The 72089-nt window shown below is 34.8% G+C and overlaps 1 protein-coding gene, 1 long non-coding RNA gene and 1 pseudogene across 3 annotated transcripts; 1 reads left to right on the forward strand and 2 right to left on the reverse strand.

Moving 5' to 3' along the window:
• Positions 1-21246: 21246 nt before the first annotated feature.
• Positions 21247-30718, reverse strand: LOC145796810 (galactinol synthase 4-like). Its single transcript, XM_082882010.1, has 4 exons — positions 30344-30718; positions 25342-25656; positions 21878-22012; positions 21247-21655 (listed from the first exon to the last, which is right to left on the reverse strand). The coding sequence occupies exons 1-4, from the start codon at positions 30635-30637 to the stop codon at positions 21545-21547; spliced, it is 855 nt and encodes a 284-aa protein (XP_082738136.1). The 5' UTR covers positions 30638-30718; the 3' UTR covers positions 21247-21544.
• Positions 30719-31689: 971 nt separating this feature from the next.
• Positions 31690-34467, reverse strand: LOC114273981 (calmodulin-binding protein 60 D-like; annotated as a pseudogene). Its single transcript, XR_014337345.1, has 4 exons — positions 34003-34467; positions 33747-33907; positions 33468-33671; positions 31690-33035 (listed from the first exon to the last, which is right to left on the reverse strand). The product of XR_014337345.1 is annotated as a calmodulin-binding protein 60 D-like (transcript).
• Positions 34468-63326: 28859 nt separating this feature from the next.
• Positions 63327-65514, forward strand: LOC145798404 (uncharacterized). Its single transcript, XR_014339258.1, has 3 exons — positions 63327-63925; positions 64522-64613; positions 65395-65514. It is a non-coding gene; the product is annotated as an uncharacterized LOC145798404 (long non-coding RNA).
• Positions 65515-72089: the final 6575 nt, after the last annotated feature.

Here is a 72089-nt window from a genome sequence, read left to right on the forward strand (position 1 = left end):
TCCAACAATTCCTAGTGACATAATGAATACTAAAAATTTGATGCTACCCCAAGTAGGCCATTATGGGGTTCTATAGTGATTGTTGGACTTGATTTATTCCTCCTTCATTATAGGCTTGTATGTGATTATGGACTTGGTTCGGTGGATTTGGTAAATTAATTGTGAGCTAATGGCCTATTAAATTATGTAAATATCTTTCATAATATAATTATTTTCTTATTTATTGACAAATAAAAAAAGGCCAGTAAACGGACTAGATTCATGCCAAATCTAGAGCCGATTTAATGTAATTTTTGAGATTGACTTTTTAATTATTTTTTTGTTTTTTTTTTTTTTGTCTTTAATAAATTTTTTAAAAAAAATTAAAATTAAAAATTTAAGGAATTTAAAAAAAAAATTGATATATATCTTTTTTTTTGTCGGCCGGCAGTAGATTATATACATTTATGAGAACAATTATATTAAATTCAGAAATCATAATCCACCAACATAAATCTACCCAACCAAGATAAGAAATAGAAAATAGTTCATAATCAATTGTTGTCGTTGACAACGATTGACGTTCCAATTAAAAGTATGTAAGGGTGTACAATTGAATTTGTCCAATTGATTTCTTAATACCAAATTACTTGCCGGATATTTTTATTTTAAAAGAGAACTGTCAAATTGAGGGATCATTTGGGAATCGACTTTTAATGATTTTTTAACATTTATAAATAAAATAATAATAATAATAATAATAATAATAAAAATTGAGAGAATAATTTGATAAATTGTAATAATTTTTTAATTTTTAGCTGAAATATTTAATTCTTAAAAATCACACGAGTTTCAATTTCGACATAAATAGCCCAGAGTAGATGCCACATATGCAATAATTTGAGGAGGGGTTAACTAGGCCTGTTGTTTGGTCCATAACCATTGGGTCAAAACATATCAAAATTACTGTAAGTAATTATTTTTGTAGAGTATATCTGATTTATAATTTTTCTTTTTTAAAATCTCCACACAAATATTTATTTTTTGATTATCATTCATGTGGGTGCTGATTTCTGACCACACTGCCAAATAGATACTCAACAGGAGAGCACATGCAGAATAGACCATACTCGAACAACCTGTCACAGAAAGATAAGAATTCCGGCAGTGGTTGGTCTACTTAGGGGCACTCCGACGATCAAGTCAATACTTAGTTATCTCTCAAAGATAGCATATAGTGTTTAACTCACTAGCCAGAATACAAAAAGCGTATCTTAGTCCCAAGAGAGTGCCTTACTTTTATAGCCAACACTAACCTGATCCCTGTAGAAGCCTAACTTCAATGGACTCTAGCTGAATGCTCATCTTGGACTCCCAGCCAGATAGAGATAAACTCCCTAAGAGCTGTATCTTTATCCAGACTGAGATCCTTCCCTATTCTAAGACTCTTGTCCCTTATCCGTTCATCTCAGATTCCGGTATCTCCGCAGATAACCTCGGCCTAGCTGAGATCACCTCGGCGCCATGACCAAGACACGTGGCACCTCGGCTGACACTCCGGTGCCACATTGGCCACGTGTTGTCATTCACAAAATATGTCCCCACATTTGCCCTTAGGTTCTATTACCTCGGCATTCTGAGGTGATGGAACTTATATCGTTTGTCCATATAGCATATCGGCTAGGACTTACTCCATCCTTCATGACCGAGATTGTCACACGTCGGCTTCACATGACCAAGACCCAAGAACCAAGCTCTTCAAGTTCCTTAACCAAGATCATCCCTCTTGCTGAGGTTCTCGCTCCATTAAATCAAGAACTCCAAGAGTTCTATCCACGTATGAGCTGTCACGCACGGTTTCTCAACCGTTTTCGCCACACGTCTTTTTCTTATTGATCTGTACCTGACACTCTCCATCAGGTCGCGTCGTTTCTGCACGCCCTGCCTAACAAGACACGTCATCCAAGGCACATTTATTGTGATTTTGCCACCTTTTCGTGTTTTAACAAAATCACTTTCTCTCTCCTTCTCTTCACTTTTGCATCCTTTGTTTTCCCTATGAGTTCAAGTTTTTCTCTCTCTAAACAAGAAACCTCCATTTTCGTTCTTTCAAAGCTTTCTGCAACTGTTTCCGTTCTTCCCCTCCGGCGAAGCATTCACCGTTCTGCTCCATTCACCATCATCGTCTGACTTTGGCATACCTCATATCGGCATCATTCTCTTCGGTAAGTCACTGTTTTCCCTCTTTTTAGTTTCAAATTTTGTTGCATTTGTTTATTGCCATTGTGAATCCATTCATGTTCTTTAATCTTTGCCTATGTTTTAAATTCGCATGTTGAGCATGTTTGTTTGCGATTTCATGTTTGTCCAACTTATATTTAGGTCTATATATGCACACACATACCACTCATACAGTTGTTAATTTGCCACTGTCCTTGTCTTTGCACATCTGCACACACTTTATTCAATATTCTTGAATTTCTATTTGTTTTCTTGAGTCTGAACCATTGTTTTTTTTTCTGTTTTTCCTGCTTTATTTCCAGATTCTTGCCTTTGATTCATGTATCTGAGTAGATTTAAGTTTGGGTTTTGATCTAGAACTCTGTTATTTAGGAAAACCAAACCAAAAACCCGCTTAGATTCTCAGAAACCTTTACTCCAGTGCTCTCTAGGGTTTAGCCGATGTTCTTAAACCCACACTTTTCTAAAATTTTGCCATAATCTTCATAAGCCGACATCATGGGTATGTTCAGGTGGAGAGTCGACACCCCTTCCAACCTAAAGTACTTTAGGAATGAGTTCTCCATCCCAGCCGATGTCCATCTTAGGTTGGCTAGGAAGGAGGACTCCATCATGCCTGATGGGGACTCCACGCCCTTTCCAGTAGTAGCCTTTATAGAGTGTGGACTCTGGTTCCTTCTAGACATCCTTTTCCGACAAGTCCTTCACTGTTACAAGCTTAACCCAATGCAGCTGGCCATTAACTCTTACAGAGTCATTAACAGCATAAATGCCCTAGCTAGCCGAGAGAATGCTAGGATAACACTAGCCAACATCCAATACTATTATACCATGTGTGGCCTGAAATCCAAAAAATGTTACATCTACTACATCAAGTCGAGATCCACTGAGTACAAACTCATAGCCGACCTCCCAGACTCCAACAAATGTGCTGGAGATGATTATTTCATCGTCTCGGGTAACTGGGAGTTCCCACCTGATGACAACCTCCACCTCTATCCTTTAAGCTGAACAGTGTTTAAAGATGGTAATGGTAAGAACCAAGTGTCACCTTACATGTTCTTAAGTCTTAATTACTTTATTCCTATATATGTTCTAATGTCTGATTTTTATACTTGCAGCTCTTCCTCAGCCATAAAAAGACTTCCGCAAAACCTTCTACCCCAGCAAAGAATTTAAGAAGCTGCTGGGCTTGCCAGTTGATCAACGCAAGGCCCCTCTGCTGCTCAACTACATTCCAACCTACAAATCCGTGCTACCGGACGTCCCCAAGAAAAACAAGTCTCCTCCTTCAACAACAACTCCCCCTACCACTTCATCACCTCGGCCTGACCAAGCCTTAACCTCTGATCCAGCAAAGCAGCCATCAACATCCACTCCCCAACTGATCCCTCCAGCCCAGCGCCAACACCGACGTCGAGCTCCACTCTTCGCTCCTGCAAGCAGAACTCATAGCCGAAAATGCCAAAGTACTGAGGTGTCGGCTTACGATCTAACCAACCCGCCTACCGTATTTCCAGCAATCCACTTCAGTACTAAAGTCACTGTCGCCGCTACCGCCGATGAGATAGGACGCAACAAGGCCGTCGTCGAAGACCTCTTGGCCGACATCCCTGGCATTGTGATAGTCCAATCCTCCCTATCGCAATCCCAACCGAAAGCCAAGCTAAAAAGGATCAAGAAGGCCAAAGTCAAGGCAACAGTGACTCAGATCGATTCTGAGGACACTTTGCTGATTTCCAAGTTGGCCGACGCTGAGAAGAGCACTCCCTCGGCTGACAAGAGGCCAGCCAAGGCCGAGGCGTCTAACTATGACAACCTTGACCTATGTTTAGCATTAATTCATGATTAAGCATGCTAAGTAAATGATTAAGATGAAATCACAAATTGATTATGTGAATGTGTTGTTTTAATTGCATTTTTATCTGTTCGATAGAGAACGATCTGTTCGCGTTTTAATTTCGAGTTGCGAATTGAAAGCCTTATCGATAACCGATTCAGAAATTGACTTGTGTTATATGCTAATTAGGATTTATAGAATTTTATGGTAGGTTTAATTAAAATTCAATTTGGAACGATTAAATTAGAATGAATAATGTTAAATTACTTTAGCTTGAGTTATTTACACATTTGTCATTGGTGGGCCTTTACAAGGCCATTTGTGTGATTTCATATATGTTTGTCACACCATTAGCCTCCCTTTCTTGCACAAAACGTGAGAGAGAGAAGAGTGGGAGAAAATTGAATTCAACAAGAGTTTTGCTTGAAATTTAGAAGAATTGAAGAGGGAAGCTTGAAGAATTGTTGATTGCTCAAGAATTTTGCTTAAGTGAAGCTTGATTGAGTAGCCTAGGTAAGAGCCCAACCTTTTAACCCTGAAATTGAGCCATCTAGTTCTTGAACACAAATTAAAAAGGTGAATTAATGGGAGAATTGAGCTAGAATTTGAGGAAGCTAAGTCAATCCATGCATGCATGTCCATATCATTGAATTTTGAGATTGTTTTCATGGAAATTTCCACATGCATGTTAATATTATGGTTGTACTCTAGAAATTCACCATGTTTTTTAGTTGAATCTTGCATTTGATCATACTTTGGAGTTTTGGAGTTCATGAGAACTCATGCATGTCATGTCTTTGAATCAATCATAAAGTTTTAGTTGAAATTTGGAACAATTGACACATTTTTGGGCTTTAATTTTATGAAATGATCTTTAAAACATGTTATGTTATGAGTTTCTAAGTATTTTCCAGAGAATTGGCCCAAAAGGATGAGTTTTGGCATATTAAATCCATGTTTTGAAGTTTGGGAGCAAATCTGGAAAACCCAAAATTTGGCTTCCTCGCTCGAGCGAAGGATTCCACGCTCGAGCGACCACCTTTGTTTTCAGACTTTCACTCGAGTGACGGAATGCTGGCTCGAGCGTAAATTGCAAGCTCTCAAAATTTCTACGTGTGCAAAAGCACGCTCGAGCGACAAGACTTACGCTCGAGCGAAGAACTATGTCTCACGCTCGAGCAAGCATCGAGCAGAGATTTTCAGCAACGAGTACTTTTTACATTTTTGTAGATCGCTCGAACGAAGGAGTCTACGCTCGAGCGACCAAGAACATTTTTCATGTCCGCTTGAGCGAAGAAAGCCACGCTCGAGCGAGACCCCTGTTTTTAACAAATTTTGAAAAAATGTTTTTAAGTACATTTTTGCATCCTTATTCCATCCTAAGCATTCCTAGGCCATGTTTAAGGCATCATAATGAGGATAATGATATAGAACCACACTAAAAGAAGTAAGAGACTAAGTTATTAATTCCGAGTGTGTAATATAGTATGCATTCATTCTATAACTGTGCAGGTTTGACACCCGAGGAAGCTGATTAGCCTGCTTAAGCCCTGTGATCTGTGAGTAACAATGTTGTAAAACTATGTTCAATTATTATTATTTTCTGAATGATTAACTGTACTATTTTCCTGAAATGACACTGTTTACTGAATGAATGTTTGTCCTACTTTATGAACTGTACTCGTAGCATCCATAGCAACTGACTGTTCTGTTACTGTTACTGCTACTGTTACTGAGATCTCTGTCAGTTCCTATCCTTAGAACTACTGTTACTGTATCGATGGCCATCAACTGACTGTTCGGTCTATTAACACCTACTATACTGTTCTGCTATCGGATGTACCACGTATGACTGCATGATTTCTAAATGACTGATATGACATGAAATACAAGTCACTGATTGAATAACTAATCTACTAATGCAAATGACTGTCTTATTTACCGAAAGGACATTCATTCTTAACCCCTTTACACATTTGTTATTCACTGGGCTTTGGCTCACAGTTTATATATTTATGTAGGTGGCCAAGCACTAGACCACAGCTAAAGGCGCCGACTTAAGCTCCCGTTTTGTCAAGCCATCCATTGTGCCTCATATCGAGGTTCCAAACCTGCACGAGTCGAGGCTGTACAGTTGTGGTGAAGGGATTAGGTCCCTAACCTGTATGCTACTGTGTATATGTGTTTTTGTTATGTATATATATATATGGCTATGAATGTGGTTATGTCCATAAAAGTTTTTTTCCCATTCAGGTTTTCACAGCTCATTGGATATCTTTTTATTACTGATTGGCTTCCGCTAGCCCCTTTATTACTGTATTATTGTCATTACTATTAAGCAGGCCTTTGGTAATCACGGATTACTGGCCGGTTACGATGCTAAACCCTTAGGGGCGGGTTTGGGTCATGACACTAACCCACCACAATCAAAAAGGCCGAGGACCAATGGCTCTTCTGATCCTTCCAGTTTCCGTGCTGATGCTCCTTGGAATCCATCTATTTTGGTCGGAGACCGACCACTTCTTGCTAGGGATAGCTCACTTGACGACTTGGAAGTTGGTGCTGCTATTTCTACTGATGTTCTGCTCCTTGCCGATATTAACTGGATTGCCGAGCTATCGGAGTATGAAAATTACGCGATGATGATGCAGCATTGCATCTTGGTAAGTTTAAACAATTGTAACTTCTTATCTAACTTTAACTCTGGTTTGCATACTTAATTAATTTCCTTTGCACTCCTGCAGGCTATCCAGCAGGGTCACTCCCTGGAAATCAAGACCGATGCGTTTAAAAGGGAGCTTACCTAGAAGACCAATGAGGTAGCCCAGCTTCTCACTTCTCTTAACAAAGCCAGGGGTCGCATCCGAGGTCTTCTTGATAAAGCTAAGGCTACTGAGCTAGCTCTGAAAACAGCCGAGGACCGAGCCGAGGCTGCGGAGAATGTCGTCGAGGTCGCACAGGCCGAGGCAAAAGAAACCAAAGAGAATGAGGCCCAGGCCTCGACGGAGCTCTAGACGGCATTGTCTACAAAAGCAGCCGAAATTGAAGAGACGAACGAGAAGGCCTACGCCGAGGGGGCAACCGACTTCCGCACCCTTGGTTGGATAGCTACTCTGAAAGAGCTGGTTGTCCCTGAGGACTCTTCCGTCTGAGATGAAGGCCGACTTGCAATGTCATTCCCTCATGTTCCAAGCCAATCTGAGGCTAAGGTTGGGGGAGAAGAAGGGAAAGAAGGAGAAGAAGAAGACGAAGAACAAACCGAGGTGGTAGCTGGCGCCGAGGGTTGTGCTGGGGCCAAGTCCCTAACTCTGAATGAGCAAGTCCTAGACTTGACTCAGGACGAGGAGGACGAGGTCTCCAAGAGTGCCTCTCCCAAAAGGACTGCTTCAGAGGCCGAGATACATTCCGCCGAGAAGAGCCTTGACAAAACTCTTCAGGAGATTGATGTCGAGCTCGAAGTAGAGAAAACTGCCAGAAACTTTCCCAGCTTTCTGCCGAGGCCGACACTCAACCACCCGCCGATATAGAATAGCCTTTTTTAGCATCCTCTCTCTGTTTTGACATCTTGTATTTTTTTCATCTATAGTTTCTGTAACTTTGTTAGACAATGTTTTAATTTCAATCTGGCTGATGTGCCTTTTGTACCTTAAACAAGTTGTCTTTTGAATACAAGCCTCTTCATTCCTTTTAAGTGTTGAATGTCTTCCTTTCTCTTATGTATGTTTTCCACTTTCATACTAAGAATAATTTTGCATGTCTTCAAAGCATACCTTTAACTGTATATCTCCTCGGAATAAAGTATCTCGGATATGCTTCTGATTGTTTATCTCGGCCTTAGCTTAACACTTGAAAACATTGTAAAAATATTTTCACAAATTTTGTTTTAAACTTGCCACTTCACTCTCAGTTTATCAAGACTTCTGTCTTCTATATTTCCCAAGTTTGGCAACCTGACCATCTCGGCAAGTATGTATGTATTTCATGCAATTACCTCGGCCTAACTTCAACTTGTAAATTTTTCAGAAAATTTCAACAAGTGTTAAGCCAACTCTAACTTGTAAATTTCTTTATAAAATTCGAAATCCCAAACACTTTAACTTTAAACTTTTACTTAACAGTCTCTAGCTCCTCCAGCTCCTTGCCCCCTAATGTGAACTAAAGTTTCACTTATGTCCACATTAAGTACATATAGTTTTTGCCGAAGTCAGATTCAAACAAAGACTAACCAAGGTTCTAACCCTTGGTTTCTTTGTTAATCTAACTGAAATGCATTTAGTTTCATTCTAAGCTTAATTCTGTCGACATGGTAAGGCTATGCTAAACCAACTTAGTTCAACTCCATTATATGCAAGTCCAGTTTCATCTCTGCCATATAATGAGTCTAAGTTATTCGTCATGTTTCAATCAGAAATATCGCCAACTTAGTTCAACTCTGTTATATGCAAGTATAATTCAACTCTGTCATATAATAAGTCTACGTTATTCGTCATGTTTCAATCAGAAATATCGTCAACTTAGTTTAATTCTATTATATGCAAGTATAATTCAACTCTACCATATAATAAGTCTAAGTTATTCGTCATGTTTCAATCAGAAACATCACCAAAGGATTGGTTAGTCCAATAACACAAATTTTTAAATTTTTAAAAAATCAGGCTAAAAATTTTTATTACTACCTTGGCTAGAAAAATCATGACATAAATTTCGAAAACAAAAAAGTCTAATGATAAAAAAACTTTAAGTTGCAAGTGTTCCAAGTTCTTGGCAACTCCTTGCCTTCACTGTCTTCAAGCCGATATGCCCCGTTGCCGGCGACCTAGATGACCCTATAAGGCCCCTCCCAATTTGGGCCCAGTTTTCCTTCTCTAGGATCCTTTTTGTTGTCGACGATCTTTCTTAAGACGAGGTCCCCAACTTGAAACTCTCTTGGGTTAACCTTCTTGTTGTAAGCCCTAGCAAGCTGCTGCTGGTATGCCCCCAGCCGAATTGCTGCTCTCTCCCTTCTTTCTTCCAGTAAGTCCAGATCTCGGGCGAGAAATGCCTCATTAGTCCTATTCTCTACTCCTTGGGTTTTGATCCCAGGGATGCCGACTTCTAGTGGGACAACTACTTCTGTTCCATAAGCCATGGCAAATGGGGATTCCCCAGTTGATCTTCTCGGCGTAGTCCGATATGCCTAGAGTACATTGGGCAATTCTTCCACCCACTTTCCTTTAGCTGCTTCCAGCCTCTTCTTGATCCCATCCAAGATAGTCTTGTTGGATGCTTTTACCTGATCATTACTCTGAGGAAAACTTGTGATGGAGTAATAATTCTTGATATTGTACTTTGCACAGAAGCTTTTGATTAGCTTACTGTCAAATTGTGTACCATTGTCTACTACTATTGCCCTTGGGATCCCGAACCTAGTGATGATGTTCTTCCATATGAAATTCTTCACATCAATGTCTTGAATCTGCTACCAGCAGGAACTTCCTTTGTCCAGTAGCTTGAGGTAGTTGTCCAACAAGATCCATGCCCCACTGGGCAAATGGCCAAGGGTTGGACACTGGGTCTAAATCTGCTATTGGTTGATGTATCAAAGGTGCGAACCTTTGACACTTCTCACACTTTCTAACATAAGCTTTAGCATCTTTCTGCATATTGGGCCACCAGTACCCCTGAGTAATGGCTTTATGAGCAAGTGACCTGCCCCCAGCGTGGCTTCCACATACTCCTTCGTGTATTTCATACAAGAAGTCTTCAACTTGTGAAGGATGCACACATCTCAAAAGGGGACCAATAAAAGACCTTCTGTAGAGATGTCCTTCTACTGCTAGACTGAACCTCGCCGACTTCAGTCTGATCTTGTGTGCTTCCTTGCGATCATCTGGCAGCTTCTCATCTTTAACGAATATTACTATTACATCTATCCAACTTGGTCCCATTTCTACACACATTGCTTCGTACTCTGTGATCAGTGGTTCCACACTCGGGCTTGACAAATAGTCAACCATTATTGTCCTTGCCTCCTCTAATTTCGTTGCACTAGCCAAGTTAGCCAAGGCATGGGCATGGTTGTTGTCATCTCGGCTAACCTGTTGCAGTCGACAGTCCTAAAACAAGGCTAGTAGTCTAACAACCTCTTTGACATAGGATATCATTCTTTCATCTCGGGCTGCATACTCGCTTGTTGCTTGGTTCACAATAAGCTAGGAGTCATAAAAGACCACTACCTCGTTGGCTTCCATTGCTGCTGCCAACTTCAATCCTGTGATTAGTGCTTCATATTCTGTTTCATTGTTTAAGGCTTTAAACCCTAGTCGAATAGATTGTTCTAGCATCCGTCCATCTGGCGATACTAGCACTACTCTTGTCCCCGCTCATTGACGGTTTGAACTCTCATCCACAAAAAGGCGGAAGGAGTCGCCGATGTAAATATCGCAGGGCTTGAGTTACTCTTCTTTCTTTTGCTCTGCTGTGGCGTTTTTCATTCCCAGCTGGGTCTCTTCTTGTTCCCCTAGACATCCTAAGCCACGGCTCATCGGAGCCCGACGTGGGATGGCACCAAGTGTGAACTCGGCCATGAAGTCGGCTAGAACCTGGCCTTTGATTGTTGTTCTAGGTCTGAACTCTAAATTGTACTGGCCCAATACCACTGCTCATCTGGCCACTCTGTCTATCAGATCTCCTTGCTGTAGCAGGGACTTCAAAGGGTGCTCAGTCAATATCACAATTTTATGGGCTTGGAAATAATGGTTCAACTTCTTGGAAGCCATTATTAAGGCTAATGTCAATTGCTCCAGGGGTAAATACCTGGTCTCCGTGCTCACTAAGGTTTTACTTACATAGTAAACTACTCTATATTCCCTCTTCTCTTCTCTAATTGCCACTGCACTCACTGCATGCTCCGAAACTGCCAAGTATAAGAAAGTTCCTCTCCAAGTACAGGATTTGAGAGAACTAGAGCTGTGGTTAGGTATTTTTTCAAGTTGGTCAAGGCGACTTTGCACTCTTCTATCCACAAAAAATCTGTGGCCTTCTTCACTAAACTAAAAAATGGTTTGCATTTGTCAGAACTTCTGCTTATAAACCTATTTAGGGCTGCGGTCCTTCCAGCCAACATCTGCACTTATTTTGCTGACTTTGGGCTCTTCAAATCCAAGATGCCCCTGATTTGATCTGGGCTTGCCTCAATATCCCTTCTGGTAACCAAGTACCCCAAAAACTTACCAGACCCAACTCCAAATGCACATTTTGAAGCATTGAGCCGAAGCCGATATGTTTTTAGGATGTCAAAGATTACCTTCAAGTCGGCCAGATGATCCTCAGGTTCTTTGGTCTTCACGACCATGTCGTCGATGTATACCTCCACTGTTTTGCAGATCTGATGTCTGAACATCTTGGTCACCAACCTCTGATACGTTCCTCCTATATTTTTTAACCCGAAAGGCATCACTTTGTAGTAATACAGCCCTTTTGGGCTGATGAATGCAGTCTTCTCTTCATCAGAGGGGTACATTGCTATCTGATGGTACCCCATGTATGCGTCTAGGAAGCTCATCCTTCCATGCCCTGAAGTGGCATCCACCAATTGATCGATTTTGGGGAGTGAGAAACTGTCCTTGGGACAAGCCTTATTTAGGCTAGTGAAGTCCATGCAGACCCTCCACTTCTCATTCTTCTTCTTCACAACAATTGTGTTTTACCTTTCGAATCGCTCTGGCCTCCAGCATTTTTCCCGCCTCCTCTTCTACTGCCTCAACATGCATCAACGTTGGCCTCCTTGCTCGTTGGATGACAGGTTTAGCCGGCCTATCCACATTCAGTCTATGGCAAGTGACATTGGGGTCAATGCCAGGCATCTCGTGTGGCATCCAGGCAAACACCTCAATGTTTGCTTGTAAGAAGGCTTCTAACTCCATTTCTTCTTCCTCGGCCAATCCTGAGCCAAGAAGGAAGAAACGCTCTTCATCCCCTTGCTGGACTAGAATCTTCTTCAGGGCTTCCTCACTTTTCTCGGCTGGTTCTTTGCCGACGTCATCCAAGACCTCCATGTCCTCGTCCTCAATCTCAGTTGTGTTTGCTTCTCGTACGTTACAAGTGGATTTCATTGCTGCCATGGAGTAATTCTTCACCTGTACTTGATCTCCTCTGATCTCCTCAATTCCCTGTTCTGTTGAGAACTGCAATAGTTGGTGCAATATTAAGGGAGCAGCCCTCATTGCATGCAACCACGGCCTTCCCAAGATAACGTTGTAAGGTGAAGGGGTGTCAATGATTATAAACTCTGTGCTCACTTTCTTGGTGCCTACCTGTACCTCCAAATTTATTGCCCCCAAGGGCCATGTCGACGTTCCATTAAACCCGACCATTAGACTGTTGGACTGTTCCAAATCATCTTGGTGAAAGTCGAGCTTCTTGTAACATCTGACATACATGATGTCATAAGAGCTGCCTGGGTCAATTAGAATGTGCCTTACCTGGCACTCTCCAATCTTCAAGGATATCACCAGAGCATTGTTGTGTTGATGATGCACCATATTTAGGTCGGTTTCAGTAAAGGACACCATTGGTCCTTGGCACTCGTCTGCCCTAGGCCTTTTTTGCTAGACCTGACACACATGCTGTAAGTGTTTCACCCTCTGACCTTTGAGTGAATCACATTGATCACTCAAGGTCCGTCTGCTGGCAGTGGTGCTGGTGGAGGTGGTGTTGCCGGTGCTTGAGGTAGCCTTGCTTGCTCTTCCCTTATTCTGGTGTCATCCACCAGGTGCCTTAAGTGACCTTATCTCACAAGGTCTTCCAGATGTGTCTTTAGGGCTCTATACCCCTGAGTTAGGTGCCCGTCCTCATTGTTGTAGGGACAGTGCTTCCCCAAGCTTCTTCCCATAAATTCGCCAAGGATCTTCTCTGGTGCTCTATAGTAAGGTTGGTTCCTAATTCTTTCCAGGACTTTGTAAATTGGGATCCAAAACACTGTGGTGACTGCCTGTGCAGCCCTTAATCTTGTTTCTTGTCTATTAAATTTGTATTATCTCGGCCTCGCTTCGGCGAGCCATTCCTCTTCTCTTGCTTTGACGCCATGGTCCCTTGTGTGTCTTCCTCTACTCTCGCATATTTCTCGATTCTGGCCATAAGTTCCTCCATACTTTTTGGCAGTGTCTTTGACAATGATTTTTGAAGCAGACAGTCATCATTCAGGTCGTTCTTAAAAGACACGACCGCCACCTCTTGGTTGCACCCTGGTATTCGGTTAAACACCTCATAATACCTCTTGGCATTAGCCCTGAGGCTCTCATCCTTGCCAATTCTCAAAGCCATCAGGGAGTCTACCCTCAACAGCTGTAGTTTGTTTGTAACAAACCTGGCCACAAACATCTCGGCCAGGCCTTCCCAGTTTTTCACAGTTCCTTTCGACAACTTGTGAAACCAATCTGATGCTATTTCCCCAAAGGATGAGGGAAACACCTTGCAGAGCAATGGCTCGTTCCCGGTGTACAGTGCCATTGAGTTCAACTATAAGTCGATATAAAAGTTGGGATCGGATTTACCGTCGTATATCTGGAATCTCGACATATGGAACCTTTTCGGGGCCTCAAACTTGTCTAACTCCACCGAGAACTTTGACCGGAGATGTTACCTCGGCATCTTGTCGTTTCCTCTGAAGGTAATCCCCCAAATCCTTCTTAGTCCGTCCAAGAGCTCGGCTGTCAATGGCTTTCAGCCGTTTTGGTACGCTGCTCCCGGTGTCGTTGTGAGTCCTCTTAGACCTCCCTCCATTCGTCATGTCAAAGCAAAGCTCCTTCCCTTAAACATGCTGATGTTCTTTGGCGTAGGTTTCTTTGGCACGATGTGTCTTCTGAGACTCTCCTCTCATTGATTTGCCTCACTTGACCTCCCATGAAGGCCGATGAAAATGCTCTCTTGCCCTATCATGCTGGGGGACTGCGGGGATTGCTTTCTGCCCCCGTTTCTGGGCATCGTTCTTGGTCGCTAGAATCGGCATGTCCTCCAATGGGAACGGTGGCTGGATGACGTTGTTCTACATCATGAAATTAACAACCGACTGCAGGTCTGCCAATTTGTTTGCCATCCCCTGCATCTCGCCCGCCCTCCTCAGGCATCTATCTTTCCATGCATGGAGGTCGCTTTCGTTGTAATACCCGCCCTGACATGCTTTCTTTGGTATGTCTCCCTCTTCGCCGACGTCTTTTTCTCTGGGATTCTTATCCCAAGGTTCTTCGTTATAGTTATCCTCCTCTACGTTAAGTTCGGCATTTTTACAACTCTCACTAGGGATGTCGCCGCCAATTCTTTCTTTATGCCTGTCGTTGGCCATCTATTTTTCTTACGTTTCCCACAGACGGTGCCAAATTGTGGGTGCCGATTTCTGACCACACTGCCAAACAGGTACTCAGCAGAAGAGCACATGTAGAATAGACCGTGCCCGAACAACCTATCACAGAAAGATAAGAATTCTGGCAGTGGTTCGTCCTTCCGAGGACACTCCGACGATCAAGTCAGTACTCAATTATCTTTCAAAGATAGTAAATAGTGCTTAACTCACTAGCCAGAATACAAAAAGCGTACCTTAGTCCCACGAGGGTGCCTTACTTTTATAGCCAGTACTAACTTGATCCTTGTAGAAGCCTAGCTTCAATGGACTCTGGCTAAATGCTCATCTTGGACTCCCAGCCAGATAAAGATAAACTCCCTAAGAGCCTTATCTTTATCCAGACTGAGGTCCTCCCCTATTCTAGGACTCTTGTCTCTTATCCATTCATCTCAGATTCCGATATCTTCGCAGATAACCTCAGCCTTCTTAAGACAGATTCCTTTTTAGGTATCTTCATTGTATTTAATTTTCTGTGTTTTCAAATTAATATTCTGGTTGGAAAAATAAATAGTGATTTATGCTATTTGACAGATAGTAGTAATATACTGTCTCTTTTCTTTGACAATAACTAGTAGTACAATACTGGTGTCATTAACAATTCAGAATATTATTTGGTATTACAGAAAATTCTTGTGATATTTTATTTTTCTAGTTTTAGTAACAAGGAAAATAAAATTATTTTGTTGTTATAATTATTTTCTGGTTTTAGTAGCTAGAAAATTAATTTGTGTTTTAATATTTTCTGATTTTTGTAATCAGAGATTATGGCTACTACAACTCAAACTGCATCTGGCAGTGGTACTCCTATTGTTACACCTACGTCGGTCCCTATCCAGAACCATGTTCATGTACCAATCAATCATGGAGAAAAACCGGAAAAATTTAACGGTACCGAGTTTAAGAGATGGCAGCAGAAGATGCTGTTCTATCTTACAACTCTTAATTTGGCCCGGTTTCTCCATGAAGAGGCTCCAACACTTAAAGAGGGTGAAAGTGATCAGCAAGTTGTTGCCGCTGTAGATGCTTGGAAACATTCAGATTTCCTGTGCAGAAACTATATCCTAAATGGCCTTGACAATATGTTGTATAATGTATACAGTCCTCTGAAAACAGCAAAAGAATTGTGGGATTCTTTGGAGAAGAAATACAAGACAGAAGATGCCGACACGAAGAAATTTGTCGTCGGTAAATTTCTGGACTTTGTTATGGTAGACTCCCAAACGGTAATATCTCAAGTTCAAAGTTTTCAAATAATTTTGCATGATATTCATTCAGAAGGTATGTCTCTTAGCGAGTCATTCCAAGTCGCTGCTTTAGTGGAAAAGTTACCACCGGCTTGGAAAGATTTCAAAAATTATTTAAAACATAAACGCAAATAGATGACTATGGATGAATTGATTGTAAGATTAAGAATTGAAGAAGATAACCGAAAGGCTGAAAAGAGGAATGGGAAAAATCCCTTTGAGTCCAAAGCTAATGTGGTTGAACAAGTTCATAAACCACATAACAAAAAGAGGAAGTTTACTGGAGATGGTCCTAAACAAGGCGATAGTAGCAAGAAGTTCAAAGGAAAAAGCTATAACTGTGGCAAAACTGGACATCGAGCTTCTGACTGCCGCCGCCCTAAAAAGAATCATGGAAGTACAAGTAAGAAGACCACCAATCAGGCCAATCTAACAGAATTGGATTACATCTCTGACGGAGTGAATGACATCAACCTTTCTGCTGTGGTGTCTGAGGCTAACTTGGTTGGAAATCCCAAAGAGTGGTGGGTTGACACTGGAGCAACTCGTCACATATGTGCGGACAAGAAGATGTTCACTACCTGCAATGAGGCTGCAAATGGTGAACAACTTTTCATGGAAAATTCTTCTACTTCTACTGTGGCTGGACAAGGGAAAGTGATCTTGAAGATGACATCAGGGAAAGAACTGACCCTCAACAACGTACTGCATGTACCTAACATCCGGAAGAATTTAGTTTCTGGGTCTTTGTTAAGTAAAAATGGTTTTAGGCTTGTTTTTGAGTCTGATAAATTTATATTAATAAAGAGTGGTATGTATGTTAGTAAGGGATACATGAGTGATGGTCTCTTTAAGTTGAATGTAATGGCAGTTGTACCGAAAGTTGCTATGAATAAAAATAACACATCTTTTGTTTATATTCTTGAGTCAAATTTATGGCATGGTAGATTAGGACATGTGAATTTTGATACTTTGCGTAGATTAATTGGTTTAGATTATATACCAAAGTTTGAAATTAATCCTAATCATAAATGTGAAATTTGTGTAGAAGCGAAACTAACTAAGGCTCCATTTAAATCGGTTGAAAGAAAAACCGAACCTCTAGAATTAATTCATACTGATGTATGTGATTTAAAATTTATTCAAACTAGAGGAGGCAAAAAGTATTTCATAACATTTATCGATGATTGCACAAGATATTATTATGTTTATTTACTTAGAAGTAAAGATGAAGCCTTAGAAATGTTTAAACTCTACAAAACAGAAGTTGAAAATCAACTTGGTAAAACCATTAAAATGGTTAGAAGTGATAGGGGTGGTGAATATGATGCACCATTAAATGAATTTTGTGCACAACATGGCATTATTCACCAAACTACAGCCCCTTATTCTCCACAGCAAAATGGAATTGCTGAAAGGAAGAATAGAACCCTAAAAGAAATGATGAATGCCATGTTACTAAATTCAGGTTTACCACAGAACTTGTGGGGGGAAGCAATATTGTCTGCTAATTATGTTCTTAATAGAATACCCCACAAGAAAACTAAAAGCATTCCTTATGAATTGTGGAAAGGTCGACCACCTTCCTACAAATACTTAAAAGTGTGGGGGTGTTTGGCAAAAGTTGAAGTACTTGTTCCTAAAAAGACTAAGATTGGACCAAAAACAGTAGATTGTGTGTTTATTGGTTATGCTCAGAATAGTAGTGCATATCGGTTTCTGACTTATAAATCAGAAATACCTGATATAAATGTGAACACTATTATAGAGTCAAGGAATGCTGTGTTTTTTGAACATGTCTTTCCTTACAAGAAAGGACAGGAATTAAGTTCACAGAAAAGAACTTATGATTGTACACAAAGTCAAGAGACTAATGACAATCAAACACAAGAGACTAGTAATAGTCTCGACCAACAGGATTTAACTAATGATGAACCAAGACGAGGTAAAAGAGCGAGAACATCAAAATCCTTTGGTCCAGATTTTCTGACATACTTGTTAGAAAATGAACCTCAAAGCTTTAAGGCAGCAATGACAGGTCCTGAAGCACCTTTGTGGAAAGAGACTGTTAATAATGAAATTGAATCCATTATGCAAAATCATACTTGGGAATTGGTGGATCTTCCACCAGGTTCTAAACCTCTTGGATATAAATGGATATTCAAGAGAAAAATGAAAACAGATGGTTCAATTGACAAGTATAAAGCAAGACTTGTTGTTAAAGGTTACAGACAAAAGGAAGGTCTGGACTATTTTGACACATATTCCCCTGTGACAAGAATAACATCCATTCGCATGCTTATTTCTATAGCAGCGTTGTTTAAATTAGAAATACATCAAATGGATGTTAAGACAGCTTTCTTAAACGGTGATCTAAATGAAGAGATCTATATGGAACAACCCAAAGGGTTTGTAGTATCAGGACAAGAAAAGAAAGTTTGTCAACTTGTAAAATCCCTTTATGGATTAAAGCAAGCACCTAAGCAATGGCATGAAAAATTTGATCATGCAATGCTTACTAATGGGTTTAAGATAAACGAATGTGACAAATGCGTCTATGTTAAAAACACTGACCAAGGATATGTCATAGTTTGTCTTTATGTAAATGACATGCTTATCATTGGAAGCAGTCAAAACATGATCAAATCAACTAAGCAGATGCTTAACAAAAGATTTGATATGAAAGATATGGGGGTCGCAGATGTTATATTAGGAATGAAAATTACTAAAACATCTAACGGATATGCATTATCTCAATCTCATTATATTGAGAAAATTCTTGATAAATTTATCAAGGATGATTTGAATTTAGCTAGAACACCTGTAGACATCAGTCTTTATTTATCGAAAAATAAAGGTGATGCAGTGTCTCAGTTAAAATACTCCCAAATCATTGGAAGCCTAATGTATCTAATGAATTGTACTCGTCCTGATATAGCTTATGCTATCAGTAAATTGAGTAGGTACACTAGTAATCCCGGAGAAGACCATTGGAAAGCGATCATTCGAGTTCTTAGATATCTAAGATTTACTCGTGATCATGGTTTGAATTTTACTCGATATCCAGCAGTACTCGAAGGTTATTGTGATGCCAATTAGATATCGGATACTAAAGATTTAAAATCCACTAGTGGATATGTCTTTACTCTAGGAGGCGCTGCTGTTTCTTGGAAGTCCACGAAACAAACTTGCATCGCACGATCCACAATGGAATCCGAGTTCATTGCTTTAGACAAAGCAGGTGAAGAAGCAGAATGGCTTCGTCACTTCTTAGAAGACATTCCAATGTGGCCAAAACCCGTGCCAGCTATTTGCATTCATTGTGATAGTCAATCTGCAATAGGCAGAGCACAGAATCATATGTATAATGGTAAGTCACGACATATTCGTCGTCGACATAATACCGTAAGGCAATTGTTGTCAAACGGAATAATCTCAATAGATTATATAAAATCTAAAAAGAATATTGCGGATCCGTTCACAAAAGGTTTGACAAAAGAGCTAGTGTATAGTTCATCGAAGGGGATGGGATTAAAGCCTATTACATAAGAGTCGTCATAATGGTAACCCTACTTATATGACTGGAGATCCCAAGAACTAAGTTCAAAGGGACAACTAAGTTATGTATGGCTCGCCAGAAATCACCAAGGGATTAAAATTCCTACCCATTCCTATGGTGAGAGTGATATCTGCAACATATGTTGTATGCAGGGGTATAAGGATAAGCTTTGCTTTTAATGATTACTTATATCTTGATTAAGGCATAAAATCAAGATGAGTATAAGGAGATACTCACAATAAGAATCACCTATATGAGTGTTGAACTGGGGCCGGTTCTATGAGAATGAAGAGGCTAAATTCTCTAGAAACACTTATGAAAACCAGGCGCGTTCAAGGCCAAAATGAACACAACAGTGAGAACCACGATGTGTTAGAAGATATTTTGTGTGAAATCTATTGTCTTGGCTAACACAAACGGCTGAACAATTCAAGGCATCGCGTCCATTGGTTAGCCAGTAAGTCCGATAGGTTATCACTAGGGAAGGTTCAAGGCCGAAAACTACCTATCCTGATGCAAGATATTTTCGACTTATACTCTTTCGTTAAGTCTGCATATTGTTGCATTTCCGTTGTCATCAAATTCCATTCATGTGGGGGATTGTTGGAAATGGTAGAAAAATTCTGGGTAAAACCAGAATTTTTTCTCAAGTTTGGTCTATGTTTTAAGTGGGCCCCGAGTGTCGATTTACTCGGGTCAAAGTGATAACGCGTTCTATACCGCGTTGTGATTCACGTGGTATATTTGGTTGCTCAAAACCATTACCGAGTGAATGGGAAATTGAAGCCAAAGTGTGCTCCATGGAAATGGAGTTTTGGTGGAAATTCCTTAAGGTTGTAAATTGGCTTGTCCCACATTGATTTGGTGGGAAGTTTTGAAAGGGTTTATAAGGCTTAGGGTGAGACACTTGGGGTGTGCCCCAAGGGGTACCCAAGTGTTTTAGAGGGAGAGGTTATGGGCAAAATGGGCTAGACCCATTGGACCCAAAAAATCACCACACACGCGCGCGCGCGCCGCTGCCGTCCGGTCGGGCGGGCTGGGCTTGGGCGCGGGTGCGTGGTGTGTGGTTGGGTTGGGCTTCTAATCTTTTTGGGCCAAAAACATTTGAATTTAATTTTATTTTTTATTAAAATAAAATCCATAATTCAAATTAAATTGGTTTGGATTTTATGTTCATCCAAACCGGACCCTTCCCGTTTTCAAATAGAATTAAACTGATTTGGATTTATTGCTCATCCAAATAGAGCCCTTCCCGTTTTTATCTGTTTGAATAAATTAACCCAACAGATTCAAATCTGTTCAAATTTGAAACTAACAGGTTTCATACCTGTTCAATTCAAAACCAAGAGCCACTTTTACCTCTATAAATAGACTAGCCTCCCATTTGGATTTTACTCCAATTTTTCGTACTCCATCCTCTGCAAATTATATTCTTCATCTTGCTGCATTTTATTTCCGAAAGAAAGAGTGTAAACACTTAGTGTGTTCGTAAGGCAAACAATTTGTAGTACTGCTATTGTTTGTGGTAAGATCATTTCATCCTGAGAGATAGGCGTCCAAATTCTGAAAGCACCGTGGAGAGGACGAATCTGTTTTAAGGACACAGTGTTAAACACTTGACTTGATCAGAAAAGCTATTCAAATAAATTAACCAAGTAAGTTGTTTAATTTTATTCTGTTTTTATTTGTTTATTTAATCAGATTTTAATTTTGTTTTTGTAACAAAATAAAATCTGTGGTTTTATTTATTTATTTATTATTTCGAGTTTGATTTTTGTAATCAAACAAATTCTCTCCTTTTCTTTATTTCTTTATATTCTTGTTGTTGTTTTGTACACAACAGAATTTAATCTATTTAAATACAGTGAAGATTGTCCAACAACCGAGATCACCTCGGCGCCATGACCAAGACACGTGGCACCTCGGCTGACACTCCGATGCCACCTTGACCACGTATTGTCATTCACAAAATATGTCCCCACAATTCACAAGAAAGATACCAACTTAAATTTATTCACGAAACTGGCTACACAACTAAAATCAAAAAAATATAAAGAAAGCCTGGAACATTTATACTATTTTTGAATCTTACACACAATTCTTTTTAAAAATTCATGACCAAAACATAACTTTAACTGTTTTAAAATACACAAAAAGTCTTACAGCTACAACAAGCTGTCCACCATTTTATTTTTCATTCCCACCGTGGAAGGTTTCTTCGTAATGTTTAGTAGACCTGACTTATAGAACACATAAATGTAGATCTATAGTAAATAGTTGGAACATAATCTTTGTGCTTGAAATTAATTAAGCAACTCATCATTATAAGCATTCCACCATTTGGCAATCAACATTTTGACGTCTTCTCTCTGCATGTTATCTTCTTTCCCAGTGTACTTCCATGGTTTTGCCCCCTAATTTTTTGGAAATGAAAGTGAGAAAAGGGTTGAGAAAATAGGTTTCTCATCTGCCAAACTATGGATTTGCTCAAATAAATGAAAAATACTAAGTACACAGAATTAGATACAATTCTTTCATGTAAGAGATCTATTAAATGTGTAGGTCTTAGCCCACTATGAAAGTGTTGTATCTGATTTTGTGATCAAATATATATTAGATAAATTTAAAATACTTACAGTTGCACAGAAGTGTACCACTTTAACTTTTTCAAGCTCAACATTCTCCGGATGATGCCATAAAATTGGAAGAACCAAGTTGTAGACCACGGGAATAGGTTTGAACTTGTGTCTGAAGAACTTGTTCAATAAATCCTGTCATTTATAAAAGGTGTAATGCTATCTATACAAATAGAATATGAATTGCACATAGAATAATGTGGTTGAACAAATAATTTACAACCTAGTTATCTCATTTATTGTGGACACTTTGTTCATTTCTCTCCAAAAAAAATAATGAAACCCACTGTCTAAATCAATAACAGTTAAACTGATATAATAAAAACAACAACAATAATAATATAATAATAAAAAGTTTACAAACAAATGAATGTATATATGGTTTAAATTTATTTTTATTGTGACGACATATGTCTATTTGGTATAGGCGAAAAAAATTACGTCTTTCTTTTAGTGGGAAATCACTATTTAGTGGGAGGTGGGAAAAGAATTACTAAAATGTGAGAATCATTTGGGTTGCAACTCTTGCGTACCCCATGGTTTTGTAAATAATTTTAGTTAAATAAGTTGAATTGTAATTTTTTTTTTTTTTTTGGTTGAACATTTGTCTTTACTAAATTTTATTATTTTAATTTGTGTCAACAGTATTTATTCTTAAGGTCTTTCTTGTAATGCCCCAAATAATTCGAAACATGAAATAATATATTAACAAAAGAAGAGGGAGCAATTTGCGAGAAAAACACAAAGATAAAACGGAGAGAGGAAACCGAGAGAGGGGGATGAGAAGAAGCAGAAACAATTGATGGACGAAAGTGAGGAGTAGGCTCAATTATAGGAAATAGGAAAGGATAAATTAAACAAGAAAAATTGTGCAGACCACTAATTAGTGGTTGCTCTAATTATGTGGCAGTGAGTCTCACCCACTGCCACATGTATTTTGTGTCTCAGTTTTGTTTTTTCGTTTTTTTTTTTTTTTTTGCTTTTTACATTATTAGTGGTGGTCTTAGTAGTAGAAATTTAGTGATATGTAGCATTCTTGATTAAACAAATAAGTGCCTATTGGGAACTTTAGTTAAAAGTTGTGTATTGCATCTTGTTCAAAAAAAAGTTAGATTGGTTTTTTTAATATAAAAGTCACTTGAAAAGGTCTAAAAAAATTAACTATGAAATTGTAATTATATCTTCTATATTGTTTAGGATTATTCATGTGTGAAAATGCATATTTCCTAAATTGAGTGGGGGATAATTTAGTCATTTTATTATGATATAACATCATAAATAAATATCAATAAAAAAAACTAAATATAATTTTTTATCAATTTTTCAAATTACTTTCTAAAAAATTCAAAAAAAAAACTTAATTAAAAATTAAAAATCAAATTTTAACCAACATTCTAACACATCCCTAAACAGAATGGAAAGGAGTCAAAATGATAAAAAGGAAATGATGAATATGTTTGGTTTGTGTTTGAGAGATGTGTTTTAGAGATAAAAAATATGAAAAGTTGTTTGGTTTGGTTTTTTTCAAAAGATGTTTTGGAAAATTATTTTGAGAGAGAGTTTTAGAAAAAGTGATTGATTTGATGTGTGTGAGAGAGATTTGTTTGGAAAACTTGTTTGGTTTACAAGTTTTGAGAAATTTTTTTAGAAAAATTTGTTTGGTTTGATTACTTTTAAAAACTTATTTGTAGAGAAAATTTCCCAAAAATTTTTCAGAAATACAAACCAAACGAATTGAAAAACAGAAAAGTGAATTGGGTTGGCTGGTTTCGCCGGCCATGTCCTGAGTTTTAACGGCCACATCCTGTCGGCTACGTTTTTTTTTATAAAAAATTTAGAGATTTTAAAAAATTTATTAAATGTCTTATATATGAATGTAAGACTTATCTGATATGAATTCTATATTTACGTGAGATATTTGATAAAAATTTAAATAAAATTTTTAAAGTCTCTAATATTAATTTTTTTTTATATTTTAATTTTTCAATTTGTCAATCCCACCAGAAGAGGAAGTGAAAGGTTGGAAAAAGATGAATAATGAGATCAAATTTATTTTCAAAAAGAAATGAATAATAATGAAGTAGATATAAAAGAGAAAAAATAAAATCAAAGAAATAAATTAAATTATATATTTTTTTTAAATCTCACTACTAAATTATTATAATAAACCACCAATATCCTTTATTAAAATAATAATATTTAAAAAATACGAAATTTTACATTTCAAGCTAATAAATATTTAGAAAGTATATTTTTCAACAAAAAAAAAAAAGAATTCTTTTTTTTTCCTCTTGTTTTTAGTGAACTTTTTTATTTGGGGTGTTTGGGAAGTTTGGTTTTTGGTTTTTGTTTTTTTTCACTAAAAAATAAATTGGTTACAAAACTAAAAATAACCAATCCAAACAAAATGTCACATCAAATCCCATAATCATTTCACTTTTTATCTCACAAACATCACATCCAACCACAAAAAAAAATCAATTATCTTTCCAAACACAATTTTTTTTTCTCCAATAATATCCTACAACTAAAAAAACTTACAAAAAAATTCACTTCCCAAACACCCACTATATTTTTAGTTTTTTATAAATATTCTTATAGTCTTCTACTCTTACAGAAGTGAAAAGTATTCAGTGTGTTTGTTTTGAGTTTTCTGGATTAAGTTTTTTGAAAACTGACTTTTTTTATTTTTGTGATTTTTTGTTTTTAGTGAATATTTTTTTAAATTTTAAACATTTTTTTTACTTTTTTAGATGCACCTTACTTACATGTACCTAAAAAGTAAAAAAATTGTAAAAAAATATTTTAAAAAATTAATAAATACATAAAAATACAAAAAATGTACTGAATTCTTGTATTTTTTTATATCTTTGGTATTTAGTGAATTTTTAAAAGTTTTTTTTACAATTTTTTTACTTTTTAGGTGTATTTATGTTAGGTGTATCTAAAAAGTAAAAAAATTGCTTAAAATATTAAACAAATTCAGTAAAAATAAAAAAAAACACGAAAAATAAGAAAGTAAATTTTCTGAAAAGTGTTTTTTGAAAAGTGAAAACAAGCAAGGTAATCACTATTAAACAAGCAAGGTGTAATTTTATAAAAAAATTATTAAAAAAAAACTATTAAAAAAGACAACAAGAAACCATCTTATTGAAGTGGAAAATTTTCTCATGTGTAATATATGTAGTATATACCTTAGATATAAAATTACATAAATTTTTACAAATTTCTATGAGTGGTCTCACAAAAATATGTAAATCGAACACAAATTTACGTAAATTTACAAAACCACGTAAGTTCTTACGAATTTCTACTAATTTGTGTTCAACTTATATGTTTTTATGAGATTACTTATGTAAATTCATAAAAACTTACACGATTTTATATTAAAATTGCATTCAGTGCATTACACACAGGAGTATTTCTCCATTAAAACAATAGTGATATACATGTGGATAACTCACCTGGTCTGCGAAGGGTCCAGGAGGAGTGATGTGTAGAGCCTTAAGTAAGTTCTGATAAGTTACATGACAAGGCTCGAACATAAACATTCCGGCATTGAAGTACAAAGGTGGAGGTGAACCCATCTCAGGTGGCCATGTCACCTTATCTGGGCATTGTTGGCAGTACCCAATCAAGTACTGGGATGAATGGCTCCACTCACAGAAGCAGTCCGAGACAGCATAGAAGTAACCATCGGGCAAGTCAAAGAGATGGTCGATGTTGTCCATGACTAGGACGTCTGCATCCAGATAGATCATCTTGTTGTACTCTTCTAACTACACATTAAACCGCCAAAATCTGTAATTGAACCTTTTTTAATTCAATTTATTTATTTATTTTTATGTGATTGAATTTGATCATAGAATCAGATATAACTCCCTTACATAACTCACTTATATGAGATGATTGCGTCAGATTCTGTGTAGTAATTTTTTTATTATTATTATTTTTGTTTAATTACTATGTTTTGAATCAAGAGAGGCCAATTTTTATGTAATCTAATCAATCAAACACAATTCTCTAATGCTGTGTTTGGTTGGGGGATTTGGGGAGGGATTTGGGAAGGGAAATACAAAAGGTAGGTGAAATGTGAATAAAATATGTATATATTTTACATAGTTTCACATATCTTTTCCCTTTCTATTTCCAAATTCCTTCCCAAATCGTCCAACCAAACACACCATTAAACTGACATATTTAATGGGAAAAATCTTCAAAAAAGGGATGAGTAACAGATATAACAGTAAAATGATAACGGTACAAATTTTATTTGCACAATTCAATACATAAATCATTTATATATATATATATATATATTACTTTGCAATTATCTTATATTCTCTATTTTTTTGCTATTCTCCCTTTAATGGCCCGTGTGAGGGAGTCATGTTAAAAAAATGCTAATCTTTACTTATTGAAAGGAAGCAAACATTGCTATCTTTAAATAAATAATAAATAATAATAAATAATAATAAATAAATAAATAAATAAAAGCAAATATGTTTGTGTTTTATTAGTTAACTATCTGTTGCTGCCGGTTCTACACAAACGGTAATAGAAAAATGTTTAGTCACTTGTTTTGAATTAAAATGAAATGACATATAATAATGTCACATGATTCTATACAAAAATTTTATAACAATATTAGGAATTTTAAAAAAATACTTCAAAAGTTATTCAGAAAAATATATTTATGAATAACAATTATTCTAAATATGAGTCATATTTCATAAACTTTAAATCAACACTATCTATTTCATTTTTAGAGCAAAATTCAGATCATCATTTAATGTTACATTGTATTTTTCAAATTTTTATACAGTAACGTCCACATACTCTTCTTTTATTTTTCTTATGAGAAAATGGACAGCTTCCATTCTCTCTTTACATGAATAGACAAAAGGAAAAAAATAATTTAATTCTTAAAAATCTTTATAAGTTGTAGTGACCATCAGTACACCACAACCAATATCCTTCCGTTATCACCACCCGTCCACAACCACTTTCATCACCACCATTATTGAAAAAAAAAATTTAAATAATCAAAAAAAAATGTAACTAAATACAAAAAAAAAAAAAAAAAAAAAAAAAGTAAGAAAAACCAATTTTTTTGGTCTTTATTGATTTAAGAAAAATTTAAATTTCTAAGGTCTACTCACCGTCTAAGACCTAAAACTTAGAAAAAAGTTTGACAAAATTTTGAAAAAAAAAAAAAAACAAAATGTCATTAAAAAAAAAATATCAACAAAAATATTGCCAAAAAGCATTTGTCAAACCAGTCCAAGGAAAAAGTTTTATATAATTTTTAATAATTCTTTTTGAGATTAATTATTCAAAAGACATCATTTGTAAGGTTGGTATTCCGTTAAATCCTACTTCATTATTTAAGGTCCCATTTGCAAAAGATTTTATTTATATGACTGTTTTGCCCTTTTTATTTATATGACTGTTTTGCCCTTATAAAGACATAGAAAGAATTGAAAATGTCAATTCATTAAGTGTTAAAAAAAAAAATTATTAAGTATTTCAAGTGTACCACATGATAATATTATCCACCAATTACTAAACATTATACCTTATATTCCAATACAAAATTGCGGGCCCCACCCTCTTCACCAATCACAGTTCTTCTAGGCAACACGTGACCATACCCAAGAGCACTAGATAACTTTTCCCAACTCATTATTTTATTTTGTTGTTTCCTAACTTAAAAATTTCATAACTTTCATTATACCTATTTTATTAAAATAAAATTTATATTTCAGGAATCTACTCAATGAGATCTACCAAACAAGATTAATATTAAATATAAAATTTTAAAAAATTAAAATATTATTTTTAATTGTACAAAATTTGACAATTTCTCAGTTTGTGAAATTATCCAATAAAATTGAGAAATTTCTCAATTTTTTTCACTTTTGAAACTGAGAGCATTATCATTTTTTTTCCAATTTTAAAACAAAAAAACATTATCAATTTTTCAATTAAAACTAAGAAATTTTTTAGTTTTGCACAAAAATGTTCCATTATCATACTCCTTCATAGATAGAAAATTTTCAATTTTGAACGTAGATGTTTTAGTTTTTTCAATTTTAAAATTGATGTCTTAAATTTAAAAATCAAAATAAATGTCACATTATCATACTCCTTTATAAACAATCACAAAATGGGACTTACTATAAATGTTTTTTCTTTTTTATAGAAATTATTTTCAGTTAAAAAATATAACAAATAGAGGTTTGGTATATTTTATGCCACAAAAAATGATTCATTAACACAATTTCTCCTCCAAACCCCTTAATGACATGGCAAGTAAAATTTAAAAAATTGACTTACACTTCAATATTTTCTCAAAACTTTACTTACATGCATTCTGTTTTATTACCTCATTCAAGAAAAAATTATATAGATGTATCACTGCTATTTATGCCACATTAATCCAATGACATTGTTATTCAAGTGCAAAAGTTAGGCCTAATTTTTAAACTCAATAATGTGACAATCAATTAGAATATCTAAGTCAACTTTCTCTCTCATATTTTCTCTAGTTATTAGGGGTGTGCAAGGGTTAAGTCGTCTCGATTTTATCATAGAACCATCACTCGAACCGGCCTGCTTCGGGTAGAGAAATGTTCATCCGATTTCACCCGAGGTAATGATCAAAACCGTGCACATCGGGTGTCCGGTTTGGCGGCCGGTTTTCGATCAGTGATTTTCATTCACCATTAAGTTTTATGGCTTTTATTCATCTCGCCTACAAAATTAATACGAAACAAATATACAAACAAAATCACACACATACTATACAAATCTACCTTTCTTACATACACACTAGATATGATAGAAAATAGTGGACAAAATTAAAAATATAGAGAAGAAGCTTACCTTTCTACCAGGACACAATGTCACTATCGTCCTTACTTATTGTGCATCTCTTCAATCGACGCTCTTTTGCTAGAAAAGTTTCAGATTTGGTAGATTTATAAGCTGAAGATTAGGATTTTAGTATTCAATTAGGTAAATCGAGAGAGAGAGAGAGAGAGAGAGAGAGAGAGAGAGAGATGGAGACAAGAATTGAGGGAGATGATGAATACATGAAAGACTTGGAGAGAGAGTTTTCGTTAGAGAAGTGAGGGATGGGATCAATCGGTGTGAGAGAGAAAAAGAGAGAGAGATATAGATAGAGAAGATTTTAACGTTTTACAGTCTTTTGGGAGGAAGGGTAATGAAGAAGTGGAGAGAGTGAGTAAGAGAATTGAGAAGAGAGGGTGACAAAGAGATTAGTGAGACGTCAATGTCTCAGCACTTGAGAGAAGTTTATATTTTAAACAATAATGATAGAGATCCCACAAAACACAACCCCACAACCTCTAAAATGATCTGAACCATTCATGTCACTGTCAGACAAAACTTTCAAAAAAAATTCAAACACATCAATGACTAATACATCAGTGGGGATCATGGGGGTCCTTTTTTATAGGGGTCTCAAACATTTTCCTATTTTGAACAGTGAGGCTGTGTTAAGATAAAGGTAATACCTTTATCAATACTTTGACATAATAATAATGAAAGTATATTATATATTTGTACATAATTCGGTGGGTCAGTATAATAATTTTTTTTTTTTAATTTAAACTCAATCACCGACCAAAAATAGATGAAATTTTCAAAACAGAAACTTAGCCAATCGTTAAAGTGATCGAAACTGTCCATAGCACTAGCGGGTCGGGCGGGTCCAGACGGGTTCGTGGGTAATTCGGATTTTTGCATACCCCTACTAGTTATTAGCCAATCATCTCTCTTACATATCATTGGGTCTAAAGAGTGAGTCTCGAAAGTAGGCTTGCATATCATTTTCCTAATCGAAACATGAGTATGACAAATATATGACATCGAAATTGGTTCTCGGGAAAGACATGTATACCATATGCACCTTATAACTAAAGAAGAAAATGGTATAATTTTATACTTTTTGAGTCATAACTTAAAATAAAAAAGAGAAAAAAAAAAAAAAAAAAAAAAAAAAAAAAAAAAAGTCATAACCAAACATCACATGAGATATAACTAAAGATTTCAAAATAATGTCATTACTACAGAAAGAAAATTGATCATAACTAAAGATGACAATGACATAACTAATTATACATATAGTAAAGAGGTGTATTGTAGAATTCTCCTTAGTTCTTTACTTCATATCTAAGAAATTTTTTAATAAAACAAAGTTCTTTATTTAACAAACACAATAATGCTACATCCCTTAATTTATCACCCTTAAATGACCCCTAATAATATAACATTGAAGTTAGACCATGTATGATAAAATATTTAACAAATCAAAATTTAACACTTGTGAAATATATCATTAAAAATAATTTTTAAAAGAGATAAGTGTCAAGAATTTCTATTAATCAACAAGTCAATAATAGTAGCAGTATAGTACGGCCGTTCATGGGTTTATCTTACCTTCCATACAGAAAGCTTGGAGTACCAGAGCTCATAGTATGGGCTTTCAAACTCAATCTCGCTCTCCGGTGGATGCACTGCCTCCATCTGTCTCACCACGCAACCTTGACACCTCAAAATCTTACGGTGGTCCTCCGGCACGTCCGGCAAGATTACCACCACAAGAGGGTAAGCACTCTTCACCTTCCTCAAACACTTAGCCAATGCAATCACACCTTTCACAAAATCACCATTCCCTGCTAAAAATGTCACGTATGCCCTTTTTGAGTAACCTAAGGGTGAGTTTAGGGCCATATTGTGACAAAGATTTTACTACGTAAATTAAGAGGCTTGTGGCTAGTGGGTTTGTGTGTTTTGATTAAAGTGTGTTCGGAAATGCCAACATACTTGCTAGCATGGGCACTAGCTTGTTCCTTAAATAGGCAACCAAATGAGGAACACATGCATAACAAATGAAATTCAAATGTAGCTTAAGTTGACCCATGTTGACTTGGATTTTTCTTTGTTTTTCTTCTTAAACTTTAGAATATATCACTACAAGAATTTACACTTTTGGCAACAAAAAAATTGGTCGCTAAAAGTCAATTTTTGGTCGGCAAAAGTTATCCGCGACCAATTTTTTTGGTCGCTACTTTGGTCGCCAATTGAGGGTCGGCAAAAGTAATTCGCGACCAAAATTGTGGTTGGTCGGCAAAAGTTGGATTTCGCGACTAAATTTTTGGTCGCTAAATATTTAATTACCGCGACTAATTTATTTTGTCGCCAAAACACTTTGGTCGCGAAAAGTAATATTTTCCCGACCAAAAAGTTTGGTCGCCAATTATCACATTCAACGACCAAAAATTTTGGTCGCCAATCGTGACATTCCGCGACGAAAATTTGTTTGGTCGCGAATTGTAACATTTCGCGACCAAAAAATTTGGTCGGCAATTGTAACATTCTGCGACCAATATTTTTTTGGTCGCCTATTGTGACATTTCGCGACCAAAAAATTTGGTCGCCAATTGTGACATTTTGCGACCAAAATTTGTTTGGTCGCCAATTGTGACATTCTGCGACGAAAATTTGCTTGGTCGCCAATTGTGACATTTCGCGACCAGAAATTATGGTCGCCAATTGTGACATTCTGCGACCAAAATATTTTTTGGTCGCCAATTGCGACATTTCGCGACTAATCAATTGGTCGCCAAAACTATAAAAACATAACCAAATTTTGGTCGCCAATATCCAACAAAATAAACCTGTAATTTATAATAATTCATCCAATTTATTCAATATAATCTGTAAAAAGAAGAAATCATTCAAACCAACAAATAAATTGAATCATTAACATTCAACAAAATACATATATCAACCATTTCTGAACCTGTTTAATTAAAGTCAACAACTATTATAAGTTTACATCCACAATAATTCGAAACTACATATTTCATCTAGCATAAAAATTTAACACATAACAAGTACTTGTTATTATGTTTTAAATTTTTATCCATGTACATCAACCCAAAAATATAACTAGTAGTCTACCAAATATTTTCTATACACACCCATCCAAAAATATAAATAGTAGTGTATCCAAAAATATAACTACTAGTCTACCTAATATTTTCCATATACATCTATACAAAAATATATAATCCTTCCAAAAACTCAAAAAGTGCCAATTTGTCCTGTATAATTTAGCTTTGTGCACGAGTTCATCCATCTGTACCAAAGAAAAAGAGAAATAATGTCAGTTAAAATTGGACAAATAATGAAAAATGTCCATGAAAAGCAAAGGTCACATTAGCAAATTAAAATGACTACCATTATCAAATTGTAAATAAAACAATAGCATTCTTATGTCTATAGAATAAATTGGATGAGCCACCATTCCAGATCCAATATAGTGCCACACAGCAGAAACCAAACACGGCAACTGAAATTGATCCATATTGTCAATAACTCCTATCTTCCTATCTTTAGTTGGACAAATAATTGGACATATTGTCAATAACTCCATATTGTCAATAACTCCTATCTTCCTATCTTCCTATCTTCCTATCCATATTGTCAATAAATTGGACAAATAATTCCCTTTACCAAGTTCACCAATTCTCAAAAAATCAGGTGGGTACTAATTTGTACATTTTAACAATTTCGTTCCTATCTTTAGTTGGATGTTGTCAAGATTGCCCCTATTCGTCAAATGATTTTCAACTCTAAAGTTTGACAAATTTTAAGAGTGCCAGACTGGAGCAAAGTTGCAGCACCATAAGAACTTGTCGACTAAAGTTAAGCCTCAACACCACAATATGGTTTTAACTACTTAGCAGAGGTAAATTACGGGTTGTTTAGCAGCAAATTGTTAAAGTCCATACAGCACATTTTTTTCCTATATAAATCATGGCAAGGATTCCAATTTCTTGGATTGGACATTATCATTTTCACAAGTCTACTGACATCATAATAGAATTAAAATATTTGAGAATATTGTGGAGGTATCCATTTCAAGAGGAACAGGAAAACGCACAAGAGAAAATTGAGGATTTCAACAACTGATTTTAGGTACATGGGTAGACGGACTAATAAGCAAGTGGTTTCAGATTTTTCCAGTGCAACCAGCCAAACTGTTTAAGCTTCAAATGCCATCATATATGACAACATGGTTCCAGTTATCATATGCTTTCTTCACCAAGGTATCCACATATAACTGCAACAACAAAATTTACAGGTTTCCATAAGCATCACATTCTCTAATTATGAGCTTTATGACAACCTTCCAGGGGTGGTACCGGGAGAAAAGGAAAAAAGAACAATTAGTAATAGTAAGCACTCCAATTCTAGTTTGGTTGATTAGTTTGTTTGAAGAAAAGAAACACCCAAAATCACACCTAAACATATATACCTGCCTGTGATTAACATTTCCAATCAAAGATTAGATTTAAGGATAAGTATTTTACTCAGAACTTGATCAAATATACAATCAACATGTTTACCAACCCGGTCCAAAAGTGAACAAACGCTGGCAGCGGAAGGGAGGGGTGTAAAGTGTCTACTGAATTCATGGCATTATTATTTGGTTTCAAGGAAGTGTTTTAATAAAACAAGAATTGCATTGCCAAAAAAAACGTCTCATACTAACCTTCTGGCTATCAGACAGGGAATCAGATAACAAATATTGTTCACCAGTTATAAGGCCACTTAGCTTGTAAATACTCTTAAAGACAACACCAACATTTCTTGTATCATCAGCATAATACCCATAAAGCTTCCCACTCATGGCACAAGTCTTAGCATGTTCTATGAGAGCATCCCACATCTTATTTGACATACCACTGCTAAGGATCTACAACCAACAGAGGAGTCAGCAGATAATTATAAAGAATGGATACTCTTATTCAACAACCAAGCATGCACTTACAGTCCGTAGTTTTTGAGAGTCTCTGACAACAAGTCGAACAAAGTCTTCAACCGTGAATATTCCTGACTTATTTAGCCTCTTGTGGAATGACCCATCTTTGCCAATCTTCTCCAATCTCCAGACATCATCATTTAAAGCAGGTGGATAGTGCTTCTTGTATACTGTAAATGAAAAGAAGTCAACAACAATATTCCAAAGACAATCCAGAAAAAATAATTTTAAAAAGGAGTTCAAAAATAAACACTAAGCAGCTTACATTCCCCTCTGTGATCTTTAACAGTGAAAGCTTCTGTCTTTGCCTCACCTACGCGTATGCCCTCACAAAAGCCTGAGGCGACCTTCAGGCCAAGCCTGAACTTCTTGCTCCTTATCCAACTTGAGTTATCAGTAAATGTAAGCTCTCCCAGGGTTCCCACACGTTCTTTGAGCGTCACTTGCAGATCCCCAGTCAAAAGTGGTCTCTTTCCTTCACGCTCTTTCACAACATGGCTTTCAAATTCTTCTTCGGTCCAACCCCCATCATCTTCATTGTTGAAATCACCTTCCAGCACAACAACATCAAGTTTTATGGTGGATTCAGGTCCAGAGGTTACAACATGACCTGTATTCACATCAAGTAAAACAATATGGATTGCAGCACCCTGTTCCCCTTCTACTTTTCCTACAGTGAAAAGGGGAAGAGACAACCTTGACCTGAAGTGCAGCTGCAAGTTTCGTCCATCTGGCCAGAGGCGAATAAAAAGACATAAAAAGTTGACCTTAAGTGCAACGTGAAAAGGGGAAGAGACAACCTTGACCTTGCACACACACACACACACACACACACACAAGATGAATAAAAAGTTTTGGGAATCAATAAACATGATGCAGAGGCGAAGTAGGAGATTTACCAAAACGGCCAGACCCCTTGAATGGTTCTGCTTCATCTGAAACACCACCTTGCTGCTGTTCCTGGATTTTCAGAAAAAATCGTATAAATACACCTTTTTTAAAGGATTATTTGTAAATAATAATAGTTGAGGGGTTTTAGTATAAATAATTCTGGAAAAAGGCAGAAACTTAAGTTAAGTTTGTGATCATTATACTTTAGTATAATTGTGCTTGAAATAGTTATTATGATTGGAATGTGAAAGGAGGGGGAAGTGAAGAAAGAATCAAAGTTTGCATGTGGTTCTTCTTATTATCTTTGCTATTTTATTACTTAGAAATAAGTTAACCTAACGAACAAGCACATGCAGTCAACATGCAAATTCACAAATAATAAAATCAAGAACTGTATCAATCCGAAAAAAATTGTAAATGAGGTCATTGACAGTTTTGCTGGGTACTTCTTCACCACAGGTCCCTGCAAATATTCAAAAATATAAATATTTACACTATTGTTAAAATATATAAATAAATAAATTATACAGAATGATGTGACTTTTATGTAGTAAACCCATCATTATTTTTAAAAATAACACTTTTCTGTATAAAATTTCTAGTTTAGTAACTTGTTCCATCCATGTATGTAGGGTAATAAATAATAATACTATGTGCTATAAAAAAAAAAAGTGTATATTGAAAAGTACTTTGAAAATTAATTATATGGAACCAATTTATTTTGAGTGTAAGTTTAAAAATAAATAATACACCATTTTTTTGGGAGCAATTTATAGGGTGTATATTTAAGATGCATAGCTTTTCTGATGTATGCATGGATCAATAATACTACACACTGAGAAAAAAATTCAAATATTTGTAAAAATCCAAAAATTAAGAAAACATTATGTATATTTTGCCCTCTTTAAACCCGGCTTTAAAAAGAGCTTCATGCATTTAATTACCTATTTACTTTCTCTAAATGCTCAACTTTTTCCAATGTATGGACATGCATGTATGTGATGAGTAGCAAACAGGGTCATCACTATGTAATACTAATACACTTTCAATAACAGTTGTGCTATATGTATAAAATAACTAGATATAGAATATATAAATGGAGATAAAAAATGTTTACATTTGTAATTACGAACATATTTGCATCTATAATTGTGAGCATTTATCTCACATCTGTATATTCTATATTTGATTCATTCTGTGAACACATGAATTTTGTTTCAATACTGGTTGCTGAATAAACACACTAAGAGTAAGTAGTAACCTGAAAGACCATCCAAGCAGCCCATGATAAGCAGTGGCCAATCAAGTATATACAGCCCCATGTCCAGTTTTGACTTTCCATTGAAGACAAATTCATATCTCCTACTCCTCTCTCTCCTCCTGGTATGGAATTTCCCAGTAGTTGGTGTAGAAGAGGAGGGCCTTTGTACAGAGTAATAAGAGTGGCACCTCCCACACTTGCAACTGTCCCTATTATTTTTGCCAACCCCACTTTGCTTCTTATATTAACTTGCTCCAGCCTGAGTGGTTGAGAGATGAACAATAACAATCAGATGAACTCACACACACACACACACATATACATACATAAGGCAAATTACGCCAGTTGTGGATTTAGTTTGTCCATTGTTTAAATCTGGTTCTTGTTGTTTCAGTTGTATCAATTTTGATATTTAATTTTTCATATTAATTTTTTAATTTTTCACCTAGGATGGAACATCGTGTGTAAGTGGTTGCACAAAACTCTCAATGATAATGTAATTACGTATAAATAATAATCCAACGTCTAAGGCTCAGGTATGCAATCATTAATACTTAGGACATCCCTAATGAGATAGCTAAAATTATTTGTTAAAGTGTATTATATAATAAAAAGTGATAAAAAGGGACAGAACCCTATGTTGAGAGAAACAATGTATGCAAATGGTTGTATAAAGTTCTCAATAGTAATGCAAATAGGTATAAATAGGAATCCAACTTCTCATACTTAGGTTAAGGCACACAATCGTTGGCACTTGTACTCATTGTTTTTTTTTTTTTTTTGATAACCGAGTATCCGGGCCAGCACCCCTTCGGAGTGACGCACCTTGACTAATCTCAGGGCCCTGAGCCGATCGACCGGGCAAAGACGCAGTGGCCCGCCAGTAACCAACTGGGGGTGGGATTCGAACCTGAGACCTAGAGAGGAGCACTTGTACTCATTGTTATATTGAGAACATAGCTTACACCTATCAACTTAAATATTAGAGTGCTCCCCTCGACTGATTGTATTTGTGATTACAGGTTGATTGAAAGACACAGAAATCATACTTATCTTTAGCTTACTATTGTAGTTAGATTTTTCCCCAAACAGTACCAATTTGGTCTAATTTATAACCCCATTAAGAAATTGAATGAAAATCAAAGATAAAATGAGGTTCATTCACTAATTTTCTCTCTTTCATATATTCCCCATACCACCACCTCCTTCCACCACTATCAATTTTGCCTTTAATTTTCATTCAATTTCTTAACAAGTATTCTCAATTAGACCAAATTAGCATAATATGACAAATTAAAAGACAAAATTGATACACCTGAAACTAATTTTTCCATATATATATATACTATTTATACCTTACAGCAGAAGCCATTACAAAAGTGATTGCAGGAACTGAGTTTTGCATTGCAGATGCAAAGGTTGGGTTTGCATAATACAACCCCAAGATGTAAAATCCTTGATTTGCAGTAATTCTGGGGTCCACAAAAGAACATTAAAAAAAATAGTAAATAAAAATTGACCAAAAAAAAAAAAAAACTTAGTACAACATATGGAAGCTCATTTGTTGCTTACCCCAAGTATGAACTTTTGCCTACTAATTTTTTCTTAGTAGCTAAATGTGATTTTTTTGCGACCAAAATATTTTTAGTCGGCAAAAGTGGTCGGTAATTGTGTTAATTCTTGTAGTGGTTGTTTAATAAGTAAGAAATTAGGGCTCTTCATCATACATGTTCATACCTTATGTTGGGGACATCTCACCTGATCAGTGATCATAGAGGTTTACATAAAATCACATGCAATATACGTAAAATTAGAATTAGTAAGCATCCCATTACTTCAAATCTTGCTTCTAGAAAAATTTGAGAAACATCTTCATTTGACAAAAAAATGATAGATATTGAACTGCAACCAGTAATACATGTTGTACATATAATGAAACCACTCAAGTATATGAATATTTTAATTTAAATGTCAATGAATGGATCAAATATTGAAATATCCATTTAATGGTATCAAGTATCAACATTACATTTAATCTTCTAGAGAATGTCCAGGTTTCTCTACATTGCAAAAACTATTAACATAATATAATAAATTTCTAATGAACAGTGGGAAAGGAAGATAATGTCCAACTTTGCCTTCAAGTTGTTTCCCACTGATTTAAACTCTTCGGATTTTTAAATTTATTAAAAACCATTATTTAACCCTGCAACAAGGTTACATTGCAAACATTCAAGTTCACGAAAATTTTGGTAGAGCATATGCACCAAAAAATGTATATTGATACATGCAGAAGAAAAGCAATAAAGTCCGCATCCAAAAGTACATTATTTAACTGTACATGACAGAAATTAAGTTATTAATCCATACCACCATTAATTGCAGGCCAAGAAAAGAAGAAATTATGGAATTAAGTTATTGTAATAGTTATTGGATATGATAGGTACATGATGAAAAATTGGTGGTAATTACTGAGTAAGATTTAGAGAAGAAAGAAACCTCTCAAATTGTTTGAATTTAGTGGCAACGATGTAAATGATAGTGTAGCAAAATTATGGAATTTCTTGAAATTTTAATAAACACAAGATGGGAAATGCAAGGTATGAAAACTCTGCTGTACTTACTCTCTCAATAGTGAGAAAATGCACGGTGTAGAGCTCCATTCAGGAATCCTTCATCAATTCCTTCAAAGACAAACCTTTAAGAAATAATGAAGACATACATTGCATCAGTTAAAAGCTTGAGCCTACAAAACCAAATATTTAGGTGTAGCACTTTCCTCAATCTAAAACTAATGTTGACATTTCAACAGGCACTAACTAGATCACATCACTTTTATTGAACCATGTGGACAATTCAAGCTCTTAATTTAATCAATCTATTAACATCATTCAGTTTTCAAATGCTCTACTGATCCTCATCGTGAAATGCCCATGTATAGTTGACAATATTTACCAATTGGACCACCGATATACAAAGTTATTCAATAGCCTTCACTGTGAGAGTTTAAAACATACTTGCAACAACCAAAATAATAAATTCTATCCTAGATGATATTATATTACCCAAACTGAGAAAGAAAGATTGTCAACTTAATATTATTCTCACAGTAACTAATATTATTCTCATAGTAACTAAGAGAAGAGAAGAGAAAAATATTACCCAACAATATGGCAATGTTTCACACGGGTATTTTATCAAACACAAGAAGGGCTTTTACACCGTCTCCCTCGCCCAACCCTCTTATAGCTCCCCAACCTCTTCATTCCCCTTAGGAACCCCTATCCCACCTGGTTACACTTCCCCTTCCGCCCCTTGCCACAGCCCCTCCAACCCTCTACTACCATAGATCCATTGCCTCTTTCCCTCTTATCCACAACCACAGAAATAATCCAGAATCATGACCAGCCCTTTGATTACAGCACCACATTTCCATTTCTCAAAAAGGGGAAGGAAAGAAAAAATTAAAGGTAAAGAAAAAAAAATGAAATGAATTACATTACAAAATGGACACTAATTTACACAAAACAGGACGGTTGGGAGTAACGGTATGACCTAAAACAAAAATGTTAGTGCATGGGACATATGTACCATGCTCTCTCTATTTCATAATCTGAGTTGGGCATATCAGAAATTTGCAAGTAGAAGAGTAGGCAACATCCCAAGGAGCCTTGTTACAGAGAATATAGAGGTTTATTCAGTCAACCTCATTTGCGCTCTTAGCCCACCTGTCTGTCCTCTAGAGTATAAGAGAGGCCTGTCAGGTAAAGCCTGAAGGTTCGTGTTTCTATATTTTGTCAAACCCATATTATATTAACATGACAACAAAAACTGTGAAAAATTCAATTAGTAAATATTTTGATTTCTTTTCTCTGCAACCAAACAGGGGGAAATGGAAATGCTTCGAAAAACGGAAAACCTAACCTTCGTTTCTTGCTTCTATGTCCATCACTTTCTTCTTCTTCTTCAGACTCAGACTTGTTGCCTTCAAGTTTCAGAGTCTCTGAACCTTCGTCGTGAATCGCTTCTTCATCTTCTTTTTCTTCGACAGTGACAGCGTTGTTGTGGGTTCTCTAAACACGGGTCTCAAGGAAAGAATCGACTTGGTCTCAGATGAAGGCTTTGCGGTCAAGACAAGTCGACGCCGAACTCTGACTCCAGGGTGCGCCGGACAGATCGGGCGGTGGTGGTGTTGAGGTCGGAGGTCTGGAGCACATCCCAGAGCCGATTCACCAGCTTTGAATCCGAATCCATGTTTACTATTACTCGTATTCAGATACTCCGATCTGATTAAAGAACTCAACCAAGAAAAAGAAGAGAAGAAGAAAAGAGAGTGAAATTGGTGACATATGATTTAGGGTTTGAAATGGTTTGATTTAGGGTTTGAAATGGATGAGTGTGGTTGAGAGAGTGACTTCTGCAAAGAGTAATTTCATTTTATCATTGGGCGCAAGAGTATTTCATTTTGGCGCCTCAGCATTTCATTTTGCCCCAAATTTTTATGTGAGAGAGAATAATTTGATTAATTTAAACAGAGAACAGGCGGGGGAATCTGCACCTTTGGTGACAAAATTAGTTTTTGGTCGGCAAATGTAATTATTTGCAACCAAAATATTTTAGTCGGCAAACTCAATATATGGCGACTAAATAAGTTTAGTCGCTAAAAATAAGTTTTTTGGTGACCAAAATTTTGGTCGCCAAAGATAAAAAATAATTTTTTATTTTTCATTCAGCGACTAAATAGTTTTAGTAGCCAAAACTTAATAGATGGCGACTAAAATATTTTTAGTCGTTAAAAATAAGTTTTTTGGCGACCAAAATTTTGGTCGCCAAAAGATAAAAAATAGTTTTTTATTTTCCATTCGGCGACTACATTGTTTTAGTAGCCAAAACTCAATACACGGCGACTAAAATATTTGTTGTCGCTAAAAATAAGTTTTTGGCGACCAAACTTTTGGTCGCCAATTCCACAACCAACTTATTTTTAATCTTTCGCGACCAACTTATTTTTTGGTTGCCAAAATGTGACCTTCCGCGACCAAATTTGTAGTTGGTCGGCAAAAGCATACCACTTTCTGCGACTAATAATATTTGGTCGCCAAAAATAATGATCATTCGCGACTAATTAATATTTGGTCGCCAAATGTCATTTTTTTGCGACCAAAATTTTTTTGGTCGGCAAAAATGGTCGCCAATTGTGTAAATTCTTGTAGTGTATATATATATATATATATATATATATTAATTAGCAAAGTAATAAAAATTTTATTAAAAACATAAAATTAAAGGTATAAGAAAATATAATGCATCGAGAGAGGTTCAAATAGTACAAAATACTCTTGCTACTATTACTCGCAGTCATGCAACCAATTCCTCAGTCTTACAATTTTTATTTTTTTTTATTTTTTTTAACCAAAACAATACAAAACAAAAACAAATAATTTAGAAACACTTAACTAAAAAAACAAAAAGCAAGAACCCCAAAGTCCAACCACACTTCAGACATAGAACTCTTGATTATTTTATATTAACCACAGCTTTAACATCCACTAATCCATAACATCAAAAATCGGTTACATGAGTGCTTCTTAGAATATTAAACTTTAGAATATGTTTAGGAAATCAAAAACCCATAACATTAAACTTTAGAATATGTTTAGGAAATCATAAATTGGTTACACAACTGAATACAAAATGTATGTAATCTATATATGTTTGATGTTTGTACTGTTAACATAATTGTCTACTTTAGTTTTTTATGTATAGTATACAGAAGAGTCACATTTTCGTCGTCTATTTCATGGGATAAAGAATTGTTATTCTAAAATTTTCTGGCATCTTGTCTTAATTTATTTAAAATTATTAAATTATGTGAAAATTTTGAATTATATAAAAACTTAAGACATGACTAAATAATTATGAGTAAATTATTGCAAATAGCCAAATGACACTACGCCAAAACAGGGCATTAACGGCGATTTTTTTAACGGCGATAACGAAAACCGCCATTAAAGGTACTATTAACGGCGGTAACAAAAACCGCCGTTAATTTATCATTAACGGCGGTTTCATTACCGCCGTTAAAAAAACCGCCACTAAAGTGTCTTTAACGACGGTAATGAAACCCTCTACTAACGGCGGTAACAAAACCGCCGCTAATGCCCGCCTTTAACGGCGGTAACAAAACCGCCGCTAATGCCCAATCATTACAGCCATTAATGACGGCGGTCTTTGCCGGCGGAGTTTCGGCGAAACTTCGGCGTGCTCCGGCGAAACTCCGGCGAAACCATCTACAATAAAGTAAAAGCAATGTTTAAATATTTATTTAGGGAATATATTTCATGAAGAGTGGCTATGGTAGAGTGGTTGGTGTGGGTGGATGAGAGGTCTTGGGTTCAAAACTTGGGGAGTGCAAGAAGAAAGAATTACTTTTTGAAAAAATCTGAACCTATTTACGGCGGTAAAAAACCGCCGTTTTTGGTCGACTTTTAACGACGGTAATTTACCTTTTTACGACGGTTTTACTTTTTCCAACACGCGCATAAACAGCGATAACGAAACCGCCATTAATACCGCCGTTAAAGGTTTTAACAGCGGTTTTACAGCCTTTAACGGCGGTAAAAAACCGCCGCTAAAACCCAATTTTGGCGTAGTGTGATATTTTGGAATAGAGCATTCTTAGCTCTTTTATCAGAAACAACTAGTAGAAACGGTGACAACATCCCATGGTATTAACAACTAGGGGTGCAAATCTGGCTCAACCCGGCCTGGCCCGACCCATGTCGGGTCTCGCAGGTTCCAGTCAAAATTCGGGTCGGGTTAGGCTGCCCCATGGGCCCAAAAAATAGGCCAGTCCTAGCCCTAAACCCAAGGGTATTCGAGCCTTAGGTGGGCCGGGGCTGACCTTTTTTTTTTGTTTTTTTTAATTTTTTCTATCAAAATTTATTATTTTTCACTAAAAAAGACACTGGGCCTCGAGCAAGCCTTAAACGGGCTGGTTGGACTTCAAAATAATGGCTCAGGGGCTCGACCCTAGGTCCAAATGGGCCTAAACGGGTCGGGCCCACCCCGAGCCGCGAACGAGCTTCAAGTCGCGGGTCATTTTTACACTCTTATTAACAACTAGTCAAAATCAAGTGGACAGTTTGTCTCCGACTAGTTCAATTATTACGGCAATATAAAATTTCACATTAATTGGTGATACCATCATGCTTCATGAAAATAAGTTACTGTAGTAGATTTTTGGTCTTTTTAGTTTGATTACTTTTTTTTTTTTTAATAACCGGGTGTTCGGGTGAATTTACGCACATCTCAACTAATTTTGAGATTCACGCAAAGCGTCTCATTTATGGGATCAGACAAATCTCAGGCAGAACTCGCGGCCATGACTTTGAGGAGTAGATTACTCCTAATGAGAGTTGAACCAGAGATTTAGAGGGAGCACATTCCTAAGCCCCATATTGCATCCACCAGGCCAACCCCTTGGGGTTGATTGCTCTTGATTGTTTTACAGATGCAAACCAACCAAACCAAACCAAACCAAACTAAGCCAAACTTTAAATCCCATCAAATGAGGTCAGCTAAATGAATATTTCTTTTCCACTTGACTTTATAAACAGCTATTTGGTTAGTCAAACTCAGGAGATTCATATCTGTATTTACTATACTAATCCACATCAAGCTAGCTATGTCCCTTCCTCTAACATTCTCATCTACCATCACTGTATCACATCTTTTCATTACTGTATCTGTTAATTTCTGTTGTGTATGATTGCTCTTGATTGTTTCATAGATGCAATAGAATCAAAATTTCCATTTCATTTAATAACTTCTAGCATTTAAAGAAAAATTAAAATTTCCAAAAATGTAAAATTACTAAAAGATTTTCTTTAACTGTTTTTATTTAAAATTAAAATTAATTAATGTGAATCTTTTACAACCATAAATTGGAGTCTCCATTCCATTATTACAAACAAATAGATTTTTAAAACATGACATATATTATCCCTATCATATTATATATTGAATTCAGTGAAATCATAATAATTAGATATTTAGATCAATTTATACACATCTCAACTAATTACAAAACTCTAAGACCATGTTTGATTCACAAGATTAATAGTGACGTATTAATAATCCTATCAAATTAGTGTAGTATTCATTATCCAATTGGATTAATAGGATAAATTATTCATTGAATTAATAATCTCACTCCTATCTCATTATTAATAATCCTACAAATTTATTGAATTAATTATCCATTAAATTAATAATCCTAAATCAAAATATTAAAACAAATATAAAATAATTAAATCCATCAATTAATAATTTCAATTTCATACTATAATCCATCTAATCAAACTTACCCTAAAATTAACGACGCCTTATTGTGACTTACCAATGATTGAAGGGAAACTAGGTCGGTACGGTATATCCCTAATTTATTCCTACCCCTTACTGTGACTTCACCAAGGATCTTCTAGAGTGAAATTTCTCTAAAGTTTCCTAGAGTGTTACATTGTGTGATTGAGATTTACTAACAAGTCACATCAGAAAAATTGATGTGACTTGTTAATAAATCTCAACCACACAATGTAACACTCTAAAAAATTTTAAAAAAAAATCACTTTAGAGGATCCTTGCTCACTGTGACTTACCATGGAATGAAGGGAATCTAGGTCGGTACGGTATATCCCTAATTTATTCCCACCAGGAGGATGCTGGCATGAGCATTTTGTTTTCTGGGTACAAGACATAAAACGTAATGATGCATGAGCATTAACTGCAACGTGAAGTAGCAAGACATAAATAAAACGTGATAATTGTTCTCTCTCTTGCCAATTGATTTTTTTTTTTTTTTAAACTCTCTTAATTTTTCAGGATAAAATAGTTACTCATAAAAATTAACTGTAACTCATTTTCTACACTTTGTTCACAAGTTCATTTTGACTGCTTTAGCAGAGATTTGAATCATTCATTTTTTTTTTATAATTTTAAAGTAATGTTAATTAATTATTTCTTAATTCTTCGTATTGTAAATTTGTTTTTATCTAAATTTACTTTTTACCACTTTTAAAGATGAAAATTTATTAATTAAGTTTTCAAAAAAAATTTAATTAATATGATTAATCTACTTAATTTTTCTTATGATATAATCAATTTTATATTCTGTACACCCAAAAAAATCTTATATTCAATTAATTTATCAATTTTAGTTTTGATTTAATTTTTATTTTATAGAAGCTACTTACAAGTATTGTCAATAATTTATTTTTTTTTAACAGACAATGCGCATTCAGAAAAGAATATAGTGTTATATATATATATATATATATATATTTAAAATTTAGGGTTCATTTGGAAAGTGAATTGGCTTTTTAACTTTTTAGCCTAGGACTAAAAAGTCTCGTTTGGGAAGGACTTTTTGGCTTTTTTGACTTTTTGTGATAGAAAGAATGTAATGATTATGGATTGAATGTGATGTTTTGTTTTATTGAACTAAAAAGTTTATTTTATTTTTTGTGACTCTTTTAGCCAAAAAAAAAGCCCCAACCTTAACTTCCCAAGCAGAGGCTTTACACATCAATTAGACCATAGGTGGTGTTTGGGAAGCAAGTTCCCAAATTTTTTTCTCATTTTTTCCACTAAAAGACAAAAGTTTTGCAAAACCAAAAAAAACACATCCAAACAAAATATCACATCCAACCCCATAATCATTTCACTTTTTCTCTCACAAACATCACATCCAACCACATAAAAACCCAACTATCTTCCCAAACACCAAAAATTTTTTATCTCATAAAAACCTACATCTACTAAAATCTACATAAAAACCTGTATCTTACGGGGCAGTGTTCTATCCTCCAATTTTTTCCCTCCAACAATGTGGTAAACAATTTGAAAAGAGTTAATTAGTATTGTTTGCAACTTCATTTGAAGAGAGACTATTAGTTTTTTTTTTTTTTTTTTGGGGGGTGGTTTGAAGGATTTTTCTTTCTTTCGTCAGCCCAGTGGATTGGTTTTTCCGTTTCAATAATTCAAATTATTCATATTTTTGGTTTAAGTCATCAATATTCTTTAATGATATGGTACACACTCCAAAAAAATGTGTATCATATGCACCTTCGTTATATATTTTTGTGACATATATTATATATTTTTATAGAAAATATTTTTTTTACTGGAGTTATGATAATTTGTAGTTTAGATTTGAAGTTACACATTTTGTAGTACTGTTACCCATTTTTTGTGTTAATATTACACATTTTTTTGTTCGAAAATGTTTGAATAAAAAAATTGTAATATTATAAAATGTGTAATTTCATTTCTGAATCACAAATTATTATAACTCCACAAAAACATTATGTGACATATACTACAAAAATATGTAACATACACCATAAAAAATATAGGTGTATATAGTACACACTATTTGAAGGGGTGTGTATCGTTGAATTTACCATAACTATTATGTTTCAGAAAATTTTCAAGATTAATCTAACTTCCGTTCAAATTATAACCTCTAATAATTTTAATTTTTCAAAGTTGAATAGAAAATAAAAAAATGTTTTCATACAATTGAAATTGTTCAAACATATTCTCTGTTGAAGAAATAGCTTGATTTATATACGTAAGAAACAATCCATTCTAAAGGATTCTTCAATTCAACAGATTGTGTTATCTCATCATGGCCATTCTCAACAAACTATGAAGAGTCAGTTTTGGTTAGAATCCCGAACGTTTATGAGATCTTATGTCATGTTTGTTTGGGCGGACTGGATTAGTATTCCCATGACTAATAGTCCTAGGACTAGGAATCTGTTGGATTATGTATCCTATCTTAACTAATAGTCAAGTTTAAAATAATTAATCCGTACTTCAATTGTTTAACCAAACATCGGATTAATAATTTTATTAGACTATTAGTCCAATCCCAAGCTCATGTCCACCCAAACAAACATGGCCTTATATTACAGTGGTGCTATATGTATTAATTAGTATATCAATTAATGTACCACTACATGTTATGGCATTATTATTGATCTCACTCATTATACAAATTACAAATACTCCAAATCTCTAAAATTATGCCACATCTTCTATTAGTATACTAATTGGTATATTAATTGGTGCATCTAGCACTATAGAGTTTCACTCATCCCCTATTAATTACCATCAATTACACCTCTAATGAGATGACAAACAATACCAAGCCTACACTTTGAGTTGGTGTATGAATGATTATAAAGAAAGCTCTATTTTGAATTTGGGTTTTGTTTGGAAGAAATGGTTCACAATTCAAGTTTAAAATAATGTATCAATTGGTCGTAGTTTTTTGGGTTCAAAAAAATTATATACTCCATGGCTTTTGGATTTTTTTATCAATATGAGGCCATTATGAAGGGTTTTAAGGGGCCTTTTCAAAATAAGAAACCTTAAGACATTCCTTAATTTGCCTAATATATAGGCCGACCTTCTTTAGAACCCGGTAGGGGTCCATTTAATATACCTTGGGAATAATTTCTGAGTGTGTAATTTACTTATATATCTTTGTGACTTAAGTTACAAACTTTTATGAGAATTTAGACACAATTTATGATTAACTTATGCGAATTTGTGTTTTGTGAGGTGATTTACATATATTTGTAAGAACTTATGTCAAATTACGATTTTTTAAATTTTTATGGATTAACTTACATAAATTTGTGTTTAAATTACACTATTTTATGAGGTAACTTATGTAAGTTTATAAGAACTTATATCAAGTTATAATTTCTCAAATTTTTATAAATTAATTTACGTAAATTTATATTTAAATTATATAATTTTATAAATGGCTGGTTTGGCAACTTTTAAAAAAGTCAAAAAGTTATTAAAAAAGTTAAAAAGTTATTACTATTCACTCAAAAAAATATAAAAAAATTAATATACAAATATTAAAATACAAATCAACTTTTTGACTCATTAACATACTGACGTCAAAGCAACAGCAGTGAAAGGAAAAACAAATCACACGTGTATATTCACTAAATTTGATGGTAAAGTTGGGCCCGTGGGGGCCCACCATGGGTCCCTTTTTGATAATCTGAACCGTTCAATATGTAGAACTCGTCTAGTACTATATGCCTGTAAAAAATCACATCTATCGGATATCGCTAATTATATAATCAAACCAATTTTGTATAAAAAATAGATGGTGCTATAGTTAGCAGTTGACAAAAAAAAAAAACTAACACGATCAGATAACTATCGATATCCAATCAAAGTGATTTTTAATAAGCATAAAGTACTCGACGAGTTCTACACATTGAACGGTTCCGATTAAAAAAACGGGACCCATGGTGGCTCCCACGGGCCAAACAATACCGTCCAATCAAAGCCCGAAAAGGAAGCAATCTTTTTCCATCTACTCACCCAACCGACTGCACTGCCAACCCGTACGGCCGACTACACTATCTTCTCCTATACACTTATTTATACAATTTTTTAATACATATTTTTCATAAAAAGTCAAAAAGTTAACCTAAACATCCATATTTTTTTCCTCAACTTTTTAGTCTAAAAAGACAAAAAGTATACTTATTCAAGATAATCCAAACAACCCAAAATAACATATGTATTTTTATCAGAATTTACGTAAATTTAGGTACCCTCGAAATGGAAAATGAGTGAGAACACAAATTAGTGTTATCACTAATAGTGTGGCATTGGATCCCACGCACTGTTGTATTTTTTTTTTTTTAAATGAATATTAAGGGTTGGTTTGGGGTGTCTTAAAAAAGTGTACTTTTTGTCTTTTTATAAAAAGATATCCAGAAAAGTAGAAAGGTAATGTGATGAAAAAAAAATAAAAAAATAAAAAGATAAATTATATAAATTATGCCAAACAAGACCTAACCCATTAGTGCTAGTTTAGAACATACTTTTTAATATCCCTATTATTCCTGCCCTCGAAATATAGCGTACAACCGTTAGCTCTGTTTTACACGTGCATACAGGAAAACAAAGCGGTATCAGAGCTTTCGTTCTCATAATAATTAGTGACTCAGTATTTCATGCAATATATTTACTTACCTTAGGTCCCATCTCACACGCCAAGTGGACAATAATTAGTGAGTCAGTATTTCATGGTGGAAGGCATGTACTTATCCCAGGTCCCATATCACATGGCCAAGAGGACAAGACAAAGGTACATTTATTGGTGAATGCTATGCATTCCCGTGATCAAGTAATTTAAAAACGTGACATTGTATATCATTATCTAAATAAATAATACGCTTTGAAATGAAAAATTTGACTATAAATTCTTTTTACCTTCCTTTCATTGTTCATTGTTAGAAAGATTAAGAAAAAAATTATACTTTCTAAACCCCTTCATAATTATAAAATTTTGCATAAAGGACAAAATTTATTATTTAAATATTTTATCAGATTATTATACCCTCACATATACACAATCCAAATACAAAATTTATCTTTTTTCTCTTCTCTTACTTCTAACCCTAGCTTCCTCCATGGCCGGAGCTGTGTCATTCCTAAGCTCCGACGATCTCTCTCTGCATCTTCTCAACTCTCTTCCTTCAACTCTCCTTCAACTGTTCATCTTATATCTCGTCTCTCTCTTCTAATCCTAGCTTCCTCTATGGCCGGAGCTGTGGAGAACTTGCAAATCTTGCTGATACATATATATATGTGTGTGTTTGTGTGTTTTGAGATTTGAATTCGAATATATAGATTTTTGAAAGCTCAAAGTTTTAAAAATCTGTAAAATCTAAAAAATCTGAAGAACCGGGGTATGAAAAATTGAGATTTCTCTAAAATTTTCAGATTATAGGCCTGATTCAAGGATTATGGGCATGATTCAATATTTTTCAAAGTAAACATCGATTGATTCAAGGATTAGAGGCCTGATTCAAAGCTCAAAGCTCAAAATTCCATCGATTTTTCAGAGTAAACATCAAATTTCATTTGATAGAACCAGAGTAAAATTTTACTCTGGTTCTATTGCTCTGTTTTTTTCATTTGACAGAACCAGAGTAAAAGTTTACTTTTATACAGAGTAAAATTTTACTTTTATACATAGTAAAATTTTACTTTTATATAGAGTAAAATTTTACTTTTAGCTTCAGAGTCTTACAGTTTACTTATTTTTTAGAGTAAAATTTTACTTTTATACAGAGTAAAATTTTACTTTTAGTTTCAGAGTGTAAAATTTTACTCTCATTCATAGTAAAATTTTACTTTCATACAAAGTAAAATTTTACTTTTAGTTTCAGAGTGTAAAATTTTACTCTCATTCAGAGTAAAATTTTACTTTCATACAGAGTAAAATTTTACTCTGAAATACATAGTGAAAATGTCTTAATAGGAGAGCTGATAGATATGAGGGTAATATAGTAAAAGAAACAAGTTTTAAAATATCAGGGGGTTTTGAAAGTACTTATATAATTCTTGTCATTTTGAAAGAGAAATTAGATAGTGAGGGGCTATGACCAAACCCCCCTTTTGAAAAATAATAATTGAAGATAGGTTTGAAGATAGGGTTGTTTGACAATAAATTAAGGTAAAAAAGTTGTAAAAAAAAGTTTTTTTAAAAAAAAAAATCATTTTTTCTAGTTTTTTTTTACCTTTTTAATGTAAAAAAATTATTCTCAAATCTGAGGTTTAAACCCATGTACTGGAACGGATCCTACCTTTCAAGGAAGATAAATATATCCATCATGACTGGAGAAAATTTTATAGATGAGATCATATAAAAATTTAAGCTTCACAAATATTATTTAAAAATTTTTAAGTTAATTAACATTTGATCTTTTCCACCTTCAAGTACAATAAATTTTTAATAAAATATTATAGTTTTCACAAAAATACATATATAAATTTTTACAAATCATATTCAACGATGTGTTATTTTTTTGAATTATTATATGATAATTTTATTGTCAATAGTGTCAAATATATGTTCTTCTTCTTCTTATTTATACATGTATACACGTGATCAAGCAACTATTTAATTATTAATTTTTTATTTAGTTCGAATATGGAGAAGAGAAACATGATTGTGATGTAGGTTCGTAATCAATTTTGACTTCTATTGGATGGGTCTTATTATTTTTAATGAGATCAATTATATATCAAATAAAATGTTTATAATAAAAAAATTTAAAAAAATTCAAAGCTTTTTGATAGGGTGATTGGTGGATGAACCTGGTTTAAACAAATCAATAACTATATTTGTACAGAAATCAAATCTAATAATAATAATAATAATAAAAAACGTAACTTAATAATGTTATACATACTTTTGTCATAAAAAATATTTGATTATTTAAGTAAAATTTAAAATATAAATATGCTGCTCTTGACCTTATAATTTTTAAAAATAGATGTCCTCACATTTTTTCTGCTTCATTTCCATTTGATGGCTTACACCATGTGAAGTGTTTTAAGAGTGTAAGGTGTATACCATATGTATTTGTGTAAGTTCTCACAATATACGTAAGTTATCTTACAAAATCACGTAAATTTTCACAAATTTGTGTAACTTATACTTACACTTACACAATTGCGCAAATACATATAATATACACTTGTACGCTTAAGAATTGCCCATCATAAAAAGGTGCTTCATCAAATCATCTAATTTATTCAAAATAACTTGGTGGTAGATTGTTAATCTTGGATGCGAATTAAATATGAGAGAAATTCGTTGCTTTGTAGTTTTAAAAAAAAAAAAAAAAAAAAAAAAAAAAAAAAAAAAAAAAAAAAAAAAAGAGTTTGGTAGAGGTGTAAATTTGGCCCGGCCTGGCCGGCTCATGTCTGGCCTCGCAGGCTCTCGCTAAAATTCAAGTTGGGCCGAGAAAAAATTTGGCCTAGACTCAGGGAATATTCGAGCCTTGAACGGACCGATGGGCCTAGGCTTGGGCTCAGGCTTGGAGCAGGCTTGAACAATTTTCTTTGTTTTTTTTTATTTTTATTCTCTCTACCAAAATTTTATTATTTTCTACTAAAAAAAGACATTGGGCCTCAGGCCGAACCTTGAGTGAGCCTTAAGTGGGCTAATGGGCCGAGCCACGGGCCGAGCCGGACTTCAAAATGATGGTCCAAGTCTAGGCCCGGAGTCTCGGACTGGGTCACCCCAAACCACGGGCAGGTTTCGGGCTATCCACAGACCACGGATTATTTTTACTCTCTTAGAATTTGAGAACTACTTAAAAAAGTCAAAAACAAAAACAAAACAAAACAAAAAAGTTATTAATTAAAAGTCAATTTTTTTTCTATATATATTATACATATTTTTATAAAAAATTAAAAATCTAAATAGATAATTCCCAAAACAAGAGGCACAATTAAGAGCAAACGGCCATCAACGGAAAAATTATTTTTGCTACAAGGGCAAAGTGATGTAGTGTTTTCAACTTAGTTATGATTTGTTAAATCAGTGGGATCCGTTACATTTTTGGCTCATTTTGGAAAGATGGTAAAAAATGATTTTTTTGGCTTTTAACTAAGTTTTTGACTTTTTTAGACAATGATTTGGGAAGTTGATAAAAAGTGACTTTTGACTTTTTTGATTAATGTTTGTTTATGATGTCAAATCATAATAAAATGACCAAACTATCCCCATTTATTTAAAATATTTACGACTTCACCTATGTAACACATTTTGACCCATGAGGGTAAAATTGTAATTTCACCGTTAGCTAAAAACCAACTTCCCAAATGAAAAAAAAGACAAAAAAGCCAATTTTTAACTTTTGCTACAAACTAAAAAAAAGTGACTTTTAACCAACTTCTCAAAATAGTCATTTATCTCTTTTTGATTTGTTAAGTTAGTGGGACCCGTTACACTTATTCCTTAATAAATAGGGTGGGTGAATGTCAAGACCAAGTAATAACTTCTCCCGTCAACGTTTGAAATTTATGCCCAATTGGTGATGTGATTAGTTAGACACGTGGCCAATTTTTATGGTGCCATTTCATTGACTGGAAGCAACAAAAAAATAAGGATAAACAGCAGCAAAACCGCGCTCCTATATAGAAGAATGAGAATCCTCTAGAACTGTGGTCCACTTGTTTGTAAACAAAAAAACCTCTCATTGTTTGGAAAAATTATTGGTTGGCCCAATGGTACTATGTGATTAAGCCCTTTATCAATTACAAATTATTATATTTTTTTTATTTTTTAATTACTTAATACAAAATTATAAATCCTACTCCTTTCACTAATCACAATACACATGAAATATCACGTAGCGCTACTCACAAATCGAATTGATCAGGTTTTAGAACAAATTAAGAATCAAATTGATTCTTACGATTTTAGAAAAATTTGAACTACAACCGAACTATTAATGTGTAGAACCGGACCAGACTTGAATCATAGAAACCGGCCGGACCATAGAAACCAGTTTTGTTCGATTTGATTTTACAGTTATAGGAATTTTATGTAACAATAAATATGGTATGTATTTCATGTTAGTAAATAAATTAACAATAATTAGTTTGGTTAATTAGAGTTTATCAATTTTACAATGATGATTAGTGTTCAAATCTTGTAAATAACATTTTATTTTTTACTTTCTATATATAAAAATAATAAACAAATATGTCACAGTCCAGTTTGATTCAGAACCATAACCAAAGCCTTAGAACTTGTACTAATTTGAATTGTTTTACCATTTTCGGAACTAAAACTAAAACAACAAAAAAATGACCAAACCAGAAGTTTGGACCGAATTAGATCGATTTATTAATTCTGCTGATTTTTTTTAGCACCCCTATTGGATGGTGCTTTTTGGGCTTGTGAGGTCAATAACGGATTTCGTTTTAATAATCTGAACTATTCATTTTGTTAGGCACTTCATATATTTCATCCACACAAAAAATTAGGTCGATCCGATAATCGTAGACTACTTATGATTCGTTTGGGAAGCCATGGTTTGGGCTTTTTTGGCTATTTTAGCCACAAAAAACAAAATAGGCTATTTTAGCCATAACAAACAAAACATAACATCCAACCCATAATCATTACATTCTTCTCTCACAAAAAAACTCAAAAAAGCTAAAAAGCTCTTCCCAAACCAAGCTTTTAAGCCCAGGATAAAATAGCCAAAAAAGTCAAAAAACCAAAAAGCCAACCCACTTCCCAAACGGAGGCTTAATTTATCACATTCATTATCAAAAAATGAATAGTTTATTTTTGAAAACACAATTATCATCTATTTTTTTAGTGACATAAATTGAATATGTTACAATTATTGTATCTTTCTAATTTTTTGTTTGGATGAAATACACGAATGTCCAACAAAATGAATGATTCAAATAATTGAAATGGGTCTAATGATGGACTCTACAGGCCTAAACAGTACCCTCCAGTACAGATTATGGATTAGAGGGATCCTCCTTTTAAAAATGTTATTATTACATCATTCTAAATTGAGCTTTTATATAAAAATTTTGTTTGTCTACAATTTGTACATTATTATATATACAAAAATATTTTTAAAATATTTAAATTTTGAACACCACATCAAATTTAATGCTACATCAATATATTCAACTTAAAAAATAAATAAATAAATAAATAAATAAATAAATAAAAAGATAATTTTACTGAGTACTTACTATGGACTTTATAGTTTTCCTCAGAACGCTTTAGAACCAACAAAGCCATTCATCCCTTAAAAATAAAAAATATTAATATTAATTAAAAAAAAGGAAAAAAAAAAAAAAAAAAAACATTGTAGCAAGATAAGTAAGTTTTCAAAGTTTCAATATAGAAACACACTCCTGTACATTACTTTAGTTCAAAACTTTGTAGTTCTTAACATTTTTTTCTATGTTAAAAAAAAAAAAAAAAAAAAATGGTGAGGCTGAGGGGTTGGTTATAGAGATGCGAGCTATAGTAGTAAGCGAGTGAGCACTCTCTGAATCTCTCTCGATGCATTTTTGTTTCTTACCTGTAATTTTATATTTTTAATGAAATTTTCACTTTACCGATAAAAAAATATATATATATAATTTAATGATATGACAGTTTATTACAAAATTTAAGACAACTCATTCTCTAATCATCAATTACTGATCTCTTTTATACATTACAGAGTTTTAAAAATAAGTCTAGAAATTAAGTTTTTATATCATTTTCCAAAGGTGTATCATACACTCTAATTATGAAGTTTTGTCATTTTGATAGTGAATAATATGGTTATGAGATTTTGCCTTTGTTTGAGAATAGACTAATTTAGTAATTTTTTTATTTTTTATGAACAGATGTGCAGAAAAGTAAAGAAAATGATATAACAATTTATGGTGACTTTTTGACTTTTTTGATTAAAACATATAATTGCTAAACGAAACCTTTATATGTGGTGATAAAATTTAAATGAATTTAGTTGTTAGACTTTGTGATATATTTCACGTGGCATGGTAAGTCTTATATACATATAGAATTTATGTTTAAATGATGTGATTTAAATTGGTAGAGGTTATCAACCATTGTAGTTGGTGTTAGATCAATAAAATTTTATTTTTTCCATAACAAAAATAATAACACCTTTCATTTCTTTCTCTTTTCTTGTTTTTGGTTTGAATGATAACGAAGCCAACAAGATGAAAGAAGTCGAACATAAGCCCGCTGAATGGATACTTAGGATTAACAACTCGCTAGCTGAAGTGGAAAAGCCGTCGAAGATGAGTATATATGAAGTTCCAAATAAACTTGTAAAAATCAAGAAAGATGCCTATACACCCAGTATTGTCTCCGTTGGACCAATGATGGATCTAGGGGGCGGAGGGAGGGGGGCGGTGGCCGCACCCCCAAAAATTTGAAAAATATCATATATTATATTATAAATTTTAAAATAATTTAAAATTATAGGAGTTCGCACTCTCAAATTTTTTTTAGATAATTTTAAAATTATATAAAGTAGTCCCCCAATTTTTTAAACTATAAAATAGTCCTTCCAAAGTTATAATCCTGAATTCGTCCATGTATCGGACCATTTTATCATCATAACAAAGAGTTGTAAGCTTTTAATGAGAACAAACGGCGATACATGCTACTTCTTTTTATGAGAATATCTAAACCTGCACTTCTTATCCTCGAAAATTGTGCCATCGCCATACTAGCTTTGGAAGGAGATGTCCGAATATGTTATTCATAAACTATAGACCTGGACAACCACCAACTAGTTGAAATGTTGTTATTTGATGCGTGCCTCATACTCAAACCCGTTTTTGAGGAACTCCAATATTGACAAATATAAAGACAAAGTTGCTAACCCAATTATCAATAATGCTCGGACTGTTGCCGTGAGACCCTAACTTTAGTAAATCCTATTAGATTTCTAAATTTTGAGTGATTATAATAAAAATCCTTACTTCCCTGTTTATTCACAGAATTAAATCTTAGAATCGAAAACGCATCACAGACGAACTCATACAAACCCTAATCGACCCTAGAAGTTTAGAAATCATTTCTAACACTTTAATATTAATTATTTAACTCTCAAATTTTATATTAATCTCTCTAAACCTTAACTTTTTGTTTTCACAATTTTCGTTTAGTTATTCACCTTTAAATTCAAAACAAGATAACCCAAACCGAATTATTTTTCCTAGCACTAATTTATTAACTCTACACTTGAAATAGATATTTTAATTAAGGCCTTAGCCTTCATATTTTTCTTGAATCACATTTTGACCCTAAACTAGTACCATTACACACATATACATATATATACTTGTACATTTCTTAAATAAATAATTTTGTACACAAAATATCTTCATATATATATATATATATAATCAACAAAAATTCCCAAAATCTTAAGTATATGGCCAGCCATCATACCTCCTAGACTATAATCATTGTGCTTTAGAAACAAATCCCTTGAACCATGGTAATAATTATGACTTTGGTATCAATTCTATATATATACATGTATATGTCTAATGTACTTGTAATTAGAATGGTTTAAATTAGACTTAATACTAACTAGATCATAATTAAATACATAATTAAGGTCTTAATTATCCACTATTCCATTTCATTTGAACCAAATACAACTCAATTCCATTACATTTCAACCAAAGGACATTTTAGACAATTCATACCATTTTTCCTATAAATACACCACCATCCTCCATCTACTTGAACATCAAACACCACACCCACACACCCACATGTCATAGAGAGAAGGAGAGAAGTGGAGAGTGAGCTTGTGGGAGGGAGAAAGAATAGAGAGAGCAAGTCTTGCAAAACTAGCTTTATAAGCATTTAAGTAAGGCACACACAACTCTCTCTTTTATTTTTCTTTTTCAAATACATGCTCTTAGAAGTTTTAAATATTCATTTCAGATGTGTTTTGATGGTATTCTTGTGTTAAAAATGAAAGGAGTTGAACCTTGATTCTACCCTTCTTGTATTTCTCTTAATCGGTATAAAACTACATTTTTCCATATCAATCTCTCAAAATTTCCAAAGGCACACTTGCACCTTAATTTCTGAGTTTAATACATATTATTTATCATTTTTTCATCACAAGAGAATTCAAAAATTTCCCCTAGTTGACCTCTTTTCTTACCAACTTTCTTATTTCAAGAATTGTGCTAGAAAAATCTGTTTTATAGCCAACTTGCGAAAATTTTAGAAAAATTTATAAAAATCTTCTAGACCTCAATTTCATGTCAAAATCTTCCTTAAGAAGTTAGCTTTCAAGTAAAATTGGTTTCATTGAAAAAGAGTGAGCGGTTTGTAAGAAAATTCAATTTTCGTAACAACGGACGAATTTGGACAGCGCTGGAGTGTTTCTTAAATAACAAAAAATTTAGGAAAGCTATTCCATTTCCGGAAAATGTTCTGAAAACTAGATAAAATTCTCTACGAACCATAGGAAGTCCGGGCTCGGAAAAAATCTGAAATGGTCATTTTAATTTCAATCTTTAAGTGTTTTTGAATCAGGAAATTCTATTTTGCCTTGATGATATATAGCAGATGAGAGTTGTAGATTTTATCAAAGTAAGATCAGAGTTATTTTCAGAGATCCATGGAGAAATATTGAGATTAGAGTATTGGCGATGGAGGAGATTGATTTGAGGTAATTCGGGTGGTATACAAAATGCTTTCTTTAAAATCTCTTTGCAAACAGTGTTATTTTAATCATCTTCAATTTGTAATCCTCTTGATGATTTTGATAATTTGATAAATTATGTGGAATTATTCATTGTTGATTCGTTTGATTACTCTAGTCATTTGGTGAACTCTGTGTAGTTATTCTGTGTTGGAAATGTTGATTTGTCTGGCTAAATGACGTGGAAATGCTCCATACATGGATCAAGTGGACTTTGCCAATATGCTCTGTACCAATAGCCCGGATAAGTAGTTGTGCTTGGGTGAGGGGGGTGAGGCGGTCACTGGTCATGTATTGAGTAAGACCAGGTATTTGGTCCTGGATAAATTATCATATGTCGAGTTGACTTGTTTGTGCAATTTGGTAAATTACTTGGTATCTCGAATTGAATTGTTTGTGTAATTATTGGATCCCTGTGAAATTATTCATTCTTCAAGCTTTGTTACTCCTATCGTATTGTATACTTCCTGAATTAATTTATTTTTCAGGTGTGAAGCAAATTTAGTGGCTGTTGGAGTTAAAGAATTTAAAAGATTATTGAGTTAGAGAATTTTAGGCTCACCACTATATATTGTTTTTAGAGATTTGCATAAGTTATATTTTGGAGACTTTTGTGTAATTATTTCGGAGACAATTATGTATTTTTAAGGTTATTAATTACTTAGAATTTTAAATTTGAGGTTGAATTGATTTATTAACGGCCTAGAAGTTGGGGCGTTACAGTTGCAACACTTCAACATGATTTGGTACTACTTGAGAACCAGATTCCCTTTTTTGTTCTGCAGAAGCTGTTCGACACTATAAAAGAGCATATACCACAACCATCATTTACTGTGCATAATGTGGCCAAATTAGCATTACTCTTTTTCAAATCGGCTTTGGGTTTGAACGACCAAGCAATTCAAAGTACATCCTTGGAACTCTCTGGTGAGCATTTACTTCATATCTTGCACAATTTTTACCTCCCCACATCTGATGAAAGCCCTGAAAACATGCACAAACCTCACCTCCCCATATCTAACAATACCAATAACGATGGTGATCGTCAAGCCTTGCAAACAACTGGATTCAAAAATTGTGTCACTGGACTTTTGGAGGCAGGAATTCAATTTCAACCTAACATCAATGTTGACATCGAAGAAATTTTCCTACACATAAAGCACCTTAACACTACAACAAAAGTAGCCTATGGTGACGAAAACTAGTGAAGAAAATAAAATTCGTCACTAAATGAAAATAATTCGTGAGGAATTTATAAATTTTGTCACATATAATAAAAAAATAAAAATGATAGGTGACAAAATTTATTTTCATCAATAAATACTTCATTTTAAGTGAGGAAAAATTGAGTTTCGTCACCAAAAATTTTCCCGCTATTTTTTTTGGGTGGCGCCAAAATTTTGAGACTTTTGGTGACAAAAAAATTTGTCACTAATTATAAAATTATTTGTGATGAATATATTTTCGTCACCAAAACGTTTTAATATTTCTGATATCTTTTGGTGAGGAAATATTATTGTCACCAATTTTGGTGGAAAATTTTTGATATATTGAGCGGCAATAAACAAAAAATAGGGTATTAATTTTTTTTACCCTCTCTCTGTTTATCATCTCTCTCTCTCTCTCTCTCTCTCTCAAAATAGGGTATTAATTTTTCTTACCTCTTGCTCCTCAACTACGCCGATTGCCATCGTTGCCTCTATTAGTCTTGCCGATCATCACCGCCAGTAGTAGCCTTGTCGGTAACCGCCACATCTTCTTCGCTCGATGATTTGGTACATGGTTTCTCGTTGCTCTTTTTCTGGTGTCTCTTTCTCTTATTCTCTGTTTTGGTATGGTGACGAAAATTAGTGAAGAAAACAAATTTCGTCACTAAATAAGAATAATCCATGAGGAATTATAAATTTTGTCACATATAATAAAAAAAGAAAAATAATAGGTGACGAAATTTATTTCCGTCAATAAACACTTACTTTCAGGTGAGAAAAAAAATAAGTTTCCTCACCAAAAATTTTGAAAGTTTTGGTGAGAATTTTTTTTTTCGACAATTAAAAAATTATTAATGAGGAATCACTACTACAAAAATAGTTAAAGATCACACTTTAACAAAATAAAAATATCTCACTTTTATTAGAAGTGTGATAAAAAAAATTAGATTGATATTTTAATCACACTTTATTTGATTGAGCGTGATAATATTTATTTTTTATGTCACTTTTTAATTAAGTGTGATTTTATATATATATATATATATATATATATTTTAATCTCACCTTCTAAATAAGTGTGATTATATATAATTTTTTTAATCACAACTTCTAAATAAGTGTGATCAAAAAATTTTGAGGGGAATATTTACAACCTAATTTTATTTTATGTTTAATTTTATTTATTTATTATTTCTATGATACATACAAAGGCTTTTACCCCTCTTTTCCACTCTCTCATTGTCTTGAACCCTAACCCGTCAAACAGAGAGCGGTGAAGGTCGAGCAAAATCAGAGGGCAATGGCGAACGGAGGTTGACGGCGGACTGACGGGGTCTGCGACGATGAGAGGAGGCGGCTGTGAAATCTGGGTGCCTGCGACGAGGTTTGATAAATTAGCCTCTGACCTTCTCTTTCCCTCTCTCTCTCCCTCCCTTCTATATCCATTGGATCCCATGATTCTGAACCGGCACTCCTCTTCACGAACACCTTCTGCTTCATTCTCTGGATTTCTGAGGTACTTTCACATTTGGGTTCTCTTAATTTGTTTGGTTTACTTTCAATCTCTTAAATTGAAGGTGATGATCACTGGTCCTAGAGCAATCCACTTATTGGTTATACACGATAATAGTTAGCTGGCAAAGGTATTGATGGTTCACCTTTATTAATTGATATGAATGAGGGTTTGAATTAAAGGTTGCTGGGTTGATGGTCCTCTGCTTCAGCATTATTGAGGCTGTTTGTGAATTTGTTTAGCATTTGATGCTAGAATTAGATATTAGCTGAATGTAGAAGCTAGAACATATTCAATTAGGAAATAAAAAGGGCTGATGATCTTGAAAGCTACCACTCTAAAGCCTCTCTTTTTTTTTTCTAAGTAAAAATGATCTTACTACAACTGTAACTGTAATTTGCTAAGTTTTAAAATTAATTTAATTAAAATTAGGTTGACATTTTATCAGTATTCATTAATATGCTTGTCCAGTTTAATTTCACTGATGTTAAAGGCTTTTATTTGTTTCTCTTTGCTTTCCTCATATGAATGGAAGTCTCTCTTTCTCTATTGGGAGTCAGGATAACTCTGGTAGCATCTGCTTTAGTATATTTGGCATATTTCCCATTGGAAAAGTTGTAAGTTAATTACTGGATTGAACCATAAACGAAATAACTCTAAATGTGGTTCATTTGTATCCCCTTCATTAGTCTCTATTCTTTTTGGTATTCTTTTTCTGAGTCTCCTTGTGGATTACAACCCTGGTATTATTTGCCAGAATATACACTAGTTTTCTCTCTCTAATAAACCAGTGGACAACCACATCATTTGTCGACTTGCATGTTTGTATAGAGGCAGATAACCAGAAGTCTCTGGATGCAGCTGTAAGAATGGTTGAGAAATTGCTAATCCCAATAGATGAATGAATGAATGGACACAAGCAAGCCCAACTGGTGGAGCTTGCAAAACTGAAAGGAACTTATAGAAATGAGAACATCTGCAGTGTGTGCAAGGAGGAAGGACACAAGCACTATGCCTGTCCCCTCCGGCAATCTACTTTTAAAATGGAGATCACCTGTGCAATGTGTGGAAGCTTTTGCCATCCCACATCTAGTTGTCCCTTTATTACATCACCTCAGGTTGGCACCACTTTGTGCAGTACTGGGCGTGGCAGTGGTTCAGTTCCTAACACAAAAAGGAAACCCAACAAAGAAATCAATGATGCAAGCCTCTATGTTGGCTATCTTCTTCAAGCTGTTGATGACAACCAGTTGAGAGAGCTGTTTTGTTCATTCGGTAAAATCACAGAAGTGAAAGTAATTAAAGATCGAAGCACAGGTTTCAGTAAAGGCTACGGCTTTGTTACATTTGAAAGTCCCATTGATGCTGCCATGGCTGTGACACATATGAATGGGCACAAAATGAAAGGGAAGATGCTAGCAGTAAGGGTGGCTGGCCGGCCACCACCTGCAGGATTGTCAATCATGAGCCAACTTCCAATATACCCTGGACCTGCAGCTATTTCTGCTAGTGTCCCAAGCCAGACAGCTTGGCCTGGCCCACCTGGATCGATGCTGCCTGAAGCTCGAGCTACCTTTCCAAATAGTGAGGACTTGGGTTTGCCTTCATCCTCTATCTCATTGGGACAAGGTAATCACCTTCCTGCAAGGGAGGCCTTAAATATCTTTCCGTCTGTTGTCTCAGGCAACATGGGTTCAAAACTGTCTACCAGGTTTGATTCGTTTTATGGATATCCTAACCAAATCCCATTCTCATCCCCTGGATTGATGTCACAATTTCCTGCTGCTCCAGATTATCCTCCTGGGTCCCAATTGCCATCATATTTTGCTACACCAGTACAGAAACCATCTTCATACCATTTCAGTAAGACACCTGAAAGTATCTGATGCCCCATTTCTTTGTCGTTCTCTTGGCTTCCTTGATGAAAAATAGAGTTGTGAAACCTCAATTCTAGAACAATAATGTTGTTGCACTTGCAGAAAGTGTAAGAGTGTTGCTTCCATATGGTGAGTTGTCTTTCTTTTTTTTAGGAAACATTTGTAAACCAAATTTAGCATTTTGAAGTGCCGGGTAACAAACTCCTCACTACTGTAGCAGCATATCATCAGATAAGTAATGATTAAGGATACAAGGAGCTGCTACGTGAAACAAAGTGAGCCCTACTTCTCTAGTGCCAACTTGTCTGAACAATTGTTGCCTATATGATAAATGTAATTAATTGTTGTTATGCCTAGTTGGCCCCGTGAGAAACCTGCAGTCAGAAATAGGATGAAAGTGCAAATAAACTCGGGTTAAGTCTTGCAAGCAGATTTACAGCTGCGTCAAACACAGAAGGTTCTAGAACTTCTAAATTTAGAGTCAAAATGGAATGGGATCACAAAATTCAGAATTTCTGAATTACCAAAAAAAAATCGATATCATTCTCGGGGCTTTTCTCATATTAAACCTCTTTTGCATCTTAATTCCCAAACTAGGCCTAGTTTGGATGGATATCTCAAACTAGGCTAAAACGCTATTACAAATCACGCTTTCACTGTTTGGAGTCCAAAATTTGATGAATAGTGAAAACGTTATTCCAAAACGCGCTTTTGATTAAGAAAGTGCTGTTCCAAATCACGCTTTTAACATAAAAAAAATTTCTGAAGAAAACGCTATTTGAAATAGCGCTTTCACTGTGCATACGACGAAAAAACGGTTCCAAACCACGCTTTCACTGTGCATATCTGTTCCCTTAAGAAAATGTTTATAATATATTAAAATATGATCAAAATGAAACTTAAGTGCTTTGTAGCAAAAATAGTAGTACACTTGTTTCGCTCCCACAGTGGCGTGGGTTCAATCCGCGGGAGTTACTACCTTTCAATTAAGTTCAACTCTTTTTTTTGTTTTTGGGGCTAGGGCACCCCTGAAACTTTATCTCTGCCTCAATTATGCTTTTCTATGCATGTTGCCCACTTATGTGTGTGCACAAGTGTAATGTTGGTTAAGTCTAAAAGTTGTTTAGTATTACATGAATGTAAAAGCTGGCATGAAAATTCTTGAATGATGTGGCTAGGTATCATTACATTTGCTTCATTATTGAAGTCACTGCAGGTTGTGAAGTTTACAACCTTGGAACTGGAAAAGGAACATCAGTTTTGGAAATGGTAACAGCATTCGAAAATGCATCTGGAAAGGTACTGAATTGTTGAACCTGTGTGTTAAATTTTCCCAATGTGCCAAATCTTAAAAAATGATCTAACTTCTTATGTTGGACATAATCTATAATCTATATTCTATATTCTAGTTCTCCTTTTCATTTGATGTGAGTTTTTTCAATATATATATTTAAATTGTTCTACTGATTCCTGAGTAAGCAAGTGCTTGGAGATTGAATTGGAGTTCCTCTCAATAGTTCCTTGAATTAAACTTTGCAAAGTCTTAGATTCTGGGGCTATTATTTTCATATCCCAGACTTTTAAGAGCAGATGTGAAGTCTGGTGAAATTTTCGAATTCAGTGGATAACAACAGAATCATATATGATGTGTGAATGTCTTTTTAAATGTACATCAAGTGATTCCTCCCAAAGGTCACCCCGAGTCCAAGGTCAATGTACCACCTAGTATTGGGTATTCATCAGGAAGAGAAAGGAAAAAAGATAAACAAAAGGTTACTCTAGGCATCATAAATGGACAATGAAAAAAAGGAAAACTGGCATTTTTGTTATTAAACATTGACATATTCTCGTTTATGTGGACAAGAGCCATAATTTTCTTTTCGTGCTTGTTCCAGATAATTCCCCTGACGTTTGCTGGGCAGCGACCTGGTGATGCTGAGGTTGTGTATGCATCAGCAGATAAAGCAGAACATCAGTTGATCTGGAAGTAAGTGTAATCCCCCTTGCAAACCACTATGTTGATAATTATTCTGTAATTTGGCTTCTCATGAATGATTCAAGAAGTTTGCTTTGAGGAATTTTCATCTGGATTTGTGGTGATATTAAAAGATTCTAATATACTGCTCAAAGGAGTAAAATTTTAAAATGGCAGCCAGGGGAAATATAACTATATTTGTAATGACCGACTCAACTAAGCTGCCCATCAGTTCCAAATATTTTTTATATTATTGGTTTTACTTATGTCAAATAGAATATTGAAATATAGAAGTTGGAGAAAAGATGAGAGCATCTGCAATGGAGTGGCTAAAAATGTGTTTTATTGAGAATCTGTTTGACGTGGTTGTGATTCATGTGATGATTGTCAACACTTGTACTATCCTCTTTGTGGCAGGTCCTGATGAACTTAACAAATGACAACCCTGTGGGTTGTCAGGAAACTTTGCAACACATTAACTTAAAAGAAAACTTGACATAAAACTTACTTGACTAAAATCTTAATTCCATTAGGTTCCATGTGGCACTAATATGTAATTCAGAATTTGCACATCAACAGTTAACAGGCCTTGCATAATCAAGTCAACAACTTTTTCCTTGGTAGATATTGACCTCATCTCAAGATTTATAAATGACATTACTGTACTTTTATATATTATCATTACATTTTTTATTTGATAATTGTTTATCTATTATCATTACATGACCTTTGTTTGTGGTAAACTGACTATCACTATATGATTTCAATGTAACAAACTCATCTCTTGTTGCAGGGACAGATTGTTTTATGTGGTTTAAGAAATGGAACAATTTGTTTTCTGCATGTCCATGTCTTAGAATAATTATCAATTTTTAAATGGAGATGGCAACTCTCTTCTGGCTATTAATTTGAGGTGCGTGTAAACTAGTCCGGACATCGGTCATAAAAATATATATATATATATATATATATATATATATATATATATTGGCTTTATTAGGTGATAATGCTAGGATAGCACTATAAAACCAAAGAGTCAAAAAAATCATGAGCATGTTTATAAATAAAAAATAAAAAATCACAATGATTCCTTACCAAAGATGATTTGATCAAGGCTTTTGTTGGGTACAAATTCATAAACAAGAAGGCATTGAGGGGCTTCAATGGTACAACCCAAAGGTCTTTCAAGGTTCTTGTGTTGAATTCCACTGATCAAATTTACCTTATTGAAGAAGTCATCGGCCCATTGTCGTGAATCAAATGTACCTCAATGCTACGTTATATTTTGGAGCTATTATATATATATATATATATATATATATATATTCTACCATTAGTGATAGTGATATATGGTATTTCTGCAATCTTTTGGCATCTTATGTTATTCGTGTTGCTTTATCATCAAGGATCACCTCAACTCTTTGAAGTTTTGGTTTGTTAGATGCATTTCTACTAAATTGGTTTATAAAATAAAATTATTTATATATGAGTTTAGATGTAATTGATAATATATTAATGTTTTCTTTGTTTATTTTCTTTGCAGATTGGTTTTTGATGACGTTTGGAAGTATACTTGCAAATGAAGATCAACTGTTGAATTTGTTTCCTGAACTAATACTTAGTTGTAATTGCAAATCAAGATTGAGTGTTGATTTTTTTTGTGTATTCCATGTTAGTTCATTTTGGGATTTGCTTTGATGGTTTTTTTGTTACACTTAATGGTTTATATTATTAAAATTGTTTGATGGATATATTTTGATTTATAATATAAATTGTTTACTGAATTTTTTTGTGGAGTGATGTATAATAGCTAATGGATTTCTTAGTACAATTAAAAGGCTATTGGGATATGAGTAGGGATATTTGTGGAATAATAATTGAAATTAAAATATAAAATATGGAACAGGTTTAGTGACGAATTTGTTTTGTCATTTGTATTTGTTATTATGACAAAGTGATTATTCGTCGTTAATAAACATTTTTTGTGACAAAATTTATTGCAGCACATATATGAAAGTTTTCATTGATTTTGTTGTTTGGTGACGAAATGTATTTTGTCACGTATATAAATATATTTGTGGCAAAATATATTTCGTCACCCATGTATGACTTTTGGAGACGAAAAATTTCGTCACCTTTACATCTTATCGTGCGTTAACTAAAATTATAAATATGATACTGAATAATTATTTGGTGACGAAAATGAGAATTTTTGGCGACAAAATCTTGTTTTATTGGTAACAAAAAATTTCGTCACTGAACTAATTTCATTGGTGACGAAATTATTTTTCGTCACTATGATTTTTAGTGACAAACATTCAATGACGAAACTTGTGACGAAAATATTTCGTCACAAATATCTATAGTGACGAAATTAGCTCTTTCGAGACAAAAAAATTTCGTCATTCAAGACCCAACTTGTTGTAGTGTAAGAGAGTTATTAAAATGCCAGCATTACGGATACATGAAGCTACATAATGAATCTTTCGAACTCTGATTGCTTTCGAGCAATGTAGCATTGTCACCTCGCATTGCATTGCATCATATGTCTTCCTTATGAGCAGTCTCCTCAGTTCCTCACATGATGCTGAAATTCTTCTTCACAAAAATATCATAAAATATGATTTGATTGGCGATGGCAGTGGCAGTGGCATTCATGGTGATGTTGCAGCACTCTTTAAATCTATGTGCGATGGAGTTGTTTTGAAAGATTGTTGCTTTTCCAAGTTGTGTAAGGAAGTTAACAACTACCCCAGGTCTTGGTTTGACTGGCGCAGACTTATAACAAGAGTGAAGGTCAAGTGTCGTGGATACGCGATAGTGTTGCCAAGTAAATATTTTGCTACTTCATGGACTACCATGTCATTCATTGCTGCAGTTATGATCCTCATCTTCACTGCCATGCAAACCTATTACATTACCAGCACTTATTATCGTCAATACTAAGTTCTAGTTTATTCATGGAAAGGCGTTGAAAAGAAGACTTTAATCGCCAATCTTGCAAGGATTACCATCCCTTTTTTTAACATTTTGTTTACTATCGATTCATAATATTACTTGAATATTAATGATAACTATGGAGCACAATGACACCTTTGCAGCACTCATTCTATTCAGTAAGTATGAGTGTTCTAATTATTAACGTGGTAACAAAATGCCATAAAAAACATATAGTTGTCTTAGCATTATTGTTTTAGCAATAGATTGTAATTTAATCTCTTAGCATTATTGTTTTAGCAATAGATTGTAATTTAATCTCTTTATAATATGTTTTCAATTGTTAATCAATTATGTGGATCGTATTTTTTCTTATGTTTTTTAAGAAGTGCACTTTTTTCTACTTGGACTTTGTAAAGTGTGTTGAAAGTATTCAATAATTTAATAAGATTCTTAAACAAAATATTTTTCTCAATAATGCATGAGTGTGTATGAAGCATGGTTCTAAATTGTGGTATTCAAATATGTAACAATATCAATCGTGGTGTATCGGTATCAGGAGTATCGGCCGATACGTATCAAGAATTAATTGTCATGGTTGTGAAATTTTAAAAATCATTAACGGAAATGTACTAGCCTGTAATAGGGTGTATCCGACTCGGGACTTAAACAAGCGTTACATAACGGCCAGTATTTAGAACTATGGTATGAAGGAATAAATTTGCAAAAAGGGTTTTGGTTGAGAAAACCTTGATGACGAAGCAAGCATCTTAGGTCATGAGAAAGTTATGGTCATGTATTTTTTTTTTTCTTTTGTGACAAAAAAAGGGGTCGCATAGGTTCCACAAGTCCGCAGGCCCCGAGCTAAGACATTGCTTAAGGCAACGTATAAGGGTGCTATGCTGAAGAGCGATGGAGGATTGAACCCGAGTGAAAGCGTTTTTGGCTCGATCCCTAATCACTGAACCTATCCCTTAGGGGTTATTGTCCTGTATGTTATTTGTGTCTGTTTGGACAAATCTTGATGGTCTGGCGTTTTTAAGCTTTCATGCTTTTCTTTAGGTCTTTTATTGATGTAAATTGTTGTTAGCTCCAACCTACATAGAGGAGTTATTGAAGGTTGACACCAAGTCAAGAAGTAGGAGGGCAGAGGGCAAGTGGTAGACCAGCTCAATAACTCTTTTTCCTTAACTTTGTTTCCCTCTCCCTATATATATATAAATGCTATAAGGAAGAGAAGAGATAGAGAACAGACATAGTAAGAGAGAATCAAAGAGAGAGTCTGTAAATCAATAGAGAGGAAGTAAGTGTGAGTTCTGTAATCTCCCTCCGGGAAATTCTATTGTGAAATCTCTTTCCGTGGACGTAGGGAATTGCCAAACCACGTATATATCTTGTGTCTCTTTTTCTTGTGTGTGTGATTGATTTTTGAGTATGCCTAATCCTAACAAGTGGTATCAGAGCTCAGGTTGAGCAAGAAGGTAAAATAGAGGCTTGAATACTCTGTTTTTCTAAAATTGCCAGGAATCAAGTTGCTCGAAATTCACTTTTGAGCATACCGAGAGGAAACTCTTGATGAGAAGAGTCTAGAGCTGCAAAGCAGAGCCCCAGACGAGGCTTCACGCACTCTCACACGCCCTCTAAAGAAGGCGAGTGAATCCCAGTTTCATACACGCGCTTTACGCACCATTAACTGTACCGGCACATCATACCAATCGCAAACACACGCCTGACACGTAGCCAAAAGAAGAAGGAGAGTGCTCTGAGCGTGATATTGACGTCATAGCCACGTGTCAGCGCCACGTCAGATGACACCTGTCAACTACGTCATTGCCACGTGGCTGCCACGTCAGCACACTAGTTGACCAGTCAACCCATCGGGTTAACCCGGCCCGGCCCAGCCCGACCTAACCCAGATACAGAGGGGTTATCTAGGGCTACGTGGCTACGATACATCCGTAGATCTGAACTGTAAAACATATTTTGGCTAGATCTGAGCCATTTGAAGTCTGATTTTGGCGATCCAATAGTGGTTTTCAACTATTTGGAGTATGCCGGACACATCCGTACAGTTAGATTTTTTTATTTATATTTTTTTGTAAAAACACATAATACAATGGAAGAATCTACTTCAACTTCAAGATTGATGATCAAATTAAATGCTTCCAATTATGGAATCTAGAAGCTACGGATGAAAGACATCCAATACTATAGAGACCTGAAGATTGCTGGTCAAACTAGACAAAGATGAACCGAAAGATTGTTGGTCAGATCAGACAATGGATAGACCGCAATGTGTTCCACATGTCGCCCAAGAGACAGATGCATATGTCCTCTAGACAATGTTAGAAGGAATGTACCAGTTAAAGACCGCCCGAAACAAAGCCTTGGTAATGACAAGGCTTGTAAATCTAAAGTTGAAGAATGATGTGTCTGTCGCTAAGCACATCAATGAATTCAAGAATCTAGTGAATCAACTTACAACCTTCAAGATGCCCTTGGACGATGAAATGCAAGCCGTACTACTGCTCAGTTCTTTACCGGACAGTTGGGAGACGTTGGTGGTTTCTCTCAACAACTTTGGACCAGAGGGGAAGCTGACCATGAGCATGGTCACAGACGCCATGTACAATGAAGAGACAAGGAGAAAAGATATGGGAGGTAATCAGTCTCATGCTCTTGTCACAGAAGATAGAGGCAAAGACAGAGGTAAAGAGGTAGAAAAAGAAGTAAGAGTAGAGGCAGATGGAACAACATGAGTAAATCCAGAGACAGTAAAAGTCAAGGTAACTTTAGCTTCACTTGCTTTCACTGTGGCCAGGAGGGTCACATAACAAGGAACAGCCCAAGCTGAAAAGATAAAGGCCAAATCAGTAAGTCAGAAAAAGAAGAGAACACGACAGCCATAATAACTAATGAAATACTTCTTGTAGTTGGTGAAGAAGAGGATTGCCTTCATGTGGCTGAGCATAGTTGTACAGAATGGGTGGTAAACGCAATTGCATCCTACTACGCCACCTCCCACAGAGAACTCTTTAGCTCATAAAACGTTGGAGATTTTGACACTGTTCGAATGAAGAATTCTAGCTATTCGAAGATTGTGGATATTGGAGACATTAGTATTCAGACTAATGTCGAACACAAGCTGGTTCTCAAAGATGTGAGGCATGTTCCAGATTTGCACTTCAATCTTATCTCCAGATGTCACGACCCGAACCCGCCTCCATGGGTTAAGGACGTAACCGGCCACTAATCCTAAGATTACCTACGGCCTCAAACCAAAATAGACTTAACACATCAGAGTAAAGGGGGCCAAAAGGGAAGTAAAAATTTAAAACTTTGTCCATAGAGTTGTGCTTACATGGCACATCAAAACAAACCATACATATGTACGTTAATAACTCACAACAGAAACATAGTGGCATAGGTTCTGTACAGACAGGATCATCCAAAACTAAGTCAACCCATAAAAACTATAAGCAGACATATACAAAACTTCGCTAACCTGACAAAATGTAAATACATAACAAAAAGGCGAAGACGGGTCTCATGCGTGAGACACAAGGGCTGACTCTCTCAAAACCATAGTTGTTCCATACAGACTTCACTGAGGCTGGGTCTGGACTTCTCTTGGCTCACCTACAAACACATGAATGAGCGTGAGCAAAAGCCCAGTGAATAATATCAAATTCAGAAGTCATATAAACAATATGTAGAACAACATACTCCAAACGGCCTTGGGCCCAATTCATTTTCCTACTTAACAGATATATAGCTAAATATAAATCAAGTGACTGTAACTCCAAACATTCTGGCCTTTGGCCCATTCAGATCTCCATTCTTGTCAAAGCGGCCTTCGGCCCATTCGATTATGCCAAAACGGCCTTTGGCCCAATCATTTATGTCAAAACGGCCTTTGGCCCAATTATGTACATCAAAACGGCCTTCGGCCCATTCGATTATGAAAAAAATGGCTTTCAGCCCAATCATTTATGTCAAGACGGCCTTCGGCCCATACATTCGTATCAAAACGGCCTTTGGCCCATTCATTTATGTCAGAACGGCCTTCGGCCCACTCATTCATTTCAAAACGGCCTTCGGCCCACTCGATTATGACAAAACGGCTTTCAGCCCAATCATTTATGTCAAGACGGCCTTTGGCCCATACATTCGTATCAAAACGGCCTTCGGCCCATACATTCGTGTCAAAACGGCCTTTGGCCCATTCATTTATGTCAGAACGGCCTTCGGCCCACTCATTCATTTCAAAACGGCCTTCGGCCCACTCATTCATGTCAAAACGACCTTAGGTCCATTTATGTTTATCAAAACGACCTTAGGTCCATTTATGTTTATCAAAACGACCTTGGGTCTATTTATGTTTATCAAAACGACCTTGGGTCCATTTATGTTTATTCATATCAGACTTACGTCCATAATCCCAATTAGCAATTCATAAAGCTTATAAGGGAATAGACAATTGGACATTCACAAGCATTCAAATATCGATATTACTCATAGTGATCGGCTTGTGGATTTGCCCTGGAGCTT

Source organism: Camellia sinensis, chromosome 8 (assembly GCF_055761805.1).
Source record: "Camellia sinensis isolate YWXY chromosome 8, ASM5576180v1, whole genome shotgun sequence".
NCBI classification, from domain to species: domain Eukaryota; kingdom Viridiplantae; phylum Streptophyta; class Magnoliopsida; order Ericales; family Theaceae; genus Camellia; species Camellia sinensis.

Bases quoted from the DNA above. Each gene is read 5' to 3' on its own strand.
- LOC145796810 (XM_082882010.1), bottom strand. From the start codon at position 30,637: ATGGCCCTAAACTCACCCTTAGGTTACTCAAAAAGGGCATACGTGACA. The intron at 25,657-30,343 runs GTAAGATAAACC...TTTAATGTGTAG, and splicing joins CCAAGCTTTCTGTATGGAAG to TTAGAAGAGTACAACAAGAT. The intron at 22,013-25,341 runs GTGAGTTATCCA...TATAAATGACAG, and splicing joins CTGGACCCTTCGCAGACCAG to GATTTATTGAACAAGTTCTT.